Raw genomic sequence first — 72,089 nt, 5'->3', positions numbered from 1 at the left:
CACAGAGCGTTGCAACGTGTATTGTAAACCTGGTCAGCCTACAAGTTGATTTACCTATTCGTTAAATTAACTACTCAACAGTAAAATCCTGACCTGTTTCCTAACGGCCACGTAAATCTTCCAGCGACGGTATGAGGCATTAACTAAAACGCACTCTACTATAAACTGATAACTATACAAAAAAAATAGCGATGGCAGGATGATAAACACTGACGTGTACTGTTTATTATTCCTACTTGACAATTGACGTATTTTTTATTATTGATCTACTAAATATTTTATATTATATCCAAAAGCTCGAAATGGCTTCTAGGGGTTTGTTATTTCTTGTGGAAGAGATTTTTTTCTCTGTGTCGGTACGTCCTCAGTTGGCAGCATGTCTGTCGTTAGCGGCGCTGTTAAAATTAGCTCAATTTTTAATTCCAAAATAGTTATTTCCAGGTCTATATGCTGCATAACCAGTTACTGTAGACTTTGATGTACTTCAACAAGCTAGATAGTATTCAAGAAATTGACAAACAACGCTCGGTTGGTTACGATAGGCGCGTTGCTGTCTATATGAATCCAATGTAGGTCGTGTTACGTGGACGACGCGAGAGTGCCTATAGCATGGCGGTGTTAAATACTACACATGAAGCTGTTCCAGAGAGCGCCCCTCGGGATTTTACGATCGACGAAGACTCGGAGCCTGGTACCGTCACTCTTCACTGGGGTCCGCCAAAAGTCAGCAACGGTATTATCACGAGTACGTATCACCCATCCACTCACTCACTCACGTGATTCAGTTTACGACTACTTTTTGTCTACAGGCAGGGAACGGAGCATGGTGAATCGTTTTTATTGAAAAGTGTGCGCCAATGTTCCACTGAGTTAGCTGGTGTCAACCTTTTTTTCCAAATCTTACAGACTTAATAGTTGAAATAATGAAATTTTAAAGTGTATGTTTTGAAGTGATATTAATACTAATATATGAAATGAGGTTAGGACGGTGCGAATCTGTTCTTGGATTGATTTGATTTTAAAATAAGAATGCTAACGAGGTTCTGGCTGGCGAAGTATGCATGATGGCTGCAACGGTGCAGAGAAATCTGCAATATAACAATTGCTACTATTTTATCAGGATAACAGAGATTGAATATCTACGCTGATGTACAATTAGAGCTAGTTATAATGAGTGTGTTAGCAACTATTTCTTACAGAACCGAAGGCCAGATTAGGTTCGATACCATCCATCATCATAGACCATCATATCGTTATAAAATTTATACAAATGTAATATAATGCGTAGAATGAACCCAGTTATATCTCGTTTGCACCTGGACAGATTACGGAGGCGAAAACAAGTTGTAAAAAACATGAACAGCGCCTCTTGACGACACTAATAAGGAGATGAGATAAATGTGGAAGTGTGTGTGTATATATCTGCTTCGTTAGAAGTTCATGCCCGGGAGGGTTTGTAGTTAATTTAAAAAAGTTCACGAAGAGTGACAAAAGCTTGGCGAAATGGTGGTTCTATAAAGGTGAGTTCGTTACTCTTCAACTCGAAATACTGAAAATCTCTTTATAAACTTTGCTTATACTCCATGCCTACCTAATCGATAGGGTTTGGTTAGAGCCTGTGGAGCTCAATTGTAACAAACCAAAGTATATCTTCATCAGTGAGGGAGATTACTTGCAAACGCGTTGGGCAGATGAATCAGGTATACGGCCGTGTCTATTCGATTGTGAATTCTATATCGAGACCCACATACGAGACAATGGTATATTGCGCATCCCTTGTCGCAGAAAGCTTGTATGGAGAAGCAACACACTGATATTTGTTTCTATACAAGCTACATAATATTTGTTTAACCTTAATAAAAGGGTCAAGTTTAACTTCCCGTCACATAACTTTTCAACAGTGATGCTAGTACTGAGATGATAACGAAACTCCAGCATAACAAGCATATTATAACAAAATTCAGGCTTCGCTCTAAATCTGCTCAATATGTTACTCGATTAACAGTTTTTCCCACAAGTGCAGTTAGTTGCATATAAAGTATTTTTTTTTTAAGTTAGTGAACGATTCTACATAGAGACAGCTCTTACTAAAGTACCCCAATAGCATTCTTTTGTTAAGTGCCAATTACGGGAAAGTACTTAGATTTTGCTATCAACACGCTGATAGCCAAAAGTTGCCTAGCTAAAATTTCAGTTTTATATATATATATATATATAGAGAGAGAGAGAGAGAGAGAGAAAAGTTCGACGTAGTTAGCTCGTGGATTTTTACCTCGCTTTTCTTTACTGTTGCTGTTGTAATAATGCGTCTATTGTAAACGATCTCAAACCCAAGAGAGCAATTGAACTTCCTGCAAAACTTCGCCAGATAAAAACATATTAGAGCCCTGAGCCACCACATAACGGGAAAACCACGCGAAGTGTATCTGGGTCCGCTAGACATGTATGAGTAAGTAAGTTCATGTTAGCCTAATAGGACAAACGTGCATAACTCTGCTAGAAGTGGCCTGAATCAGTTTTTATCCTTACATAATCGCAGAGGTTTTCCGGCCGAGTTTTAACTTTGTGTTCACTTTAGCGGGATCGTAGAGCCGGATAGCGAAAGTTCATCTATAGTGGTTCACAGCAAGCATAATTAAACACCTGTGTCTACATGACGCTCTGGCCTCTAGCCTCTAGCCTCGTTATCTGACAGTGTCATTGTCAAGTAGTGGGCGAATCAAAACAAAGTAAAAACTATACAAATGAATAAATGAAGAGGTAAGACGGCAGTGGGTGTTTCGTCCACTCGAAGTGCAATCTCGTTATCTATGAATGTTGTTGTTGGGGTGTTTAGGTTGTGGTGCGAAAGATAGGTCGACGTTAGCCTGGACCAAGTTTCTACCGATGATGTACAGTGTATATTAGACTATAAAGAACTTTACAATAATTTTTCGAAGAACATCAGAATATTTCAAAGCATCGAATGTGGCAAGATATGCACGAATAGAGTTCTGTTTTTCATTGGCAAGTTAGTTATCGTAGTTCGTTGGAATCGAAGTTTAACAAGGTTTGCTGTAGGCTATTTCCTCTATCGCTATATTGATGAAGTGCTATTTTTAAGCATGTAGAAGATAATAGGATATTTCTAGGTACGGCTTGGTAGTCAAGTATTTCTTTGCGTTTTACAGGTTATTCAATCGCCTATACTACCGAGCCGTCATTGAAAGACCGCGATTGGTTAATGGAAGTTGTCTCTGGAGATAAACTGACAACATCGATTAGCGGACTTCACACAGATAACAGATATTACTTTAAGATTTACGCGAACACGTCGAAGGGAGCGGGACCGATGTCGGACGCTGTGGCTCACCATACAGGCAAACGTGCGTCAAACGCCATATTTCAATTACTTAGAGTTTACATTAAATAATTTCTACTTAGGGGAAAATGTTAATGTAACAGCTAAGTGGATGCAAACTAACGAAAAATAATGAAAGCATGTTTTTTACGCCAACAACGTTGCGCACAAGTATAGTAGGCAAAAAAGAGAGCTATCGGCCTGTACTTGTTGATCATTTTCTATATGGAAAGTGATAGGCATTGATAGAAAGTGGCCATGTTATGGGAATGTCTCTGTCGAGTTTTTGGATAGGCTGGAGAAAAAGGGGTTTGAAGGAAGGGAAGCGGATAGTATCAGCGACCGTAGAATATATGCATATACTGATCGACTTAATAGATTTTCGTATAAGGACTCGATATCGCCGTTAAGCATTGCTTAAACATTATTGTGACTGGGTTTACATTTAGGCTGATAATGTAGATATTTCCATCGGAGTAGTCTTGTTCTATGACATTTGCATAGAGCATTAAAGGCTTCAGGGAATAATTTCTATAACATGCCTATCTCATGCTTCATGTAGAAACCGTTTATGTGTTTAGTGCGCATGGCCTTGAGATGGTACATCTTTAGTAATAATTCCAACATTACTCTATACGTGTTAAAGTTCAGTAAGATTGGCTGCTTTCGCATTAAAATGCATGCAGTTTAATAGAAAAATCATTTGAGTTAATTAAAGTTGCAGAAAACTTTTGATTAACTTAGCAAATCTTTTGCATGTCTTAAAGGTATGTATTTTTAAAGCGCGAAAAAAGATCCTAACCTTCGTGTTATTTCAGTACCAAAAAGGGTTTAGAGTGTTCGAAAATGTCTGGTTTTTCTGTTATAGGCAACGTCGCGGTTATCAAAGTTTTCATTCTACTATAGAGTCGCGTACACGCTTAGCAAATATCGTTGCCTCGTTAACATAATTCTAAAATACTATTCATACTTCTAACGCTGTTCAATCCATTTCTAATAAATACCATGTTTCTCCTGCCACCAAATGGCTCAAACGCTGTATTTTTTTGTTGTTGCTGTGTCATCTCATATTTTTTACTTTTTTTAGAAAGCATAGTTTTTATAACTATATGTACTTGACAATGTTCCCGTTGTCGCTGTTGTTGTTGTTGTTGTTGTTGTTGTTGTTGCTGTCGTTTTTATCCATCGACGTAATCATAAATTGGATATGTTCATTGCATCAACCCAATTTACAACCCGTTCCTTAATGTGGTCAATTCCACCTATCCAGGCTTCCAGACGACCATCCTTGGACCCAATACGACTTTTGGTGAGAACCCATTTTCGTTTTTCGGATTTCTTTCTATCTTAACGTTCGCAGCTCTTGCGTTGACAGAATTTTTTTTTTTATGAAAAGTTCATATTCGAATTCTATTCTCTGTTGAACAGCGATGCTAATAGAATTGGGCTTTTCATAACTAGGCTTCTTTTTCCTTATCCAAACTATTATTTCTCACTAAAATGCCCTAGATGAATAGAAGTTTTTCCCTGATACAATAGTTTCTTGAAGCTTCGTTTTGATACGTAGGGCTGTTTTTGGAAGTAAAATGGTTTAAATATAATTTCTACAAACCTTGGAATAACTTTGCTAAAAGGCGGAGGCTAGCAAATATGGGAACAGCTGTATATGCGTGCATAAATGACGAACAGGACTTTTGTGTATGTGACGGCTTCGTTCGTGAACGTTACACAATCCTAATTGACCAGATGCAAACTATTAATCATTAAAGTGCGGTAGCTCGAAGGGCTACGCATTTATTTAAAAGATACAAGAAATCGCTACCTCGAGTCTCGCTAACAACATATAGCTGTGCTGTTTACGCTATCTATGTGAATAGTCTTTACAAAATATAGTGCATGTAGTAAGAGACAATAATTTCTCTTAGGTAGATTATCATAAAAAAAGTTTCGCCAATTGGCGCGAATAATTTTTAAATCTCCTGCCGCAGAAGTTAGCTTTTGGTCAGAATTATATTATAGCTTATAATGCAATGAATTCCGCATGGACGTACAGCTAAAAACGTACAAGTTGTTTCTACTACTAAAGTAGATGAGAGTTAGTGGATAACAAACTACTCCAATCACAGGTGGACTTTTCGCGTCGAACGTCACGCTCTTGGTTGGGGCAGGCGTCGGACTTATCTTGTTTCTACTCCTGCTAACAGCGTGTGCACTTCCTTGTCGTCGGAAGGATCCTACGACTACGCAGAGCGCACGAAAAGACAAGACGTCCAAGGTACAATGTACATTTAAGCTTCTGTTTCCTCAGTAACGCAGGCGACGGAAATTCAACGTCGCTCATTAAGCACACCTATGAAACTCAATGCCGAAAAGTGTGGCCAACACGAATTGTACAAGTACCGAGTCGAATATGAAGAATGGTCGACCGTCACGCACTCAAAAGACATCCTAGGTGTTCTGATAGTGACCTGACTCAATCTCTTAACCGTCGACTTTTTCGCTTTCTGTGCCAGATGGTCGCTGGAACGACATCTCTGGGAGATGAAAAGCCGCCAGATCTTTGGATACATCACCATGATCAGATGGAATTGAAAACTTGCAAAGGAGAGAATCTACCACCGGACGGAGTGACGTCAAATAGGAATTCGCAAGATGTTTCTTCAATCGAAGATCATTATCTGGGCACTTTAGACAAGAAGAAATCTCTCTATATGGGTATGTGCTTTCTTTACCGTCTTATCGAAACGCTTCATGGAAGGTTATGTTTTTCGCGACAGAAGTGGGCCTGATATAAGAAAATATGTAAAAGTTAATACCCGATCTTTGCCTTGAAAATGAACCGTACCTTTATTTTCGTTTACTGTTAAAATCGCTACAAATTGCGTTCTGCTCAAATCCGCCTGTGCTGATTTTGCTTGCAGTTCATATGCTATATTAATAATACCTGCAGTATTAAATGATTATCTCATATTTTTTGCCTCCGCAACGTCTCACCCAACGACTATTTTAGTCTCGATAATTAACTTCTTGGTTTGTTGTTACCTTGTATGCGCATGCTATATTGTTTCGACTGTTTTGCCTTGCGCCTCCTATCAACACTTCCGCTATTGTTGCTGTTGTGTGGGGCAACATCTGCGGGCAACAACGAACGTCGCTAACTTCAGACTCCGGAGCGAGTGATTCCGGTGGAAGTAGTAGCTGCCGCACGGATCGGCCTCTACTGCCTAAGTACCCCACAAGTAATCATTCCAGACCGACTTCGGTCGATCCCGCCCTCAAACCGCTACTCTACTCTTGTGAGTTTCTCGCTTACTGGATTTATTCAGCAATTAATTGCGTACTTGCGTGTTGACTTATACAGAATAAAGATTATAGTATTAACAGCATGTTGTTTACGGTTTGTCGTGCGTCTTTGAAACAAGACCCTGGCAATCTGGCGCGTTTGTTTTAGCTGGAGGTTAACTTATGTTGAAGGAATGGCACAGCTACGGTGGCTAGTTACCATTTCTTGAAGCGGTTTAAATTTATTTTCTTTGATTCAGCACAGCGTGCAGACCTCAGCCTTGGGTTTTTCGCTTACGCCAATGGCGTCAATCAGAGACGCTAATCCGTGTTCTGATTCAACCTGTTTTTCGTTTTCAGCAATTCAACTGGGACTCGTTATGCATACAGATCAATGCATGTGTGTCCATATAACCTTTCGTTGCCATATGTTCGAATTGAAGTAATTCAGACTATGACTATTACTTTTCCTGTAGACAGCGGCAAGCTACGCAAATCACACAACTATTTAACAAGTGCTACAGGAGGGTCACTGTACGAAAGTGATTTCTGTTGATAGGGCCGATCTTGTCAACATTGGAACGTTGTTTAATATTGCCGACGAACTAAATATGTCCATAGTCCTTATTTGCAACCAGGGTAATCTTGTCTCTAAATTGTCCTACAACAGACACGAGCTTCGAAATATAAGTTAGCAGTAGTACCCGTGGCCTTTTCCAATTGAATGGACAAATCTACGCAGCGTAGAAGCAAGTATTATAGATCCGTATGTGACAAGGTAATCTTTGGGTATTGTGGCATAAGTTTACTTGAATTGACTTGATCGTTGTGATTACAGCTCCATCAATTGAACCGGGTAGTTCCGCTACTTTGGGTCGGCCATATCATCAGCGGGCCAGCAATCAGTATTCAACCGGACCACGAGCTCATATCATGATGGACTCTCTACCTCATCATATTGACGGATTGACTACTTTATCAGTAAGAAAGCACCTGAATAAGAAAATACCATTTTGTTTACTCACTGCTACTTCGTCAGACCTCAATTGTTTGCCTCTGTAACGTTGGTCCAATTGAAATAGAGACAACAAGCTAGGTAGCTATCAGTTTATTTACCTTTAGCATTGTATAAAATCGCGTAGAAAAATTTAGATTGCAATTCTCGGGGTATGTTCAGCGTATCAGCGTCCCGACGTAACGATAAACTTATTCGGACTTGCTTTTTTAGCTCTCATGTTGGAAAGGTAGAAGCAAGTAGATTAGGAACGCGTCCTGTATGAATAGAAATGAATTGGGTTCAGGTATTCAAGGTGACGACGCACAACGTCTCTTGTCAAAGGGCTCGACTGGAACACATGATGCTAATGTTACTTTTAAAACAGGAAGGCAGCATGCGTTTTTGTATACGTAAGTCGCTGCGCTACACGAAATACAGTATTTCGAACCAGCTCGATGCCCTCGATGAATAATCGACAACCTAGACTCATTAAATTGCTTATGAATGTCGTCGATATAACAATACATACATTTAGCATGAAGATCTCGAGCATTTATCAATCCACCCGAAAAAAAAAAAGAAGACATAATAAGCACTCATTAAATGAATTAAGCAATTACAATATTTTACGTATCTGCCACCCTAACTCGGTGTAATTCTACCGTAAGCTTCCCTTACGTATTGAGTTTGGTTAACGTCTACATTCAGTAACGACCAAACTAACCCCATTACTCTACAGCTACGAATCACCGAATTAGCTTAGCCTAGCGTTTTGATGTTTTTTTTTTCTAGCAATATAAAGATAACACTAACATTACTGCTATATGTTATTTGTTCCTGCCACGATAGCGACATCATCCTTTACCCAGTTCGACGTATGAAACCGTGATGCCTCCATTGCCAGGGGTGATGCCCAGCCATGGCGCTCATACTCTGGGGGGTCACGGCAGCCAAATGTCGGGAGGTGGCCAAGTGCCCTCGTATACGTCAGCACTGCTCGCAGCAAATGCGGCAGCGGCCGCTTCATTAGCGTCACAACAACACCAGCAGCCTCCGCCTCCACCACCGCCCCATATTGTGGGTAGGTAGCACATACACTAAATGATTGTTGTTTCTCGGCATACCTGTTAGCCACGTTACCCAGAGTCACCCTTGCTGACTTGTTCAAATAAATGACATCTCGGCCAAGCGTGTTTTAATCGCTGCGTGCCGGAGGTCTTCCGTAGAGCTTTTTGCGTTTAGTAAGATGAAAGTAAAACTTCGTAGACGTAAAGTCTTTTCAGCCTAGAGTTTTCGCCTTCGCCTGAGCCAAATTACACAAGCTCAAAAATATATACAGCATGCAGCAGCTAAATATGGTATAATTTATGCTGATAGTTTCGACGTACAATAATACACTCAGCCTATAAAGGATAGACTTTGAAGAAAGCTTGTCCAATTGATAAGTCCGACTATCGCCGTCGTAAAGTAAGAAGACAGTGTTAGAAAAAAGTTCTGACACACCTCATTTGAGATGGAATTTCTTCGGCATATACGGTCGAAGAACTGGAAGAGCTTAAAAAAAATCAACCGACGGGACCAAATATGAAGTTCCGCAATCACGCTTGATTGGTGCGCTTCTTTTACAAATGAGCAGAAGTAACATATGTGAGATACTTTGCGAGGATCTCAGGTACACTTAGTAAGTCATAAAAGACAGGCAGATGCTCTCTGAGCATTCTAAAGCGACGCGACTTGTTGTTCAGCTCTTTTTATCACGAAGAGGCCAGTTTTCTCTTGTTTGCTGGTGATGAGCACATGTTTACCGTGGACTTTGATGTCAGTTTAGAAAAAGCACCTACTGAGGTTTCAAAAACTGTTTTCGATACTGGCTAGAACTAAAATCACTAACAATGTTCATATGCAAAGTGTTTGGTCTATTAAGACTGAAACCACGCATTCCTTTTACAGTGACAATAGCGTTAAGGATATGTACATGTTTGTTCTTAAGATGGCAGTGAAAGTGTTAATCGACGAAATACATCGTTGAACACATCGCGCACTTCAGCCTGGCGCTGGAGTCTCTCTATTTAGTCCGGAAGCAGTTTTCTGAAGAACTGACTTTTTACGGGCAACAGCTTCACATCGCCGAAACGCCTAGGCCTTAACTCTCTGAAATTTTCATACGATGCATGATCGGGGAATACTTGAACTCTCGGTAGTTCGACAGCGAGTCGTTCATTGTTTATGCTTTATTTATACAGAGAAATTCCGGCGAAAACCTATGCGTGGCCACAGCTAACCATCTGAAAAGTTATTGCAATGAACGGCAGTTGCATAGAGGAAAAAGTAACATTTTCAATTGCCTAATGACGATTTAAGACAATTGAAGTCATTTTTAAGTTAGCATTTGATATTTTAAGGCAGTTAAAGCGCCTTCTACTCTATAATAACTGTTTGTCTATGCGTCTCCCTTTTACAGCGGGCTACGATACGATAGGTCGTCAGCAACGATCGGCACAGGGCGCAGCAGGCTTCAATCAAATGCGAAGTTTTAGCGTTCCTTCGGGCACACAGGGCGGGCCATCTACACCACCACCGCCCAAGCATGTCGGTAAGGATACGTAATCCAAAAATTATAAGAGTCGTATACCTATCCATAAGGCACGTAGATGGGTTACTTTGTCCGACATCTGCTCTACCACTATTCCTACTCCCAAACAAGGCGTTCAGCCTGTCCTGTTTCATCCGGCGACAAATAAATCGAAAAATAAGCGACAAAACACGCAAAACGGAAGAATAAAGCGTTCACTATCGTGTGTTAATAATACAGCATTCTACAATTATTATTGCTACTACCACTTCAAACGAACACACAGCAGATGGCACACCTTTTGACTGTGTAGATGATTGTCGTTAATGAAGTGGGAGCATCTGCGAAGAAGGGAAGAAGTGTAGCAGCAGTACCGTGAGGCGTTAATGGAGACCCCATAGCTACAACCTGCCCTGTCTCCCAACGAAAATTGCTTCGATAAGTTAAAGCTCCATCACTATAAGCTTACTGAACCACATAAACGTTGTTGTTAAATAGTGAGCAGATTTTCTTGATACAAAGCGCGTTCTGAGATAAGGAGCCGCGACCACATTTCGAAACACATCAGTCGTCCAGCGTCACAGGTCATAGTAGTAAGGAAAAATCGGGAGGGTCACCTCATGTTCTTAAGTCTCTCCCCTCAAGCGCTGTTGCCTTTAACTTTCCGATTTCTTACAGTTAAACTGGTGGCCCTTAAGGGGTAACCGGATTTATTAGAAACTTGTTTAGCGTACAGACATACAGGCAATATGTGTCGGCGATTTTTTCGTACCCACGTTTCGATATGCATTGATATAGCAAAAGTACGTTAGGCTTCAGGTGGAATAACGCATAAGTGGCAATGAAGACTTGGAAAAATAGACGCTTTAGCGATCGATTTTACGAGATGTATATTAAAAAATCGTGCCCGAGAATTTGACTTAATGTGATCCGTCTTCTCTCTATTCATTGGTTTATGCGGTCAAAAGAAATACTTTACCGCACTTCGTCACCGAGGGTGGGTCAATGTCGGTGCCTCGTATGTTAATACGGTAACCTAACGGTAATCGAAAAATTCGTTACTTTTATCATCAAGCCAAACGATATTCAATTAAACATCATTTTTGTTTATAGCAACACGTTTGAGTGGGTGATTCGCTCGCCTGTTGTTACAAGATGATAGATTAAAAATGTCTGTGCAGACTACAGATAGAAAAATTAAATGTAGCGTATCCGCTTCAAGGCTTAGCGTATGCACAGTGGTATCGCACAAACTATATCGTGACATTACGAATTTTTTTTGTATATACTTGTTTATTTCCTGTACGATTTCCATTGCCATCATACGCGTCCCGTGCCCGCCTCATCTCTGCTTCCGTAACAGTGGTGCGACCTCAACCATCGTCAGCGGGGGGTATGATGCATAATTCGGGGAGTCCGCAGAAGGGTGCGAGCGCGGGTGCGCCTGGGGCCGGTGCTCCCCATGCTATGAAGCGAGTCCTCGTACCCAACGGAGCCCCGCCGGGCCTTCGTGACGACCTCAATGTGAGTACAACTGCATGTGAAGAGTTTATGACAGCCGAAGATGATATAAAGCGGAATCAATGAACTCATAAACCATGACCAATCTGATCTAAACTATGTATTAATGGGCTTGAACAACTCAAATAATTCTGAAGAGGAATCGAGTGCATATAGATTGCTTTTGCTCGGAAATTCAGTTAAGCTTTATGAAAATGTACATATATAAATTCATATACATACATTCAAGTTAATTTACTGCTGACTCTCATTTACCTATGAAAATATGAAATGTTCGTTTTCTCACATAACTTGTAGCATGACTAGCAGAGATAGTGCCGATATGTCAGACTTAATCTACTATACTCTCAGAAAAAATCATGTGAATTTTTTGTTCTTTAAGTTCAATAAAAATATGCTAAAAAAATGCTATAAAAATATGAAAGCTATATTACCATTCAACTACGTTTTCGTTACTTTTCTCGTGCAAAAACGTTACTTTTTTGCCCAGCTGTATGCAACACGTATAGCATCGATGTGACATGTTCAATTGTTTCAACTTGTACGTTAACAAGCCTTCACGTATGCCCACTCCGTCTGAAATCAACTGTGTTTCGATGGTGTTACTTGACATAATACATACATTTGCAGACGCCCTTCAATGAGGAGCTGGACGCGCAGATGGCAAATCTCGATTGTCTCATGAAGGATCTCAACGGAGTTATTGTTAGCTCATCGGAATTTGAATGCTAGTCAAGTTGCAGGTTAAAGAATCTTAGGCAGCGACTACCGATCACAACAAATTGTTTGGCTAATCTACGCCAAACGATACTTAGGGTAGTCCAATCTTTGCCTGACGGTCCCGCTTATCAGCGAGTCCGACAACCAATGCGTGAGGGAAACGTGGTACGGTCAGAAAGCCGCAAGAGACAAAAATGGACTAAAAATCCAACCTGATATCATAATCAGTCCTCCATTTTTAGACAGGCACTGTGTGTAGGACAAAACTGGCACGAGATAGAGGTCTGGAAAATTAAGCGACTATTAGCACAAAAATACAGTAGATAGCCTTGATTGACGAAGTTATGTACGTGGCGCGCCAGCAGCCTAAAAACGATACGAAGAAGGACAAGTGATGAAAGCTTCAAATAATTCTTTTCTGTGCTGGCGTTAATGATGCAGCAAGCATTGATCGATTGAATGCGAATGGCCTAGAACGACGGCAAGCCGACTGTCCCGTGGTAGTTAGTGGTTGCGGGGCCCGTTCAAAAGGCCGTCACGAACCTGATGACGACGGTAAAGTCGGACTGGAATGGAGCGAGAGAATAAATAAGCCAGCTTAAAAAAAATCAAACAAGGCGAGAGAACAGCCTGCGAAGAGTCTTAGAAGAAGAAGGAGCTGCAGCGATAACGAACCCTATAGATAATGGTATAACAGTATTAATCGCAAGATATGAGTAAAGATAATTAATGAACTTACCTTGAGCAGATATAGAATGCAGAAAACCAGTCAGTTCTCAGGAGAGCTGTACGATATTGCGGTTTTGAGGACCGTCTCTGAACGGTATGCCTATATGTGTGAGTGTGTTTATTCAACCAAAAGGACAACTGCCGCCTACGCTCCCCGGAAAATATGATTAGTTTTCGTCAGCTTTACTCTGGAATGGCAGGATAATTGACTAGCTGCAAGATATGTATGGATAAGATGATCCTTTTCCTCTCCAATTGCTCACACGTGAACCAATGGACGAAGCGTATGTATATGTGTGTTTGCCTAACAGCCAAATACAGATGATATGGTAGAAAAACAATGAAATGAGCACGTGACGAACCCATCGGTGGGAATGGCTTTCGTACACGAGCTGGCTCGACAAAACATCAAACATGGTTTACGCTATACACATTAGATTTGTGATCGTGTGGACGTAACTGTAATATAGGAGAAGCCGTTCAGCGTGTACAGAAATAAGGCAATGTAAATGTACTGGTGAAACAATAAGGCTAGGTGCGCCTTTAATCATCTTAATGATGATAATAATAATAATAATAGTGTGCCGTATTAATATTATTGAAAATGCATCGATATCATTTCATTGGGAAACAACACTGTGTCACGCTGTAGCAAATTTTCTTTTCTTTTATCGTTATCAAATAAGAAGTTCACTCATATATTATCCAGTGAAGAAAAAAAACCTAATACAGGTGTAAGGTGTTTCTGGACATCAGTGAAACGTGATTTATTCTACTGCGGTAAAGAGGCAAACAATTTAGGCATCAACTCAATTGGACAGTTTGATTCAGGGTCCGACGCTGCAAACTGACGTCCGGACAATTTTTCTTAGCTAGATAAAGTAGTTCTTTGGGTTGAGAGTTTGTAAACTTGACAACGAAGTGATATAATTGTAGCGGAGAACGGTGTTAATCAAAAACATATTATTCACGTCATTATCTTACTACGTTCCTCAATGTGCTATCTATTAGATAATCGTAAGTTGTTCATGGTATATGGAAAGGTCATGTGCTGATCTAACAAGTCCGTCGTTCCGGAGAAACTTACAAAAAACAGATATTTATCTCCAAATTTCCATTGTATAATATTGACAGAACAATAAAAATAGGTTTGCCTGACTGGTAGGCGACAAACCTACCGCTGTTGTGCGTTTGTTGTTTCCCGTAAATTTGGTGTCAAAGGAAACGTAACAAGGCGACATTCATTTTGCTACGGTAACTCAATTACTAGCAACTCCTGTTACTTTCTAATTGTGTTTGTTGTTCGACTTCGCGGTTATACGCCTCCAGACCCTATGTGATTATAAATCTGCTTTTTGTTATTGCTGGGAAAAATTGAGAAATTACAAGTCGTACAAAACGTTTTCTAAATGGCCCGTTTTTTTAGAAATGTATTTTAACGCTTTAGCTAATAATACTGTTTTGCAGATCTGAACTAAGAGAGTTATCAGGTAGATCTTACTTGCTGCTACTTACTTAGCTTGTGCTGAGTACGCTCATGCACTTAGAAGAAAACAAAATTAGAGTATTCTTTTTCGATATTAAAAAAAAAAAGAGAATGGAAGGCCATTAAACGATGAAGTAGGCAAAAAAAACTCGTTGCTGACAGGCAATATCATCACAGACAGTAAACCTTCAAATAGACAGAGCAGGAAACAGACAAGAAGATAAAATGTGTCTATGACAAAGGTGAGTGAGTGAGTGAGTGAGTGAGTGAAGAATGTCGTGGGTCTTCGTAAACCTGTGGCCATAGTTGTATTTGACAATGAACGTGTGGCAAGAAACACTCGCCGAAGGAAGGAGACTTCGCTTCCAAGTTAGGGTATCACGACTACCGCACGGGATCGTAGGAAAAGCAATCGGATAATACAAGTAAATATAGAATGAATTTCAGATAAAATGGCGACAAAATATTCATGTCGCACTTTAGGCCATTCTGAGTAGGTTGAAATTTTAGAATATCTCTCGGTATGAGTGATGTCGCAATTTGGAACAGATTCAGACTCTCCTATGTACAGCTGGCGTACATTAAAAGCATTTGATCAGTGGATATGTCGTGTGATGTGAAATAGGAAATTGTCTTGCAAGGAGCTGAACGAGTGTGGTTTACATACGAGACGAAAGGAAGAGACGCGAAATGCAGGGTTTTAACGAAGAATATGGCGAAGTACCGACCTATTAACTAATTGTTAGTCGTCATTGTCGAAACCACTTAAAAATGTCGTCAAAAATACAAAAAATAATTACATCCATAGCAACATTACCGAGTTTGTTTCAACTTGAAATTTTCCATTTTATAAAATCTACATTCAATCGACAGAGAGAAACAGCGGCCTCTTTTAGGGCTTGGCAACCGAGTGACAACAGATAAACATTCATACGAATCTCAAATAGTTCAGATAGTACCTGTTCAAGGTGCATCCTGCTAATGCCGTGTCCCGAAAATAGATAACCGACGATAGATGGGGCAATGTATTGGACTCCTGTAGAAATGTGTATAAAATTTTGGTAGAATTAATTGGCGAAATCAGTGAAATTGCGTTTATGGGACAAATGAATGACTGATTGTGTACTAAGACGCTCCACCGGTAGTCGACCTCATGTATATTTCTATTGTACACTTTTAGCATTGAATAGAAAGAGAGGGAAGGCTATGTGATTGCTAATACAAACATATAAAAACATAGAAGCAAACAAATAAGCATACGAACATAGCGTAACTGTCTTGTAATTTAAACACATAGAAATAATGACTATATATAACAATAGTAACAATTGCTAATGCGTATATAACAATGCTAATGATAATGGTAGAGAAGAGATGATGATGATGATGATGATGATGATTAAATACATTAATATTGATGATAATGATAATTATTTACTTAGGGCCTATTGCACTCAATTTAGGCTTTGTTATTATGCTGTAAATACAATTCTTTCTTAATCATTACGTACCTAATACACCCTCCGTGTTGTCATTTAAGTAGAATATATACTGCTATCTTGAATTACTCCAATTATATGCCATTGGGGTAAAGTTACTACTGGGTATGTGATTGAAGCGATATTTAATAATATATAGTTTAGAAACATACCGCGTTACCGAGTACTAATGTGACATTTATTAACTGTCGTTTTACCAATTACAAACACTCCAAATTATTTCCAAAGGATATATTTTCGTCTAAGATATCCCCAATGTCAATTTTTCCTAATTTTTCGGCGGACTCCGTACGCGAAGCTCGTAGAGGGTATAAAGCATCAGTTGGATTTCACCAGTTAAAATGACTGCCATATTGCACTATTAGTCCTTTAGAAACACTATATATTCGTGCTTTGTTTCAATCATCATTACTCCGGCACTGTATCAGTTTTAAGATAGTCCTTAGGTTTTTCTAGTTTCAAGTTCGATAACCAAATAAACCAAATAAAGGTAAAACAATGTTAGATCTCACTCAACTAGAGTAAACTAGGGTAAACTGCGTTTCTTTTGAATTGTCATACGAAACGGCTACTGCATCTGAAATCTGCTTCTTCAGTAGCCTTTATTGATAAGTAGTAAACTGCTAGTTGATATTTATTTGTATATCATTCACATGTTTCCCGTTAGGTAGTATAATTCCTTAGAATGTTTTAGACGGAAGTTGTATTTGAATTCTATGAGGTCATTTACTCCTAGCGTGGACAGGCTCTTGAAAAAGATATTCAGTAATGGTGCACAATGTGTCCAGTATTATTACAGGCTCATGGCAGTCCTATAGAAGATACGATGAAAACCAACCTAGGCGATACTTTTTAACGGTACAAAATAGATATTGGCTTTCCGTTTTCACTGCCAGCCCATGAGTGCGTAGTATCTGCCTGTACCTGTTTGTAGAATGTACACTTGGGAAATTTGGAATATCGGTTATAGTTGTAGCCGCTGGTAGTGTCATTCAAACTAAGGATCGTTGATTTCACCATGCCGATCCTAATTTGGTATAGCCCTACGACTTTTGTGCAACCGAGAAAACTTAGGTGGAAGAAGGAGAGAATTCAACACTGAAAACTCAAAAGTAGGGTTGTAAATACATCATACAAACAAAGACGTTGTTTAAGGAGGTTTTTCTTCTAGAATTTCAACTACTTTATTTATTACTAACTAGTATTTATTAGACATCGCTAAAAAATATACTTTATCAAAAATAATTTCTAAAATATATGGGTTAGCTTAGTTTATGAGCCTTTTTTGATGTCATTTTACGTATTTGCTAACTACAGTACGCGCAGGACAAAACATTATGCCATCCTTAAGAACCTAATTCTCTTAGTAACAGGCTTAGCAGACTTCTAGTTTACGCTAAACAGAATTTAGCCGTTTAGAGAGCAAACGATACGCAATAGAAGGAAGTTATAAGATGCACTATAATTTATCGAGTCGCACATGAACTTTATACAAATTTTGCTGAGATTCGGTTATTATTGCGAAGATAGTTAATATAGTGAGTTTTCAGTGAAGCAAAAATGCTCGTATCTAAAAAAGCCAGAAAATAGAAAGAGGAGATTTGATAGAAAAGAAATAATATCAAAATCCTTATAGTACCACAGCTGGAAAGCATCGTCTAGACAGTGAAGGAACAAAAGGAGCACGTATGTACCTTATTGTGCCCTATGTAAGCCTTTCAAATAAGACGGCCAATAAATTAGCGTTTATTCTTATCTCAGTCAGAACTTCATTAGTAATGCAACTGCAGTTTGGTCTGTTCGTTATGCGACTACCGTCACAACTCCACACCACAAATCAAAATCAATATTCCCACCTATGTAATCTAATTTCAATCCGTATGAGTTATAAGGCCCCGGTCCAACTCGTTACTCACTGTTTACACGCACACACTCAGCAGGATATCACTTATGGTCGTCTGACTATTTCAGCACCAATTTGGTTCTCATTTTACCATTTCTACCGAGATCGCAGACAATCTCGATGCAATGACCTGAAAGTCGGCTGGCCGGTCCTCTCCAGAAGGCCCAACCACTACCTCTGCTATTGTTACGACTGCTTCGATACATAGGGGATGCTGGAAAGCCCTTTTCTCCGTTCTACTCCCACCTATGTTTTTCTCGTTTTTTCGTGCTGTTCTGAGATATCGAGCGCCATGCTTCGGGCCTTTATGGTACTCACGTTGAAAACGTTGCGGCTTGATAGGCGACGATGCGTAAAAAAACCCTTGGGATTGTCGTTGACTGTAAGTGCAATTCCTTCTGTTTTTTGACATCGCAGAACGGGGGAGCATGTTCCGTACACATTGTTGAAAACCTACACGCGCCCGCCAAAGTTCGAGTGGACCACTTCGAAAAAAATGGCCGCCGAAGTCGACTAGCTGAAGGTACATGTACATGTGTGTCCTGGTGACGACTCTCACCACCAATGAGGTGGAGAGGGTTTTTGTAGCGTTTCTTAAAAACGAACGATGAGCCGCGCAGATCCGTTATTACAATATATGGAGATACGGAAGCTTGGGATAGATGTGAGTGTTCCACGTTACATGTACAGAAAATGTAAAATAGCATCGCCTGTTGTGATGTATCGAGAGGCCTTCTGGTTGCAGGCCCAGAAAGCAACATTATATACACTGCATCAGCCTATGAAGGATGGTTTCAAATACGTGTTAGAAGTGACAAAAGTACGACGAGTAGTTTTCACTATCCTAAATAATCTTAGTTCGACAGTTGTCATGTGCGCCTAATTTTTCTTTGGCAGTGTCGTTTATACTGTAGCATTCTTCGTTCAACTAAGATTTGTGTGGCATAATATAATAACGAGAATAGTATATCCCTACGTAACCCGTTTTGTTTTAGGCGACTTAAATATAGAAGTCCATACGAAGTGGTTACTGCGTGTGTTGCAGATAGAAACAGAGGGTACTCGGTTGAGGTTTCCGAAAAGTTGTGCCACTTCATTGTGTTGACCTGCGCGAGGAAGTACTTCCTTGGAAAAAGGTCATAGAGGCAGATTAAACTGTAGCGTTTTTCTGGGCACGAAAACGATCCGGAGGACTTGAATAATAAGTGAGCACTTTTTTAGCAAGTAGTTGGTTTAAACACTATTAGGATCATAGTAATGTTTATCGAAACGTGTTTCAAGCAAAAAACAAAACAAAATATCAGCTGCAGTAAAAATATAAAAAGACCATATTCTATAATGAAGGCCTGCAGTGACGAAGAAATCTTAGTTACCTAGTCCATAAATATAAGCCAGAGAAGGTGAAATTCAAACTATGAACTTGCTAACCCACAGCTATGAGAAACAAGCATGTACACCTGGATTCGAGCGCGTCCCTTTATTCTGAAATCTAGTTATAGAAGGTGCGAAAACCCCACATTAAACAATTCATTACTTGATGTATCCAGTAAGTTACAAATTAGAAATGGAATCAAGGTAAACGTTATTCAACACTATGGGGAACCGGCTTGTATTTTTGAACAAATGGTTGCACATTAGTAAAGTTATTATCAGTATGGTTATGATGTTCTCTATATACAACGGCAAATTCACCCTATGGACTAGCCATAGAGTAAGGGAAGAATGAATGGCAAGTTGCTGACCAATAGGTTATTTTATGTAAGTTTGCTTTCCCACATCATCTCTTCCTTGCGAGCAGCTGCGCCTGTCACCACCCTAAGTGTAATAGGAGTCTCAACTGATGGAATTCGGTTCCCGTCTGTAATACCCGATGCAGAAAACTACTTTTCTCGAACAGGCGATGCGGCGGGACCGAGCTGCTCCAGGGAACTATTTCCGTAGTTGCTCGCAACGAATGAAAGAGTCGTTGCACAGCGTAAAGAAGAAGAAAGAAAAAAGACATCAAAATTCAACGCACGCTTTCACCCCACCTCACGATCCCCAAGGCGTCTTGCCGCCTTTTTGCCCGCCGTCAGCGTCAATAAACATCCGCATTGCCCCTGCTACCACCGCTGTTTGTTGTTAGTGTCGTCGACAAGAATGAGCAGCAACCCTGGAGCACACCAAAAGCAAACCGCATTCACACAGATACACCAACACAGGCCCACCATATAGCGACAGAAGCGAAGAGTTCCATTTCACGCATATTGTGCATTTTGTGACAGAACAGCTCAGAGAGGAGAAGCAGGCCTTTTTAGCCGCGACACGACCATTGCTTTTGGTTCCGTTCGAGCCAAGTAAATTTGTCCTAATATTTAGACAACCTGGCATCAAACCCGTTTTGAAATAGGACTGTGCCGGCGGTGCATTGCATTCGTTACACAATAGCATTTATGTATAGGACGCTTGTCATATCCTAATAAACGAATACCTCTTCTTCGTAATGTTTCCATTGCTCATAGATTCGATTTTGTCTGCGAACTCAGCTTGCGTCTGACCAGTGTTTGGGGTGCACCAACTGGAGCAGTGCCTTTGTCATCATGAGCAGGATCGCTACCTCTGTGTGACTTTATGATGATTTTGAAAGTATTATTAACTAGCCAACTCTTCTGGTTGCACTAATCCAATGATACGGACTCTGAAACCTAGATTTACTCGATATTGCTGAACGTTTTCTATAGAGTCTAAAGCATATGGAATTACCGTTGGCGAAAGAAAATTTCAACGAAAAACTCAGATGCATGGATAACGTGGTTATTGATCCGAAAGCTCCGGCAAGATTGGTTCGTAATATGAAAGGCTGCTTTGACAGATTTCTGTTTCTCTAAAACTTATGGTGTCAAAGTCTCTCTTTTATCAAACGAAGTGAAGGCAAATGGGTCAGGTTTCTTGTTCAGGGGTATCAAATCTGTTCTTGCCCATGAATACATATTCTGGATACATAAGCCTGATCAGGGTCAACACCGGTATGCATTTGCTATAATCGTAATAGATACAATACTAAACAGGAAACTAGTAATCAAAGCAAATCCTGTACCACAAGGCAATTTAATAATTATGCTTCAGGACATTACAATAGAATTGCAAGCCATTCGGACAAGCTTTTACCACTGTTGACACCACCGGCAAGTTAGAGTTTTGCTTGGGATGGTTGACAATTGAAGTTGGAAGCCATTAAAAAAGAGCAATGACCTTCGTGTTTTGTAGGAAAAACGGGAGGGTAGCAGCGCAGTTGTAAGGGCCCAAGGCTATAACGGAAGTCGTCGCAATTAATAACAGGTCAGTCGGTCGGCGCCGGGCAGCCTTTTTTCGAAAAAGACCCCACACAAAATAACTTGTTCACTTCCCTGACGTCGCTCACCACGTATCGGGCGTACGTGTACGTACGTAAATGTTGTTAGTCTCTGCGGAACCACATATGGCCATGTTTAGACAAAAACACATATAGACGACTAATACCTCACAGCCGTTAGTGTTAATTGAGTAAACAGTGCGACAAAGCGACATCAGTTTTTCGAACTACTAACTACAGCAACAGACTATGAAGAGCTATCCTAGTAGATGACAATGCTTTATGTTGAAGAAGTCGTCAGAGGCGTATGCCGATTTATAGGCGAATGCTGAAAATATCTATTTTTGACTGATTCAAATTGTTTAGTTTTTTTGAGAGTCACCAGATCGGTTCCTCTATCCTTGTAGTTCAAAAAAAAGTGTCATAGAATTTGCCGTCGATTTTTTCATCAAATCAACTTGACATATGAAGTAACTTGAGTAACGGTCAGGTGATGCGTCCCCAATAATTCTGCTTGTAAACCAATTTAAAGTACTTCTAAAAGCGTTGTTTACATCACCTCGGCGAAAATTTTATCAGCTATAATCGCATCTCAAACATGATGTTTATATTACTGGCCCTGTGTGCCCAAAGTCTGTTCAGAGGGCCTTCAGTCTATTCAGAATGAACAAGAATTGGCAATGCTTCTGCTTTGTCAAATTAAGCAACGGTTGAGACTATGTCTTGTCTTCCTTTATAAAATCCATCTTTCAACGGTACACGGTGAGAAAGTTTTGCTTCTCCTGTTTCGGAATCGAAAGCCGTATTTATATTCCTACGAGCATCATGAGCTTCACGAGAGTCTGCTTTCCGCGTAGAAATTTGCTTTTTAGGTACTGCCATATAATGTCAACAATTCACTTATTGAGAAATAATTTATTATACATATTTACTTTAAAAATATTAATATATAGAAAATTGCAGTTATTTCAAAGCTTTAGTACTATCTCTTCCGATATAACATTTATTTCTTTTTAGAACTTACATATTCATCGAGGTAAATGTTAGAGCTTTTCAACCGTGTGGATAACAAAGCAATGATTTTTCCAAAAAATGTTTGGTCCGTCAAATCAATAAGTGGTTAAGATTGTCTCAGAACGCTACATTTTAGTGATGTTCGTTTAGATAATCGTTGCATGTTAACGAAATTTTTTGCTCAAACATCACAGTTTATATTTTAAAGCTATTACTTTGAGATCTTTTCTTCTAATATGAATATTATGGGCATTGAAACCGCTAGCGACAATCGTAAGCGTCTCAACCTCGCAAGTCATGCGAGCGTATTTTTGAACGAGTAAAGTCGGCAATGAGTCAAGTCATAGGGCGCGTCGGTGTATAACACTCGAAACCGATCCGCAGACAATTGAGATAGATTAGAAATGTTCTATATTATATAGCCTGTATATATTATTGTAATCGTTTGCTAATGGCTCCGTGAAATTATCTGTGAGAGATCTAAATTTGACACGGTTAAAAGAAGCTCTATTTCCTTGCCGTTGTGAAAATTTACAGTGCAGTACCAGTAGCTCCCCCTAGTGAAAGGAGAGACAACCTCATTTCATCCGTGGAAACACGTAAATAAATCTAACATATACTACGCGCTCTTTAATCAAATATCACTGTGCCACATCACGCACATATACAGGCATATATAAATAATGACAGAATCTGTAACGTTAGCGGACCATAGTTTACCAGCTAACTGTAGGATTAGGATAGGTTCTATTTCCCCAACTATCTTCATGTATGTAAAAACATTTAATCTTACATTATACGTCCTGTTCAGCTGTGTGCGTATATTCAACTGAACTATATGGAATTAAGAACAGCATCATGATACAGCGTTAGGTAGCTGACCTGCGAGTGATCGAGGTATATTATACAAAGCACGCAAACAGCTCAGTGGCGGCCGAAGGCGGGACTAGCAACGATTCGTTGTGATAAACGTCCAGCAAATACTACGTTTCTCGTTTAGTTCTGCTAGTACCAGTAAACGTGGGCATGGGGACGTGAACGCTCCTTGTGACCTGTTTGCCTACCACTCATCGTCGTCCCTGTCGACACTTTGTTCCTTTTTGCCGAATATCTCTTCGTCCGTCCATACCGACACATTTTATGCTGCGCAAATCAACTTCAGGTGATTTTCTATATAGTTTTTTCTAACAGCATTTTTCGAAGCTCGGAATTTGCGCATGCAGAGTTCCAATGCCGCCAATAGGGCGGAGCTGTGGCCTGTGTGGCGAGAGTAGCCCGTACACTTCCAGCTTTGTCGATGTCCCTTTATTCAGCCACGCGACTTTTGAGTTCGACCATGGTAAAATCATCGAGAAAGTACGACTCTCAACGACATTCTGGCTAGCGGGACGATACTACGTGTACGTGTGCTCTAGTAGGTCAAGGATACCTAGCTTACGTTAGTAGTGCTACATCACTGCGTCACCTATCTCGTTAGATGTACTACGGGACGTATTCTTTGGACACGTAACATCTAGTCACACACTGTAGAAACACCAGACCAAGTGACTTTCGCTTTAGTATTTGTCCGTTTTACTACCGGCCCTAGTGAAAGTATGCCCGTCAGATCCGTAAGTTTTAACCACTATGTTGTAGAAAAGGAATCTGCACGAGAGCCAATATCTTACGACGATACGCCAGCACATATACGTATATGTGTATTTTTAAGACTCGTCGTTATGCATAGACGCTGCATGCCTAGCACGCGAAATGTTTATCTATGAAAGTGTTTTTCTTGATACCACAACTGTCGTCGACTGAAAAACTATTTGAGGCATCAATTTAACATCGTTACTGCAGGACTAAGAACTTCAAGTGAAGTTTATTCAAAACGTTATGTACAGTATTATTAAGGCTGATTTATGGGATTATTGGAAACGTTGTGAAGGATGTGGTAATCAATTACCGCTCACTACGACTCTGAAAAGGAATTAGCTAGTCGCTTAAAGCCTGCTATATACAATTTGCACTTATTTATAAGCTTACTATTAGCAACTTAGCTGAACCAGATTTGTAATTTATGTTAAAAGGTAACACATTTTGACAACTGTAGTGAAATAACGGAGATCTTCACTCGATGAAACCAATGACAGTCAGATTGAAGGGCGGGCAGGCAGGCAAGCCTCTAAACAAATGGCATTCTGCTGCAGGCCAAATGATACCGTCTGAGTTCAGGGTCTATTGAATATTTAACATCCAACAAGATTCTATGCATAAGTTATCTTTAGCAATCAATGCGGCTGACAAGTGTTTAATTGGAACATTATTACGCAGTTAGGCAAATTTCTTCTACCTGATAAAAAAAAATTTATGTTGAAAAAAAAGGGGCGTACATCGAGCATTTGTGGATAATTAAGAGACCATCATTAAGAGGCTAAGAGGCAGTATCAGCGAGTAACAATAATACAGCTTTTTGTGTACAGGCTCTTTTTGTCAGTGACCTAAAAGCCTAGCTGGAGTCATTTATCTGTTTGATGCTTCTACCGTCAATGTTGATAGAACACCTGGATAAACTATCAAGACAAAACTGTATGTCGCTCACGTGCACAATACACCTGGCATTAAGCAGACCTTTACGGCATCACGCGTCGCTACATTGAGTTTGGCCAGTCTTTTCCTAGGAAGCACGTAAATCCGTGGAATAGGCTAAGACGTATTGCGGAACGAATTGCTTATTTCCCTAGAAAGATAAAAAAAAAAAAAAAGAATAGTGAGACTTCTAGAAGGAAACGTGTAAAGCTCTGTGTGTATACACCAAAGCTTACCTAGAGAGGACGAAGTGTTCCTTTTGCAACCATGTTGATCCAACCATTTTTCTTTTGTAAGCCGATTTGTTACAGCGGAAAAATCCTCAGAACACGCTACGTGTATTTATACTAATTTTTCTCACCTCCACATTGCAAAGGTCGTAAAAAACCAAAAAAAAGTTCGCGAATGGGTCTCAAATCACAGATCAAACGCATGGTATATTTGTTGCATCGAATATGTACAGAGATTTATTTTATATTCAACAACATGCATGTGTAGATGTACACCTGAAACATTTAGCATATGCATAAATACAGGCTGAGTGTACCATATCTTCCTTAAACGTCTGACCATAGATCGCATATCGTGGGTACAAGTCGTAGGACTCAACCCTGCAACTGACGTCTGCCGACGCCTCATACCCAGCCAGTACTGGCTTAAGGACCTTCGCCTATTTAACTCGGCCCAAAAAGTAATAAACGTTTTGGCTACAGAAGTCCACTAAAACACATAGCTTTTCGAAATTATAGCAAGACGTGAATAGACTTTTTCGCATTTGGCGCTGTTGTTTTTTAGATGCAAAATTAAAAATACAACAGAATGCTTTTCCTTTTTGCTACTTGGCACAATGTCACCATTTGCCACACTGACGATAAATTGAAATATCGCTCCACTCCCTTTTCGGCCACACCCCCTAGATAGTTTCAACTGCTGACAAAATCTAGTTTTACCAGGATATTCTGCTCGTTGTCGGGCATCCATTTAAAAAGAATTGTTTTCTGAAAGTCTATTGCTTGATTTTTTATAAGGTGGTGTCAGGACTGCCATACACGCAAGCAAAGTCTTCTTATGAAATAAGTCCAAATCGATAGTGCTTTCCGAACCAGATTTCAAGCACATGTTGAATGCTTCAGCTATAATTTAGTAAACTAAATTTACGGACCACCGGTGTTTATGAATCAATGTTTATGTAAGCAGTAAAACATTTCCCTCAAACTGAACTTCGGTTATTTCGCTATTAAAGGTCTAGTGCAGTATCTGAAAACATGTTTCAATATGTGATACATGTACGATGATAAACTGAATGGAGACACTGATGTAGGGTTGCGTATATTTCAAGGATGTTCCTCAGTAACCTCAGAGAGCGAAATAGAAGTCCAGTTAAACTATGCAAAATACGAAACTTGTACACGCGGATTCCGCTCTTAGGAAGCTGGCATACTACTATTAAACGGTTTAGATCACTTCTATTGTACTCCTAGATTGCTACGGCGAAAGCGTTAATCTCAGTAGTTATTCCCCCCGACGACAAAGAGTTATTATTTAATGCAGGTCCTGTCATAAAGACGATTAATGTTTTGTTTCAACATCTACATTTTCTGAGGGTGGATAGGGACTGGATGATTCTACGAATCGCAATGTCGGCTACGAAGATTTAACGTGCGTATACAGTATATGATGTTACCCCTGATATAACCCTCCATCAGCCCGAGGCCTTGCATGTCCAGGCGTTATTAGCGGCCACTGTCAGTGGTTGAGGGTTCTTCAAGCCCATTCAGCTCTTATTCCCAGCGTTTATAGCCTAACCCTAGACTACCTTTAAAATCGTGAGATAATACGTTCGGTCCAAAAATTGGCTAAACTCACAAGTTCAGAGACGTGCTATGAACGCGTCAGAGCAGCTCGCAGGATGACGCTAGTTAGGGGACGCTAGATCGCAGCAGAAAACGGATACTGAACTTCTTCAAGAGACTAGGTGCAATGCATTACGTGACGACCCGATAACTCTACGAACCGTACGAGGCTCCTAGTTATGTTACTCTCTGAAGCCGTTTAGTTGAAAGTGGTGCTTTTCCTGTGCACCAATAATCATACGGGATACTAACACAAAAAGAGGAAGGAATATGAACTCAATGACTGACACATCAAAGTGTTTCCAGAAATCACCAGCCCTATCGGCGTATATAAGAATAATAAAGATATAGATCATTTATTACACGTGTGCGACACATATTTTGTTAACTGCATAGATGCATTAAATAGTTTTGAAGAACTAGGACAACATTTGTTTTATTAAATGCAAAGCCTAATCTTTTCAGGCATGGGCCCCTCAGCAGTGAGCCACCTCAAAGGTGTATTTTAAGCCGACACAACTTTATGCTTATATTTTAATCAAAAATAGGTCAGACTTGCCCTGTATAATCTCGTAACTATAAGTGCACTGACCACACCACTTACAATTAACTAGACTCTCTTAGACTACCCTACATAATGGCGCATGAGGAGTTTTCATGTAATAGCCTAAATCTATTCCATTATGGTGATTGTAAGCCACGTATGTATATTTTCCAAATCCACTTAATGCCTTAACAATCAGACAGCGTATTTCAACAAAGGTGTACAGCTTAAGTTTTTCCTAAAAGACGCAAATACAAGCAAATATAGGGTTTTCTGCCTATCCATTTTCGTTACATGTATATGAAATTAATTTTTCAAGTATTACTGGATATTCAACAACATACTTGGGAATGCTCGCGATATAGCCATTTCAGTTGCTGGCTAAGAACAATAAAGATAGGAAAGTGTATGGGTGTTTGTGCAAAACAGCCGAAATCGATTTCAATTGATGTTATTACTTCAAAAGTTAGAAAAGGAATATTTACGACGCTCGGCTTAAAAGGCAGTCCAAGTCCCCTAGTGATTCTAGTGCAATGGTAAGCCTAGATCTTTTCGTATTTAAAAAAGGTAAATTTTTTTAACAGTTCTCTAAAGTGGAATAGACCTTCTTCGCGGTAACCCCTCATGTGAAATCAAATCGACACCGGTGTTTACTACAGCTATTGACTGGTACCTACCCTCCCTCGTTCCCTAAGCAACATCAGACATGGAAAAAAGGGAGAGAAAAAAATTATAGTTGAAGCTTTTTGTACTTGTTATAACTTTTTGCAGCTCGAGTCCTGCTCTTTTCCAACCATAACACTGTGTTTTGTCTAGCAGGTAAGCCTCCATTTGTGTTGCCAACGAAACAGTTTTAATGGTGCAAAATCTAGAATGAAATTTTAAATAGTGATCATACTCGTATGGCGTAAGAAGAAACGAAGCCATTATTTCCGTAAAAATACAACATTTAAATACTAATTTCTATCATAGATTCCCTACAATCTTCTTCAAGTAGGACCTAAACACCTTCTAGATAAACTCATACAACTCATCATGAACACAACGTAAATTTGTGCTATATTTTATGTAGAAATATCTGTGTTGTCGTATTACGTCAACCAATAGCCGCATCTACCTAAGGTAAATTCAATGCATTATTGATACTTTCAGACACTACATATTTTTGAATAGTTGGGTCTTCCTATAAAGACTAAATGCTAGCTATATCTAGAAAAATAGCATTTCTGTCATGAGTAGTACCGCAGGTGAAAATTTTTCCGAGCTCTTTGACAATACACAATAGTCCCAACCTAGCAAAAAAAAGAAAAAGTCTAATAGGTGACTACGAAGTTGTCTGTCGGCCCTTCCTGCTGGGCGAGCACGCGTTGTTTACTGCTTTGTTCCAGTCAAAGAGTTATTGGCCTGCCAGAAGCAGAGCCCCAGTAATTATTAATAGACAAAACAACAATAACAACAAAGAGAGAGAGAGCGACTCTGGCGTTGCCTTAATAAGCGGCCCTGCAGCACACTATTGCAGGACATTGGATAACACAAAATATTTGTGAGCTGCTACAAGCCAGTGGCGAGTCGCCTTTCAATAAATACAGCAACAGAGCTTCCATGGACACTGTCTTGAAACACTACAAGGAGTAGAGGAAGGAGCTCAAACGCAGGGATTTTCGTACGAAGGCACAAGGAATGTGCGTGCAATACATGACCATGGTACTGCAAGAATATATACATATGTTCCTTACATATGAAGTAAAAAGAAAATAAGTTTCAAAATAGCTTTTTTTTTCACCAAAAATTGTTTACTTGCCGGCTTATCGAAAAGTTATTATCTTATAATTTGGGAGCAAGATACTTAATTGGAATATCAAAGTGAAAGAGGGCAGAACGTCCTTATACGACGCCCGCGTAAGATGGTTTACAGGGTTAGGGAGACGGTGTAGAAGAGGTTTGTTTCAAGCAGTGAGCGCAAGTAGTTCAATGTAAATAGCCAGTTTGACTCGATATTCGTTTTTTGTAGTAATTACATGGAAGTATCTGATTATTGTAGTTATTTGTTTTTATGATTACTTTATCTGATCCCCGGATTATGTAACGTAGTGCAGAATCTTACTTCCTGCAAATGTCTGATTGCAGTCATTTGCTCTGAGCCTAGAATAGGCTTGCACCGAAAACGCCTGGAGATAATAAGTTTCAAGAAATCCTATGCTTTTTCTTAGCGAGTAATCATTTTGAGATGTTTCTTGAGCGTGTAGAAAAGCGAATGGAAAGCGTGATGGAGTCTAAACATGTCAATTCGAATAACACAGCTTTCAACGGGCGTGGTGACAACATGTACTCCGGTCGCAAGCATATATGCTTGCTAGCCAGTTCTGCTTTTACTTAACTTAAAATAAGTTTAACTTAAAAAGTAAGAAGAGCTAGTAATAGCAATGAGTTCTTGACGCAGATCCTGTTGAGAGTACCTGTTTGTTCTATATTTGTCGCGTAAATCATAAGCTCTGCTAATAGGATAGAGCGAGTTGCTACAGTCGCCTACTAGAAAATCTTTACAGGTGCCTTTGAAGGCCTGGAGTAAGGCTTAGAATGTCGTAAAGCCACTTAGAGCAGGATACGTTCTAAAAAGGCCGGATTTTCTATCAAATCTACTATCATGATAAAGGACGCTATCAATCAATTTGGCGATTCAGGTGACACTTTAAGTTGATGAAAAACTTAATCACGAAGTTTTTGTCATGATCTAACTTTCGTTCGACGTCAGCACTTTTTTTTGAGGATGTCTAAGTATTTCTTTTCATGTTCTATATCGATAACAAGCGAAGCACGCAGATTAGTCTTTGTCACAGAGAAGAATCGGCAAATTCCACATTGTAGGAAGGGGACAATACTTGGGAGTCTTTATTTATTTATTGATTTTTTTTCACAACAAACAGTATACTACAGTGAATAAAAAAATCCCTTACTCAAACAATGGCGGTCAATTATCATAATTAACAATTTCGATTCAAATTAATAGACTGTGCAACAGAGGAAACCTTTTGACCGACTGAGTAGATACTGAACTTTATTACGATCCATTAGTTGCGGTCAGCTCAAATGAAAGTAATGCCATCAAGCAGCTCATTCGTAACAAAGCAATGAAATAACGACGCTTTCAGCTGAATGACCAAAATTTTATCTAGCCCAATTGTTTGCCCAAGTGCCAGTGGGCAAAACGTTTCTATGTACCGTGTTATTTTTATTTTAGAATGTAGAATTAACATTGCCATATTAAAACTAGCTTTTAAATCAAGAAAAAATGCAAGTTATTTTTAGAGTCGTTTTAAGTAACGTGAAGCATTACAGAGGCTATGCTTTTATATTATAATCTTAGTGTATTTGCTTCTGTTATGGAGCTGGCCCATAAAACGATCTCCTCTTTGTAGAGTATTGTAGACAAACAAAAATTAGAGGCTTGGCGCGCATAAGATGATTCTCGAACTATAAGACATCGCAGCTGAACGAAACAGAAAATAGTGACACATGGGGGCCCGAATTAAGTCAAGGGCTTCGTTCGTCCCGATAGCGTGCACTAAAGACAAAAACAAGGAAATAGGAATAGTTTTCTCTGTCCTGAAGGGCTTACTCCACAATGGGGCATGGCCGTTTTGACTGCTCTAACAAAAGTGCACAGTCTTCACTTCCTGTAATACTATTCAGCTCATATCTTTTGAAGCTTGCATTGTTTAAAACAGTCGTATTTCGCTTTCTGTTTGTCGTTAGGTCACCTGTTCCATATAACTATGTGTTTCCAGACGGCCTGCTGTGGAGGAACTTCATAATTGAAAATGCCACGTGTACAACACTAAACAAATATGTAAAGCTGTCCTAAAACAAGCTGTAAGTCGAACAGTTGGGTTGAATTCTCGGAGTAGTTCAAAGAGGGAAAAAAGCCGCCGTACGTCGACAAGAAACTGGAGTGCAACAAAGGGAGAACGCAAAACATTCAGTGAACTCGGGCGGACTCCTATACGACAGACGGGAGCACTGAGAACTTCCTTCGCCTCGTTATATACGTGCGGGTCGGCTGACTCGGCAGGTCTGAGTCACGCCTTATAATTACGGCTCGCTAACTTTATGGACATGTCAAAGTATAAAGTACTGTGAACACTTGGGAAAAAGGGGCTGAGCAATGGCCGCGTGTCCTTTCGAGAGCTGAACGGGACCTCACTGATCGCTGGAGGATCTTCTCCCGGAGTGATGAAATTTGGAATGTACTGCGCACTGCAGTCTGCCCGCAAAGTTGTCCATTACTTTACGTATATATGTATATAAAAAGAGAGAGAAAGAGAGAGAAGAGGTAGCAGTGCGGAAAGGAGCTAGGTTAAAGGATGTCAATCTGCACAGATTTTTTTTGCCGAGCGTGTATTTTTAAAGGGTTGGCTATATCGGGGTTCCATCGGACACAGGGAGTGAATCAAGCGAACGCGGCGCGCACGGGTGCAAAGTCTATTATGTTAAAGATTGAAGGATGTGCACATGACAGCATGTGTCATGTAGCCTGAGAGCGAGAACTTGGACGAGGCAAAAGAAAGTACTAGAGTATCGAAGAAATACCATTTATGAGCTCCGGTACTTATCATATCCAAAACACTGACAAAGTATACAGCAGTTTCCTCAAGAAATCTGTGTCTTCATGCATCTAATTAGGTAACGAAAACGCATACAAGAATCTGAATTAAAGGCTTGAGTTTTACGTAAGCTATGCTTGGGAAGAGTTACCGTTTTGTTACTCGATAAGATTATCCGTAAGTTCTATTTTCAGCTGGAATTGGAAGTTTTCCCTTTTCAAGATACAAATAGAGTTTACTTGATACGACGACGAAGTCTCTATACATTGGTTTATTAAACTCTTTTTACGTGACTTAAATATTATGAATGCGTAAGGCAGATTCTGATATTTGGTTACGCATTAATCAACGTCAACAAGCGCCTTATTATCTTTAGACCTCCAGAACCATTTTCTTTCCCTTTACGTTAACGACAGAGTAATGGGGGCTCACGTATGCTAGCAGAATGACGTGGGCATAATAGCAGCGCGATCTTAAAATCCCCAAATGGACGCAATAGGGGGTGGCTGACCCCGAGCGACCAGAAAACGTTGCCCTGCTCAACGCAATGCCCAACAAGGTCTAGTTAATTTTTGTGATTGAGTATGATACTCTTCAGCATAGGTTTTAAATGGGCGCACGCGCTTATCAATTTTATGATTGATGCCGGTAAGGAACAGAAGCATTCCAGAGTTAATGCGTGAAGTGTGCCTATGTACCCTATCATATCTATTTCTCAGTTCTTTCTGCCCGCCAGTTTATGAGCAAAACACATAAGTAAATTATTGCAAACTATAGTTTACACATTTACCATATAAATTGGGCAAGAAAGCCCATCGTATATATAGGCAAATGCCAATTGCTGCAAACTGGCGACATACAATCGGTTTACTATTGGCTTTCATCTCTTTGCCAGGGTAGTTTTCGATAAATATATAGCTGAGTACACGCCATCCTTCGTCAGTTTCATCACCTGCATCTCCGGCAGGACAACGCGAATTCCTTTTTTATGAATGACCTATGGAACCTCACCATCGCTGCCTTACTTCTCTTCCCGTTCCGTAAAGATTACCGTGAGGTATATCAGAGGATAAAAAGATAATTAGATTCAAAACAACTTTTTCAGTGCCGATAGAAGTAACAGGTATAGACTTTTCATGACGGAGCACAAACCAATGATGACGTGTTGCGCGATGCTTGGCAGCGTCAAATCTAGATGAAAAAACTGGATCAGAAATTCGTTCCGGCATTAAGTCTTGCTCCTATGATAGAAAATAGATCGAGAGCTTTATAACGAAATACAAAATCATCGAACGCAAACATCGTTCAGCAAATTAAGTCCTGCTTTTTCATCTCTCTCTGCTCAGGTGTGATCTCGGCAGCAATCAGAACGTATCTAAACGGACTTTTTTTTAGGCCGGACTACAGAACTGAAAGTTGCTCTAAAATAGAACTGATATAATTGTGCCACATCTGTTGTGCCTGGATTGTGTAGACGTCTGATAACTACAGAACCGAGCGCGAGCAGCTCTTGGCTTTTATGCGGAAGATGCGCTCGCTGAGGCTGAGGATCGGCCAAAGTCTGAAAGACTTTTGATTTAACTCTTGTAAAAGAGGGGAAGTTCTTCGACTACATAAATAAATACATACGACTAATTGACTACATAAAAAAATATGCAAGGTGTAATGGCATTAAAATCAGCGAGTTTATTTCATTAACAAAATAAAGGCTGGCAAAGTACACCATGCTTGTGAAACAAAGGCCGTCAATGAGATCCAGGAAACTAAAGCTGCTAATCTCTATTGAATTATAGAAAAGAGAACAGTTTACTTTAAATAACGAAATTCTTATTAAAAGCTTTGCTACCTAAAAGTGATTGATAGATTGATTGATGTAGTTTAATGATGGCACCAAGTAACCCGCGAGAAACGACTACCGTTTAGTTTACGCCTAGCGGAGATGCTGCTACACGCCATTGAAAAAGCTAAGGACCATAAGTTTGTCGAAGGTAACTTAGATATTTTTGTTAGGAACTAAAAACTGCCTGTGGAATTCAGTTCGCACCACATGATCAATTATATAGATGCAAATACAAAAGGAAGACCATGATGAGGCGAAGGTATTGGCTACAAAAGGGTACATTGGACCTAGAAGGGCAACAAATGCTTTGTTAGTGAAGCTTGTATGGGTTACTGCATTTGCATCATATCATTTTCAACAATGTGCAAACCATTTGACTAGAGAAGGAAATAATGGCTAGAATAGTCTGCATGCAACCGTCGCGGTACTACTTAGCTGTCTCCTAACCGTAAGGCTAACATAAACCTGAATGAATTTAGCCTGCGCGGCATGGCATAGGAAAACTCCGCATTTTTTTATGAATTTTTAAAATGTATAAATGTTCTTCAGGGTAGTAGATTAGCTGTAGATCCTGGTACGTTTATGCCTTGCTTTATTTCCATTTATTTCTATTACATATATACTTGTAGTGTATATAGCAAATAGAATATATAGCAAATAGAAATTCAATATAGTAAATATTCTTTTGTTTTTTAAGAGTAAGTAGTTAAATACGCATTGTAGTTTAGCAAGTAGAGTAAGTAGCACATCTTTAGGGTCTGGTAAATTACTAGACCCACTGGTTTTCTTAAACACATTTGCCTCTATGAAGTTAGTAGTAACTTATGGCAGTGTCTTAGCTAAACAATGAAAACAAAAACAACCAATTACTCGAAGAAGCTATTGGCATACTTAATAACAGTCAGACTAATTCAAATCTGTTATAACTGTTCTATTCTAGTCTCATCCTTCGCCAATCGATAACCATAGGAAGATACTGTTTCCTAGATTTCGCTTGGTTGGGTACGTCTGTTGACCCTATACCAATCTCGCACTCACGCTTTTCTTATTTACACAGAGAGCTGTACTTGTGTAAGGTGTTTGATTTTATACAAAGACCCCCCACAAAGGTTGCGTGTCGTATTTGAAGGTCAGCTTGGAAGCTCCGGACCTTGCGAACACTGGCAGCTACGGTCGAGCAGGCTCTGTACTACTCCATTAAAAGTTCCTCCATATAGAAAGACCAAGCGGTGAAAGGGCCCGCTACCAGCTATGTATCTTTGCATTGGTTAGAGTTCGACATGGTACCGTGCACCAGATCTGGGTGAGGGCCCATCACAGAGTACAGGGTCGGCAGCGTCTCGATCTCGGAAATTCTTTGCGCAATTGGAAAAGCGAGACGCGAGACGCGGTTATTTCGGTTCGGTTTTCGAAAGTTGATAGTGTCCGCTGCCAATAAATTCCTAGCAAGTTGCGTTTTACGTCCAATGTTAGCCGTCTATCGTCTCCGCCTTTGAGCAGTGTGGGCTAATATTTTATGATTCATGACTCCCGCTCGAATATATGTATACGTCGGAATAGCACAAAACTTCCGTGTTCATACTAGCCTAAGAGAAAGGGTGAACATTTCTAGCAGAAAATTCCTGTTATCTTTACTAGAGTACCTTAACCGAAACGAATTTTATACGCGTACTTATATATATATATATATATACATTTTGACTCTTTTATTATTATTTTATTTATTATTTTTTTATTATTTTGACTGTTTTATTATACAGTGCAGAAAATACGTGAGCTTATTTAAGCTCATAATTGATTCCATAGATAAAAGTCATATTATGATTTGTGTTATGAAACCGTCAGACTTTAAATAAGCTTGTATGGGCGATGTTTTGTTGTAGTATGTAACGACGAACTTCTCGAAATAACACTGTGACCTATCCCTCTCGGAAAGAATAATTAAAAAACGAAACAAAAACTAAAATCTGAATAATAACGCATAGTTTCGCGTTTCTTTTAACTCAACGCACTATTTATTGGTATGGTTTTGTCTTCAAGATGTTAAAATCGAATTAACAACTTTTTACTGTGACCCTTAAAGTCTATCTCATATCCGTACTAAGTAGCAGACCCTTTCCTGGCCTCAATGAGATGAAGGTCTTTATATTATAAAGTTACCCCGTTACTTCTGTATGCAAATTTTGCGCAGTCGCAGTGCTTAATATAGCGCAAAGCAGCTTCTATAAGAGCGGTTTATCACACAAGCTCGTAGCACTCAGGGTTCTTTCCTCGATACAGGATGATTAAGGCCAGCTAGGTAATCAAAAGTTACATTTATAAACGGTGCAACACATTTCCATTGTGAAAGAGTTATTGCTATTAAGCTGGATCCTTTAGTACCAAGTGTACATTTGGAGCCAATCTGTGTCTAATGAATAAAGTTACGAACCAAATCACTGATTTAACTTGAAAATAGAAACTAAAGATAAAAAGTAAGGTGTTGTCTTCAAAATTTTGCTTCGAAGAAGGTCTTTTTAGTTCGAACTTAGCTAATGCATGCTGAAGTACGAATTCTATGACAAAGTCATTTCTTGCATGAAGCTCGATTGGCCCCCTTCCGTCATGTTTGAATGACACGCCGCAAAGCTGTTGATCCTCTGAATCTCAGTCCCGTCTTTGCTGCATAAAGGACCGTCTCTACGGGCCACTCTTGGGGATCTCGCAGGCACTATTGCAATGTATGCGCCTGAGAAGAGGGACTCATTCACACCGTTTCCGCTGGAGAAGCTTACGGTTGTTTGTTTACAGCTTTTATTTCGCAACTCCTGGTACACTTTGCGATAGAACGCGCATCTGTACCCTATTCTCGTTACGTGCGGCATGCACGACTCCAATCATGTAAAATTCTTTACATTATGCAGTCGGTCGACGATAGCGAACCCTCAATCGAACGAATTGCCATTAGTCGTGTTCTGATCCAACGAGCAGTATTTGTAAAGTACATCTTGTTTTAGCAGTCGCTCACAAAAGTACGTCTACGCTTGCCTGTCGGATCCACGTATCGACGGATCCGACATCCAACAGCTCCAATATCGACACCTTTTTTTCAATAGGTATGTAGAAAAAGACCGTATCAATGTGTATTCCCACTGCCGATATACGATTATAAACTAGTCGCGTTAGCTTCTGTCATATGCGCGATTGGCACCTATTGGACAACTGTTTGTGTGTATTCCCAAGAACCTATCAAAATATAGACAAGTATAATCAACAAGCTATCAAAATCTACAGACCTTCAATATTTATTGCAGTTTCTACGCTTCTGCTACTATATATAGTGAATACTACTATATATGAATATAGCTATTCATTTTTCAATGCGCTTTAGGTCGAATATCTTTTATTCGTCCACGATTTAACATAATCGATGATGCCTCAAGTGAAGCAACGACAATTATATTACAAGTATAATGTTTTTATTTTTCTATGCTTCTGTCACTACTGTTGTTGTTACTTCCAAACGATCCATAACGAGACGGAAGGACAAGAGACAATATGTTGGTCCATGTTAGTCCAGCTACATGAAGCCTACCCTCGTTCGTTCCCGGGTTCGTGCATGAAAAGCACAGGAACGGGTACACACAAATATCGTCCAAGGAAGAGAGAGCTGGGTGGCAAATGAGGCGTTCCCGGTCCTCCTGCAGGCTATCCATATGATCTGTCCGGGGGATCGTTTTATGGCAGTCCTCCAGATCGTATACCATAGCAAGGGCTGCCGCTGCCGCTAAGGCCTGTATGAATACGGCAAACTGGGACACGAAACGGTCTCAAGACACAGACTCGCTATCAGGGCCAAGTTGAATGCAGGTAGCGTTCGAACGCCGAGATGTGATACATTGAATGGGAATGTGCACATGGGGAGTTGGGGTAGCTTTCGCGGAACGTCCAGCCGACCGGGCAGGCAAACGAGTACTTGGCAATACAAAATAAAAAGTAAGCAGAAGCCCTTAACGTAGTTACACACAGCAGCACACTTTGGCCGTAGTGAAGGTGGTGGACAATGTGATCGGGGCAATAAAGTCCCCGGCTGCTTGTCGGCCTCCGCCGCCGTCATCGCCAAAGAAAGAGCCACCGCTCTCACAGGTTGTCAGCTTTGTCCTGCGTTGCCTCCTGATCTATTTGATGCATCCCAATGCAATGCTGATAATGTGCGGCGCCGTCATCTAGCTTTGCGCCTTACTTTGGCACCGCACAATTCATAATACGCACCTGTCCTCATATGACCATTGCCACCCTTTCTACTTCGAGGATAAACAACCACGTCATGCTCTTGTATATCAGCTGCTTAACTGAATGCAATATATACAATGTATTATTAAGCGGAAGCCTATGAAGATAACTAAATAGTATTTGTCTCCAATAGTTGGTTGTTAAACGCGATACCTATTACTTCAGGCCTGGCTATGGAATATGATGAACACGTGTAGATTGGATTTCTTATCAGTTTGTATCGTCTTACAGACAGAAGCTCAAAATTCAAGCAATATCCTCTTTTGGGAAATAGTTTAAGAAATTAGATAGTAGATTCCTTCTTCAGGACAAGATTGGACCTGTTTAGCCTACGAAAGATAACCTTGGATTAACTTTCTCAGAGGTAGAGACTACAAGGTCTATTATTGGGTAAACTCGACCAACGTCCAGCCTGCCCTGGACTCGTCAAGTAAGTTGTTAATCCAGATATGGTTCTATAAGAAAATTAATGCACTGCATTTGACGGTCATTTATTGTTCCTCATGCGTATGGGCCTCGATTCCTGATTTAGGAAACCCCGTTGGATTTTCGACGTCGCCGCTACCAAGCCTAGCAATACGAAGCGGAGCTATAGTAGCTGGGTTTCCTTTTTTCCAATAACCAAAACTTATTGACCTTGTAGTATCGCCCGAATTTGAGAAAGCCCTTATTTTCACGAAGTCATATGATAATGAATCGTGCAGCTTTTCGCAATGAACCAATGCACTGAACGTACTGTGTAGCTGTGGCATGTACAGGTAAACTTCGACTTTTTCAGTGGGTTCGATCCATTCCGTGGGAGCGAGAACGCAAGCGTGAATGAGGTGGGCATCGCGCTTTCTCCGTATGCGTAACCATAACTTTTATTCGAGCGGACGTTCCTCACTTGGGTTGATGGCTCCGCTTCGTTCACCTCTATCCCGTGGGCGGTCGTTCTCGTTAAACGCTGTCAAAGTACAACGAACAAGAAAATATACGAAGTGAACGTTTCCCAGCAGAGAGACGAAGCCCTTGATTGCAAATCTGCTCGTCCACAAAGAAGTGGATAGAAACGTACAAAGCTGCTTTCCGTAATCAACAGTCTTTTCCTCCAGTCTTTTTTGGCTTGACAGCTATTTGCTGTCGAATATACACATGCACATGTGTTTTGCACATTTACATGAAAATTTGCTCGTGGCCACGCGTGTCCATTTGTTATGTGACTGTGAAATTGAAAGCCAAAGAAAACGCGCCACAATAGCATGCTCTCTTCCACCGGGTGACAGGTGAACACGTATTAGAGATTAAGTGTAGACCATGTGGGTATAGCAAAAGTAAAACCCAGCTTTTATTATTACTCACCGATACTAAAATTGCTGTTTGGATTTGAAGTAGCGTTTTGCTTATACTTTGTGTTTCAGTAAGAGGAGATTTATTGATGCGGCTTTTCCTCGTTATAAAACTGTTCTGATATAGCTGGAAACTGCAAATGTGAAGTTTTATAGAAAATGGTACCGCGACATCTTTCATGTAGTACATCACAAAGCTATCTAATATTATACTCTAGTAATGCGAAAAAACCTTTCTAGCAACACATCAAAAAAACGGCTGGATGTCTCTCGAGTGATGAAAGCCGATTTAGCGTCCTGACAAGATCAGGAGAACATCTGAACATCAATCATGTTACCCGATTCTGTTTTTTTTTGAAGGATTTAAAGAAATTAAACTGGCACTAATTTTCGAAAAAAAAATCAGAAATGATACAATAGAGTAGATAGGGATATCCAGCTATATAATAACTGCGCGTACCTCAAGTTTCTATCACATATGCCACGTATGTTTTTAAGGTTTACAAGCAGACAGCAACTATTAAATCGCCTTGTCGACGTTCCTTTTTGTGGCAATGGTAACGTTTATTACAGCCGACGTTCTACGTATATGCTCGCTAAGGCAAAGAGCCGATTTCCTAGCAGATTTAGCAATTAATGCAATCCAATTCATATTTATACAGGTTCTTTTTGCATAGGAAATGCTGGAAAGCCCCAAGACCATTGTCTCGTCGTACTGCACGTTCTGTGGGCTGGTTGGCAGCGACTGACGTTAGGGCTATCCCACTATGTCAGAATATGAAGAGTGCGGTAAGATCACTAATACGTAGCGTTGCGCCAACGAGGCAAAGTAGCCAGCTCTCGCATCTTTGCCCTCTCATCGTGATTGACGCTGAGCGCCCTCGATGTTTGTGACGCGTCCCGTACATGGTAGAACCTGTCTATGTTCACCCATTACACCCTACACTTCGTTTCTCTGTTAGCTGTGCTTCCTCTCTCAATGAAGCCTCCTCTTGCCATCCTTGCAAACAGACAGCCCCGGCATCAAAGATCTCCAGTGACGTCGGAGCTTCGTGACACCCGGACACCATTCCACGTATATCATATACACAGACGGCAGCAGCCATAGCTCTAGCTTCAGCAACTGTAAGGGTTTGACGTATGACACGGAACATGCTCGGCCTCTAGCCTAAGCACAGTCAGCTACACTATCCTACAAGCTGAGTTCGGATTTGTCTGGCTCGGCCATGTTAATCATTAGCGGAGGAGCGAGAGCAATGGGACATGTGTCCACTCTCGCGTAGTAATCGTAGCCCCGTCCTTTCTTCAGTCTGGATCACCGTCCCTTCCTCTCAGTGGATTCTCCCGAACGTTCTCTCCCTACTCTCTTGCTTCAATGAGCGAGCAAAAAGAAGCCGATCGATGGCAGGGGACTTTCTCCTTTCGCAGCCGCCGTCCCGGGTAGCGCATCCTATCTCGAGAATGTCACAAGAAAAGGAGGGTGAATCTCCTAGAGATCCTTGCTGCCGTAAGCTGGTCGGCGAGCTGAGCTGAGCTGTCCGCTGCTTGGTCTTCTCTGTGACGGCGGGCTCAACACTGCGCAGACGCTGCGCCGCGCGGATGAACCGTCGATCGTCCCAAAGCTCATCATAGGGATTGCATTCATTGGCAGCCCCAGCGAACCGGTGACACCGGAACCTATTGGAAAGATGGGACTGGAGGTGGACGCTGAAAGCTGCAAAGAAAGCTTCTTCCGGACTTGCTTGTCGGATTACCAAGAAATGGAGTACACACACAACTAATGGAATCCCGAAAGGAGATAACACCAAAGATCATCAGCATGATGTTCGACGCACGCTGATCGAAAATACCGCAGTCGAAGTGTTTGATTTTGCTGAAGACTTATGACAACTAAGTTTAGCCAGACATGGAAATTTAAATAACTTTTAACTATTCTTCGCCCAGATCGCTATCGTAATTACGGTGCACTCTTAATTTACGCCATGCATGTGTGTCCACGGAGTGAAAGATATTTTAAACATAAAAGAAAACATTGCATGATATCAAGAAACACTATAGGGGTTTACGTTCTAGGGACATTTCACAGATATTGCTCATCTATCGTACATATATGCTATGTAGATTGTAGTTTATACGATGAAAATCAAATAATATAACATTGCTGGGCCGATGACGCAGTGAAGATAAACCATTAAAAAGGTATCGATATACGATGACTTAGAGCATGAAAGCAGCCTATTTTCAAAAAGTTCACTAGTAAAATGCGTATACCGAACGGCGTAAATCGTCGTGCGTTACTAACACCCCCGTAATATTTACTGAGCGAAATGTCGATCTGACCTAGAGCAAGACTACGTTCATAGGGTCTCTTGCTTCTCCTCATCGTATTGTATTGTATTGAGAAACATGCGCATGAGCACTCACGTAAAAGATCATCGTGAAAAAGAACATTTGCTGACATCTAGCTGTAGCTAATAGGATAGATAGGATAGTAATACAGCTAAGCTACTTTTATACAGCGGGCTCTAATTAGACCTATTACCGGCTCCGTAAACACAGAATATATGGCTAAACCCTATCCGTAATCCTCCTGATTCAATCAAGAAAAATTCAACGTCTCAAAAATTTCAGTACTTGTTAGCTTGAACCCTTTGCGTAATTATACCAGGTATGTTAAGGTAATAACCAGGCCGATATTGGTTTCAATAGCAAATGATATAATTACAAACGGCCCGCGTCAAAACTGATTTGAGTTTTTTTTGCACAACTATGGTAGGTGTAGTAACATAATATAATTTAATACGCAAACATGCGGGAACTTACGAAAATATTTAGGTAGCAGGCCGCGCCTTTGGCCTAGCCTCACATGGATTCTGCGGTAGAATCGCAAATTACTCAGCCGACAACCATCGATAGAGAAAAAAACAACGGGGCGTCAAGATGGCAGGTAATGTAAAATCATAAAGAAACGCAGGCACCGGCAGATCAGTTAGCTTATTGACGAGCGTTCATAATGCATATGACATTATAACGGGATCAAAAGGGGAGAAAAATAAGAGTACCTAGAACATACGACAAGGGCTGCCAAGTCCTGTACATGAACTGCGACTTCTATTAGAACGCACAATGACGCAAAACAGCGCCATAGCGCGTCATTGTGCGTTGTTGATGAAAATGTCCCCGCTAGTAATGGTTGCGTGCTGCTTTTATTCGGAAACCAATTTAATAAACGTATGATGAAAAGGTCTCTTGATTGACCTTTCTGGCTTTCCCTTTCGGAGTCAACGATCATTTATATCGCGAAAACATCCTGCAAACGAACGGTTCCAATGTTTCGGTTACTTAACGGCCAACTTAACGGTTCGCTGCCGGCGAACTAAAGCAAGTCAACGCGCACAGGAACAAGCCGATAGACGTCTGTCCTCATGCTACCATACGCATGGTACACTCGTATATGGCCAAATATCGAGAAAGTTTGACAGTATGGAACGGAACTAAATAAATGAAATATAAATTTATTGCCTAATACTATTGGCTACGTCTGGGCCAATACGAACTCAACATCGAGGAAGAGCATCTAGTTCAACCAGTTCACGGCAAAGGTGACAATGTGAAAAATAGGCCCAGCTTGTCACATTGACTTAGATTTTAGAGTGAAACGAAGATTCGTTAAATTTCAATATGTGAAACTGGACTTGTAGTAGCTATTCAGTATACAACTGTAATAAACTAGTTATGTTGCTAACACGTTCGTTTGCTAAGGCTTCAGATATAACGGCAGGACCTATAATACTTTGACTCAATGCAGCAGAACAAAACATCTGATTGATGAAACATCTGATTCAGCATGCTTCCATATTACGATTGAAATGAATGAACATATAACGTGAAATCACAATGTACTTCTAAATAAGGTTCTCCATTTTACAGTGTTTTTCCTCTAACGTAAATGTTAGTATAATTAACCGAGCTGTCACGTTGGTAAAGGCTATTTCGCACTGGTATCGCACGGCGTTTTCATAGCAGAGACACTCAGCGCGCCTAAAGAACTGGGTAGTTGCGTTATACAGAACTCGATTCCACTCCCTCCGTTAACTTAGTCCGAAACACTTTCAATGTACGGCCACTATTACGGGCCCCGAAGATACTTGAATTGGCAATTTATTGCCTGGCATTTGACAATACGTTGGTAAATTCGTTAATAAATTTTTCCATTGGTACACCCTGTTCAAAGGATTCCTTTAAATAAAGCAGGGGACGAGAGCTCGATAATCGATTTTTAATACTTCCTAGCATCTCCTACAAAGGGTCTGTCCGTCTCTCCGACTTACCCCCTTTTACCTCAACGTTAGTTCTCGTATAACTTTATTGTAGGCTATTATATTTGTTGGTGGCGAGATCCTTCCTAAGACCTGCTATTAAAATGAATATGTTCCAATGTTACATAGCTTTCCAAACAAGTATTTAGAAAAGCAACACAATGCAGAATTCTATATCGAGGTAAAATTATTACGCAATTTTGTGCTCTTCACATCAACGCCCACCTGTGAGCGCAGATCTACAGATACTGGAAATTCAACCTCTTTCCGATTTGGCCTTGTATGTACAGTTGCTTTCAAATACTCTTTGGCCTGTGCACGTAATCACAATGTATATTAGGCGCTTAAAAGTGAATCACCATCACATTAGTTATACCCCTCTTATCGAAAAAAACATGAAGTGTTTTTTGAAGAATAGTGCAAAAACAGATGTGATTAACAGGGATTTACGAGCTGATCATCAGGTAATAGCTGATCTGAGCAACGTCAAAACCCCTAAGGCGGAAACGGAGGGAATGGAACGAAACGAGATCCGGAAATATCTTTTTCTCAAAAAAGATTGAGCTCAGGAAAAATATTTCGTCATTATGAAGACAGTATCGTTAACACAGACTCTAGAGCTAGACTGACACTGCTCTAATAAAAAGCGAGGTATGCATAATAGCAGAAGAGTTCCGACCATTGTAAGATTAACTATAACGTGCTTGTAGAAGGAGAAACAATAGGTGGCGTTTCAATGCAACCATAGCGGCTTGCAGATACAACGAACAAAATACGTGGAACTTTCTAGTTAAAGAAATGAGCACCTCCTCAGCTCTAGCACTAATTCTTATGACTATACAATTAATCTTAAGAAAATCCTTGTTGTATGCGAGTATGCGCTTATCATGCTGCCTTAAATGCTGACAGGCAATGTTTATGCTCGTACTCACCAATTGGAGATAGTGATTCGGCAGCCTTTCAAATCTTGTAAATTGTAATAGGTTGGGCTATATACGTAAGAAAGACCGAACATTGTTTAGTGATACCTAACATTATCTTATTTTGGTCGTTCAGAGTAGTCGGTGCATCTTTTACCGTCTTTATCGCCGTCACTGCTGCAGCATGCGCAATGCCCTACACGGGCGAACGGTTGTTCGCGTCACTCACGATGCTCTGTTGCACTGTCCTTCAATTCATCTGGACAAATGATGATGTCACCAGATTATCTATCGCTCTATCAATCAAGCACGAAATTGTCCCCTTTCAGCCGACACCCGTTCTTGATCATGTTCTACTGTTGCTCCGATCCATTGGTCTACCGCTTCTGGACACACCTGGAGAGTTTGGAGCTCCACTTACCTTCCTGTCTGTCAAGTCGTTCATGGACATCTGCCGAACCCTGAATAAGCGTCCATGACAAGTGACCGCAGCACGATACGAAGCAATATATACCAACTTTCCTAGCTTATACTTTGGGATTTGGGCCTGGGCATGTGCAACGGTCCGATGACATTTAACCTTTTTCGTTTTATGTGAATATATATGAATAGTCTCTGAAAACGGCAAAGTTTTAAGTACAATATCAGCATATCAGTGTACGATCTTACCCTATTCATACATAACAACTGTAATAGAGCAAGCCTAGTATCATTAACAAGCTAATTTACCAATTATGTGCATTTATATTGTAACGTGTTTTTTTTTTTAGTTTATCATTCACAATTTACAATTTCCTAATGTGCCAAAGATACATATAGTTAGTGTAGCATAAAACTCCATGGCTGAAATTGGAGGTAACGCCGCTGAACGTCAACGAGGTATAGTTAACCATTTAAAAAAACTGCTCAGGGCATTTAATATTCTATAAAGAAACACTATATTGTTTTCCCGTTTTATATCAGCGTGTAGTTTCCGCTAGAAACCACTAGCCTGTGTTATTCTTGACAATCTTATAACAAAGCATAATTTCGTTTATCATATTTAAAAGTCTATACGTCAAATTTGAACCATATAACGGTAATGCGAAAAATATCTTAGAGAATGAAAATGTACTTAAAAACTTTACCAACGACACAAGGGTAAATCAAGTATATGTTATAGCGTACTGCAAGCCATATTTGGTTGCCATCAAGCCTTCCTTGCCCCTATTTCAGCGCATTTCCTGTTAAGGTCTTCATTATCTACTGCACGAGTTAGCATCACAACTAAAAAAAGGACGCAGCAAATAGCTATTTCCTGTTTAACTATTACTGGCGACACCCCTTTTGCATGTTTGCTGGAAGCGCCTCGTTTCCTTGCGAGGGCCCATAACATTGCCTCTTCTGTGTGGCTGCTTCCCGCAAAAAAAGTTTCGACCATACTTCATGCGTCCGGCAGTTCGAACATAAAAGCAAAGCCCAAATCTGTTATTTGTTTAGAAATTCATGTTTATTCGAATCGCAGCTGCAGCAATGTAGAATTTATGGACATTTATAAAATCAGCGTTACAGTAGTTTTACTAGTTGAGCAAAGAAAGAAAATTTGTTGTAAGCAAACATCGGGGAACAACAAAAACGCGTAACATTTAAATCAAGTGCGTATCAAACTGCTATATTTTCTTAATACGAACTTGCAACTTCAATTATCGTAGTTAAACAACGTATACATACGTAATAAAGAACGCGGAGCTTTTCGCACATACACTGTGTATTTCAAATATTCTGAGCTATCAACTGGTTTCCTATTAATTGCGAGATAGCTGTCTTATATATCGATCAGCGTACTTGTGCCCATTACGTCGAGGCTAAAGTTTTTTTTTGTCAAAAAGTAAGCCGTACCCGGAAAAGCGTGTCAAACTGTCGTTATCTTTAGCGCTATATTTAATATGCTCTATGTACTAGAGACTGCAGTGATTCCTTCTAGATTACGAATTCGTTTATGTAATTTATGTCAAGACGTACTGTGATTGCTACTAAAGGCTTGCTGAGGAAATATAACTTAAAAACTGTCCTATATAGTACTCAATTACTAAGCTCGATGTTCTTACGAAAACACGATTCCATTCACGTGGTTTTGTCTGCACGCTAGCACAAAACTACATTTATGGCAGTCTCGATAAGTTCCCATGTATGGATTGTGCTATTTGTGATCAATAACGTATCCTTATTAAACTCAATACAAAGTAGAATCGTTGTCAGTAGCTACAGCCATAAGCTCCTTTCATTTAACCCCCCCCCCCCCAGTAATTTGAGAATAACTGAAACGAGCACAATCTCAGAGCATCTGTTCAACCGGGTGCCCGTCAAAATGCGTACAACTCTACACAGGTATGCCCCTGCCATAGGTGAGGTTGTTAGACACAATTTATCAGAATCCTATCACCCCACCAATTGCCTGCAAAAAAGTTCTACCGGGAAGAGAAAGGTTGCGCTGAAGCCGAACGTCGGGCTTTTGCAAAGGGGGAGCTATTGCCATCCTCACTCCCTACACGACGCACCCTGAACCCTTCGTTAGTCGAGCCTCTATAAGAAACATGGGAGGGAAATATTAAAGTTTTTGTGTAGGCTGTTAAGGTAACGGAAGGAGAATTTTCCCTGGCGATAGTAATCCCCTCCTAATTAGAGGGGAGCACTGTTGTGTCACTATACTTCTTGAGACAACCGCACAACTCTCACATTCAGCTGTGAATACAGCCCGAGCCAAAGGAAACGTATGGTTATCGTGCTTTTTCCTGTCAGCTAGTGATTACGTTTTATTTCGTCAGATTACAACCGGTTCGATAACAACTAATGGTAAATAAAGCGTTCAGATAAACATCGATTCGACACATCTAGGTAGACACGTAGGTTCATGCCTATAAATATCGTTACAACCTAATTAAGGTTCGTGACGAATATTGAGTTGATTACAATTAATGGACGATGAAACACCAATGAATTATGAAGCAACTTCAGCGACAAGGTATTATGCAGCAAGAGAAAAAGAAGCTAGCTATATTATGTTGAGGAGGTGCAGTTTCTCACAATTATGGAACGGTAACATGTGTTGAAACTTTTTGAGCGTTTGAAGCTGTGTGTCAGCCAAAGCTGAAACACGCTTGATAATTTCGAATATTGTTTTAATTTAACAACATAGGCATCCTTCAAGTCGAATTGGTATGAGTTAGTACAACAGCGATGAAACATTCCGCCTATAAATTAATGGCTCGTTCGAGTATCCGAACGATCATCATTATCGACAAGTCGTATTGTACTATAGAATATATCCTACCTATATATAGACGTATCCTAACCTAATACTTTCACGTAACGTTCTCACCATAATAAACGTAACGGAAAATCGCATCGTACGATCCTGTATTCATTATTGATGTTTCATTTCAAGCGAGCGTGATCAGCGGAGCCCAGAAGTTTTTTACTTTATACTTAATAATATAAATGTTTCATTTGAAATAATTAACCCGGCTAGCTAGTTTTGCCTAGCACACTTTCGCCTGCTAATAAAAAAATTTGTGATAGACATACTAAAATATATATACTGTACCAAACTGTATAAAACTGTGCGATCGTTTGCATAAATGCCATATACATAACATATACTCTGTGCGTGCTGTGTTTTTCAAGACGGAACATTTGTCTCTGTTACACCGTTAAATATTGATAACTGCGAAAATTGCATCCGATACGAGTTCCCTTTTAATCTAAACGTAAAATCCTATCTCCACTCAGAAACCCCTACAAATGCTGTTTGTAGGGTCACGACAAACTACTAAATTCAAATTGTTACTAAGTGCAAAACCACCCTTGTACAACAAAAGGCGTTTAAAGCCCACTAAGCTTATTGGTCTAGTTCGATTTGAATTAGGCCTGATTGGGCTTAAAGAGCGATCGCCTATAAATAGAACTAGTTTATATAAATTAGGTAGGCCGGCCTCCTTGCGTGGCTACACGGTAGAAGTCGTCAAATCACTATACGTATTAATATCGTGCAGTGACCTACGAATGCTATAAGCTCGTGCATCTGTGACGAATATCTCGATTTGAAACGTTCTGCATTAGCGTCCTGTCTTCTCGCAGAAAAATAGGTTCCCTCAGCAGGACCACTCTTGGTGCAGGTAAAGCACTGGATAGATTGCCAGCCATCCTGTTATCACATCAAAATTATTGATCCGTCTTCAGAGCTTTTACTGCCAATAATGTATCGAGCTGCCCGCTTCCACATACTGTCTTCTATTTCGATCAAAGCATTTCATTAAGATATTTATTTGTGCTTTTGTTTAACTTGGAAGCGAGGCATAATTAATATATATTCGGGCCATTTTATATAACAACGCTTAACCTCGTTATCAGCACGGGTGAAGTGACGATAGCTCTCCCAGTTAGTCTGTCGAACACATCGAACAATGATGGGCTCCCTCTCAGACGCAAATGGGTTTCCTCACAAGCCCTTTAAGCTCATTCTAAACTACAAACTAAAAAAAAGGACAGTTTCTAGGTAGGCACATTAATCAGAGAAAGCATTTAGAACTACCATTTGCAAATCAAATCGTCGAACGGGTTAGCCCTTTAACCAGGCAGTTTTTCAGTAAGATCATTACTACAACGACGAAAAGCCTATTTTTTTTTCTTTTCGGTCTTGAAGAAGTGTGTGTGTGTGTGCGTGCGTGCGTGCGTGCGTGCGTGTAAATGAATAGCGTCTATTATGGGTGGTCTATAAGTCAATCTTTTAGGATTTATAGCCTTTTATTTATAGCTTACTGTTACGTTCACCATCTCACTCAAAACGACAGGGGTACAGTCATAACATGTATAGAGTAGACTAATTAATTACGGTACTTTCGCTTCAACCTAGGTGGCTAATTACCTTCAGTCAATACGAATGTTAGATTCTATTCAGCTGTTTATTGATCGTTTACTATGAAACGCATATGGACAATTTCTAGGTTAGGCTGAACTGAAAAACGATGCTTTCATGACAACGTAACGTAAGAAATGACATGACACTGATTAACAATTAATGGTTGGGACCAATTTGGATTCGACTCATTTGAAAAAAATACACACCCTAAGGTCACCGACCATCATTGTGATTACGATTTTTCTAACTCTGAAAACATCTGAACCTCTATTGAAGTTAATGCTCTTTCTTCTCTGGCTTTTCTGCGTCCGACTTCACGGTACCAACGGAGCACAGCGGGTCGAACCGCAGGCCTCGTTGCCACACATCATTTCTTCCCAGCCCGCCACCTTTAGCTTCGAACCTGGTGTTTTCGGCTGATAGCAAAGCCGGTATAGCAGAACTACGGGGGTTCAAACGATGGTGCCATGAACGTTAAAGGTGCCCACTGGTACTGATGTCCGACCGAGGCTCAGGCTTTATTCACCACTCTTCGTTCGAAATGGCTCGTTGCCTCCTTGGGAATAAGTTGGCGCGTTATCGCTGTCTCTATTCATGTACACACAATCTGGACTTTCCACTACAGCCCCGATTCTTTATTCTCAGATAGCACTGTCCCAATGGAACTTACGTCCCAGGCTCCATATTAATAATCCTACAAAAGCCTCCCAAGTTAGTACCGAATGGTCTAGCTAGTATTAAGTTGAATTTAGATCTCTTCTCTGTGCTCAGTGAACTCTATAAAACTACTGAGGTCGATATGATTACGTGATACAGGCATGAAATCAGACATGCATCTTGGCCCTTTCTCTCTCGCTTTTTCTATATATATATATATATATATATATATATATAGAACGCCATCCAAAGCCAAGCATTTTAAATAACTTTTAAAGTACTAACAGTTAACAGATATTTAGGTCTTATTATGGCTTTGGTTAGTTCATGATATAAGCTACTTCTATGTACTCAGAAAATAATGAGCTTAGGGGCAAATGCATTGTTTCTCAACTTTCTGTCTCTCGAAAGAGATTGTGTTGCTCAAATGCATCAAAGGCTACGGCAAACCTTGACAAAGAATACATTTAGGAGGGTAACAGCTTGTTGCTCATGTAATAATTTTAAAGAAGGAAATAGGGGGTTAAATGGCACAGAAAAGGTGACTGCACCTCCATACGTCAAATAGAGAGAAAAAAGGAAACTTTGTTTTTCACAAACCTGGTATAAGACAGGTAGAAACACACTCTATTAGCATTATATATTATGAGGATGAACACTCCCCAAACAAATAGCTTGTCGTATATTTATTGGGCTGGATAAAGATCTAAAAAGCGTAGCTCGATACATTTCCCAACCGTAGATCATCAGGGAGCCGTTGTGACAGTTGCGGCTGCTGCAGTAGCTCGGACCGAAAAAACCGATCGACATGCTAAACTCTCTTTGGAACGGAGCATTTGATTTGTGGCCGCAGGCAGGCCAGTTGCGTAAATAGGTCAAATAGACGCCTGGCGCTTACCGTCGAGAGTCCCGAAGTAGCTGTAAAAGCTTGTAGCAGCGGTAGGAACTCCGAGCTGAAGCAATGAAGACTGTAGATGAGTCTGCATTTGTGCGATCGATCATAATGGCAAGTTATTGAATGAGGCGATGATGACGAGAATACATAGGTACGTAACTGGGGCAATTGGCGCACTGCCGCAGATCTCTTATCGACATATTGTATCAACTAGGCAATCACCGAACGACAAGTAGAGCCAGCAATGATACCCGTTAGATAGCGAGGGTCTTAACGTATGTTCTTGCAGCTTTTATCTCCCGTTACCATTACAGAAATTGAACTAACAAATGGCTTTATAGTACACTTCAGTGTTGAAATTCGAGTGCGCATAACCACGGTAGAGCGGTAAGCGCAATAGGTTCAATAGGTTTTAAGAAAAAAAAAAAAAAAAAAAGAAAGAAATGAAGAAAAGTGACGACAAAAAAGATGTATCTTTTCACATCGGTTTTCGCACACACGTTAAAAGTACTTAGGCGGAAATGACTAAATAGGTAACAATAATCCCGTGAGTAAAAATTGCTTCTAAAATATACAATTCTCAAAAACGTTCATTTTCTGGAACCCTAAAAAGAGGCCACAACAAAATGGAGGTAAGATTTTTGACATAATTTTCCTCACGCAGCTTCAGGTTCTCTCTGACTTGCGCCATTTTTCATACCTCCACTTTTACTTTTAGCGTAAAAAAATCCGTACTCCGGCATCTTTCATTTTCGTGAGAATCTTGAGAAAATGAATGGAATCTGATTCTATGTATCTGGTAAAAATTCACAAACTCTGCCCAAGTTGTAACTTAGCCCATACTCGAATTCGATTAGAATGATCTTCAGTCCTCAGCGCTCTTGCCATTGCCATAAGCATGTGCACGAGCCTTAAATTAAAGGATAGCGTAATACTACAAATACATGTAAATCGCTAAAATGGCGTTTATCTGTAAAATGCTTAAGATCTTATAAAACGAGACCACCCTTATTTAGCAACTAGACAACATAGAACTTGAAATGTTGCTTAAATTGTACTTAAATATTCCTTATTTACTAGATGCATTAGATGATGATTAAAGTTACGTAATGAATGACTAATCGTACGGAAAACACATCTAGACTGAATAAAGCAAATTTTATTTTATTATTATATATTATTATTATTATTATTATTATTATTATTATTACACTTGTGTAGTTTCAGCTTGCTTTAAATGTTCTTGTTTACCTCTCCACTGTTTGTTTATTTCGATATCTCATCCGAAGTTGTTCTCTCTTCCTCCTGTGTTGCCATGGTCAAAAGCTGCAGAAGTTGCCTGGTATACGTGTGCAATGATGGCGAAAACTTCATAACTGAAGGGACTGTTCGAAAAACGTAGACAACTTCAATCAACCATACAAGGTCAGTGAAGACCCAGGACGGTAGGAAACATGTTAATTAGCCGAAAAAATGAAACACCTGCACTCACCAGACTATTGTCAAGTATTTTTGAGTGTACAGAATTTAACCAGAAATTAGGCGCCTGAGTGTGCCATGGACTTCGTGAAGCCTACGAGGAAGTAAAGCTTCTTACTGGCCCTCAACATTTTGTTTTGTATCGGGTAATGCATAGCCACAGTTCTAGACACGACGGGTGACGATGAGCGGTCTATTTATAGCGATATGAAGTAGGGCAAGTAATAAGTAGCTCCGAAATACACGTTTAAATCTACAGCCGGACTACTTATCAAAGGCAAACTGAAAGAAAGTCATTTCATTAACCTGGGAGCTGTTATGGTCAGGATGAAGCGAAGCTGCTTGGAAGCCGTTGATGCTAATCTCACAATGACACTGAACGGGCTAGATGGGACGACTACTGAATACCACTTAGCTTAATAGAAATCTATCTACACATATGTTTGAAAATAGTAAGTGTTGTATTTTGCCACTGACTCGCTTTACTACCTACCGTCTTCGGTAATGATGGGTTGCGTTTCAAAGACAAAACAAAGTGCCGTCTGACCATAATCATAGCTCGTTAGAAAAACAAAAACTTACTTATATCCAACTGGTATTTTCACGACCAGTAATGAATTGCAGTAAGCCTATTTGGGTCCCGTTATTGAAGATAACTTGAGGAATATCGGCGATGGGCTACTTGTACCTTTGTGACACTGACACCGGTCATTTTCAACAGTGCGTTAACCTCCATCCTACCCCTAAATGATTTAGTTTCATCGGTTAATCGAGGCCTTCCGACAGAAAAATACACCCCGATAGATAAAGCAAAACAAACCACCCTAATTTGATAAGATCAACTAATGCAAATGATTCCCATAATTAAATTCTAAATTTGTTGGAGGTGGAAATGAAATGTCTATTTTTAGATCTCAAGAATCTATATAATATGATATACTGTATTCAAGACAAAGCCAGGATCTTATGACGGCAACGCTGAAGTTGTAAAGCCCTTGAAGAATTCAAGCGGAGGGTTTTTGCGCCCATCATAATTACTAGTCCACGTTCTGATGAGCTATTAGTTTTTGGGTCGCTGACAAATGAAGTTTATCAATATTTGATCTGACGGAAAAGAATGAGATTAAGGCCTGGAAGTCGGTCGTCAAGATACGTCATAGATTCATCCATTCGAACGGAGTGCTGGGTTTTTTTCTATGTAAAATAACTGAAATTACTTTTCTGCCGACAACATAGGTAGTATTATGACACTGACTATCGTGCCATCGGTGACGCTAAGGTGCAAATAAACGCCGCAATTCAAAGTGGTTCAATTGACTAATACAGTCCGAGTTAGATACCCTAGGCGGTAATCGTACACGTAACTTTTACTTGTGCGATCGAAAAAAAACAGTGTGAACTATTACATCTATATAATTCGTATTGTTGTTGTTGATAAATCCTTTGCCTTATATCATTACCATTTTTTCATGTAGCAATTAACTAGTAAAAATGAGAGAAAAAATTGTATAGGGCGGCCAATGAGCATCGAGCTAGATAGCTGGTGCTTAATTAACAAAGAAAAATTGCTAGTGCTTTGTCGTATCCGTCCAAGTATCTCCCTCCGAAAACACCTTTACTGTTACTTTGGCCGCATACGTTAGAATGCTTTTTCTGTTTAAGACAAACTAGTCAGTATTTACTGCAATTTGGTTGATCATCGTCGATTATCGATTCAAGAGTTGCGGGTCGTATGCGCATAGAAACACACCAGTTTCTTGGTACTGGCGATAATCAAAGGCTTTTGTGGTAGGATCGGTTTGAACATTTCAGGCCGAGTTATGGACGATTGACCTTCGCTCCTTTTACTAAGGGCGAAATTACTTCTATAGTCTTTTACATTCACGAATTTGAATCAAACACTCCCACAGAACCTCTTTTTGTTCTACTTCTAATCGCATTTGCATGTAGTCCGAACCGCTTAGGTGATCACGGCCTACAGATACCATCAGTTCGATCCCTTTAGTTTTCGCGCTAAACCTTTTATGTTTATATTGATGTCCATTCTTTATCCGTATCCACTTTATCGCCAGCTTCTTACTGTCGTCCACCACAACCCTGAAGTAGTATGTGGGTATGGGGACAATCGGCGTGACAGGGATGCTATTGCGTGACACCTTTACCGGGTCTGGCTACATCAACACACGCCACGCCTCGTCGATTACACGATACGGCTTAGGCAGAAAAATGAGAGACGAAAGTGGCGGGGCTATAGAAAGGACATCTCACAGAGAAAGGTCGGGGACTTGTAGTAGTTACTGGCAAACAGTAGCTCTGTGTATGCTAGAGCAATTATGGTAGGTAAGGACGACACCTTTTCTGCTCGGAGCTAGCGTTATTGTAACTGCTAACCAATGGAGCAATAATAGAGCGTAAGCGTAGGAGGCTCTACCTAGCAGCAGCTACTCAAGGGTGTGTTCACCCTCCCTACACTTTTTCTCGTTGTACTTGCTATGGGCGCTGTACACCTGGGGTTGAACCCACATGGGGCGTAAAAAGACAAAAACTAGCTCTGACTGATGGAGACCTCTTTTTGTCTGCCCATCTCAGCCTATCGATATCCCGTATTACGGGAACATATGTGGGGGCGAGTGATTCTGTATTGCTAATGGAGTACTTAAGAATGTCGAAATTGCTTGTTTTAGCATGTACTACCTTTCTCTTCAGGCTGAAACGGTACGTTTTATATCATGCACGTCTGGTTTTTTCTTATGCATGAAATTTTCTCAAGAGAACATCTCTCATTCAATCAGGCCTTCGCCTTGTTGCCATTTGAAAACATTTCATTAAAATATTCGTTAAAAGGCTGGAAACTCTGCTAGCTAACACACAAGCTACCAAAAAGCTGATAAAATCGTTTTTATACAAAGCATTTCATACTAACGAGAAAAAGGGAAGAAAAAGAACTAAGAAAAAAAGGCGAAGTCTCAAAATAGAACTCGCTGCTGCAGGAACGAAGTATAGCTCACAAAATCTAACAGCGGGGAGGTACTGAAAAGCTATAGGGGGAGAACTGTAGCAGAAAGGGACGACGTCTCACGGGAGTTGGCAAAGTGGTCTGCGATTTAACCGATCTGGTTGCTTTCCACAGGAGAGCTATGTGCTTCTGCTATTGCGTTTTGCTTAGATCTTAATGCACTTTAGGACATATCACAATCGAAAGACAGGCACTGGCTTATTGTACCTCTCCAACTCGTTTCGTAGAACTATGCTATACAAAATGTTTAACATTGTAAGTCAGGTTTACAGATTACGTAATCACTACCTAACTTCCAAACTTTACAGTTTACAGTGTTTTTCAAGTGATTACTTTGGCTGTCGCCATACTTCTTCAATGCCAGGTGTGCTCGATCTAAGTGTACGCGCTAAAATAATGCTGGCTTTTTTTTGGCGAGACCCTCAGGGAAGCCAAGGATATTATGCTTTTTTTCAGGAATTTCTGTTATTCTAGTTATTGTTTCACACAAACTCCAATAAACGTTACGACTTATTTGTTTTAAGTTATGCTTGCGATTATCGAGACTTAGCTACGCCTACATTTTGTTATTACACGTTCGTCTATTTTTTTTTCGACCTTTCAAGGTATCCGTTAGATTTTTAGCGATCCTTAGCGTCCTACGAGACCCTGGAGCTCCAAGCCATTGCACACCCAAAGTCGAGCGCAAAAAAACGTTGGTAGCTAAGTTAAGTTCGAAGTTATCTTTTTATTTAGAATATAAGAAAAAAAAAACAGCAGATTTTCGTTTCATATCAAGTGCTTCGAACGCTTTTCACGATCTTGGCTCCATAATAACATTCAACATAGTAGTATTTCAATCTCAACTTTTATGTACCAACGTTTTCGTCTGTATATACCGTTTAAAAACCATCCTTTGCTATTTTTTCCAATGCGTTTGCATTAAATTGCGATGCAACAAAATAGGCGCGGTGGCTCTGTGTCGAAGTTTTACAAAAACATGCTTAACGAAAAAAAAACGAGGCATGCACTATTAACCCGTCTTGGATTTGTTGAAGCTATATACAGTGAAGTAACTTTGTTAAACAGCATGAAGTATAGCGCACACGATGTTTATATAACGTCTACGGCACTTTGGAAGCGTCTTACATCGGATCGGCTTGCTAGAAAACATTAAACGTAATTCAAATAATGAACCACCTGTAGATTTATTTATTACAGGTTGTATTTCTACAACTATCGCCAGTACTGAGCGTAAAAGTTCAGACAATTATTTAGATTTGATAGCTATATACACGCTGTATAAAGAAGAGGCAAGCATTGTCTTTTGAGCGTTGTCAGTTTTGTTAGATCATTTTCGAGCATAATAAAAGGAATCGATCGCTTATCCTTTATCATCATCATCCCGATTTGTTCTCTTGCTCGGATCAAGGACCGAGGCACACTCAAATGAACAGCATCTTGTACTTTAAAGAGGGAATCGATTTATTGATTTTTTGATAATTTTTTGACATTTAAACATGTTTTTTCGATGTGATGACAGTATATGTGAAAAGTTTCGAACACGTAAAATTAACAGTTCGAGAGTTATTCGGTCATACAGTAACTAATTGACGTTTTTTTATGGCCAGCAAAGCGAGAGCTAGGTTGTTTCATATATCTATATATATATATATATATATATAGTGAAACTGCAACCTGACGCAACCCTCTCGCGCGAGAGTGGTCTCTATATGAACTTCCGCTAGTTCTGTGGAAAAACAGTTCGTCGGGAGAAGCCTTTATCTCTTTGTTTATTGCTAAGAGATAGCGTCTAACTCAACGCGTGCCTCTAGTGCAAGTATAGCAATAGACGAAACTTACCGTTTGATGTTCTACCAGCGAATCCATAGGACTGATTTGTAGACCTAAACACGTTTTCTGCACTATTTTCACCTAGTTTAATGAACGTTGAAAATGCCGCGGACCAATTGACTGTTTGTAGCCTTTTAAGCGTATAGTTTCTGTAATTGCAATGTACTTTAGACAACGCGTTCGTATAGAAATACACAACCTACTATGTACATGTATTACAGGGCCAATGGTGATCAATAATTCGTATAGATTCTGAATTATAATTTTCATAGGTTGAAAAAGTAATGAGGATGAACCAGCAGTCTGTCATAGTCTCAGTGTGCCAGGCTGTCAAGCAAATGTACCAGAGGGCATTGATCTGCATACTGTTGAACACGTTATAAGTACAGCCCTAGCTGGGTTCAATACACAATAGAATACTATTTTATATACATTAACCGATTGTTATCAGATTAATCGTAACAAAACCGGTGACAATAGACAACTTAAACACTAACTATATTTCTAATATAATTATATGAAGCAAGCAAAGTTTGGATTCTGGCGAACCAATAGATAAGACTATGAAGTCACAGTCCCCTGCCCCGGGGAAGTTCATTTTCATTTATAGCAGTACAAAAAGCCGTTTCTTGGCGAATTGTATCGCAGACAACGGTATTCGTGTAAATGGGCCTTTTTCAAGGCTCCGGGTGCCGGCAATAGTTGTTCGGATTGGTGCGCAAGGCACCCTGTGGTGGCGAGCCAGCTCCTTGAAAGGGCCTAGTTCTCTTTTGTGTTCGGTCTGTGACGTTTATGTTAGTTTAGTTCTCAGCGCAGAGGAGCGTTGCAAAAAAAAAGCGCGACCTTAGTAAATTCACTTATGCTGACACTTAATACGTTCACCGACAGAAATGTGCGACCCGCACGCACATTCTAGGAGAAACGATATATCTAAAAGTAATGAAGTTATTGTTCAAACATTCATAAATAATCTTCGTGAACCAAGCGGCGACACCCAGTTGAGTCGAACATGAAAGCAGCTTCTACCAATTCTATGCAAAATAGTAATAGCATGCGAAAGTAATACATAAAATACAGGATAGCCTCATTTGAGGCACAATTTATGAGCAATGTAACAGCTTTCTATGAAACGTAAACCGAATACGGACGGCCGCAGAGAAAGTTTTATTGGTTCTACAGTTATCCGGAACGAACGACGAAAAAAAGGCAAGATTCGTGTTATATGAATCATTCCTCCTATAGCCAGTAGCTAACCCAACTAAGAATCACGAGGAATCGCCCGCAGAAGCAGTAGTGTTAGTGGGAGTTATAGTAAAAACAGTGGGAAATGTTTTATCGCATAACAACGGCCGTCGTCCCGTTAGCTGTTTCTCGTGACCAGCGCATTGTTAGACCTGCTAACCCTGGTGTCAAGCATCTTTGTCTTGTTATGGGCCAGGGCTAACGTGCCAACGGAATCGCACCCCAGGGGCAGCCTCTGCTGCTTCAAGCGACCACATAGAGCAGTATGCTTGGAAAAGTGAGGGTAGGGGAAGGCTCTGCTGGTACGTAATTCCTCCTATTCTATAGAGCAATCCGGCTGTCCCTTATCCTGGGGCCATTTGATGTCGCCTTGTCAAGAAGATGAGGGTTAGTCGAAGTAGAGGTGGGGTGGCGGTACGATGGTAAAGCGAGTCAGCGATTTTCCGGGGGTGTGGCTGTGACCCAGAAGCGAGTACCCGCATACTTTACATATGCATGCAAAGTAGGGATCTGAATACAGGATCCTATGAGGATCCTTATAGGTTTTACGCTGTGAGCAGCAAATGACCAATACTGTCTATGGTTCCTATGTACGTAAACTTCGTGTGTATGCCCTACTTGTCCCGTACTTAAGAATAAAAATATTTTATGCGTGTGTGTTGCCCGAGACGCACGTTTCAAACTTACGAGACAATATGTGTGTGATTAAGTGTGTAGACAGTAGAGTCTAGTTGTTTGTGGTCACGTTCGGTTACTCTTCTCATAGAAAACGGCTTTACTTATCTAGCAATTGCAACTCAAAGCGCTTATAGTATTTATCTATCAATCCTGCTATCAGATGTCGGAAATATTGTATCAATTAATACTGTACTTCGGATTGATCTGGCTACGCCCATCGATTGCTGATTAAATTTTCAAATGACCTGTAGTTAACTTCACCTATCTACGCAGTTCCGCATCCTTGATTGTAACTTATAAGTTTAATTGAACGATATACATGTGTATAACGTCTTTTATCTAAAAACGCCAGTCTTAAACAAATAAAACAATCCGTTGTCATTATTAGCAGGCAGTATATTATTTCGTCCGAAAACCACTGCTGCAAGAGGCTTTTGCTTCTTCGCATTTACTGTGACAATGTACTGTGTATTAGCTTACTCCTGTTCGATTTCTAAAGTTCTAGTTGTTAGAAACAGAATCCTAGAACGTGCTTTTGAATTGTTTCGCTGGTTGTTGATATCTTTCCTACTTATCACACAAGTTGATGTCTCTGAAAATCTATCTTGCATTTCCTTTCTATGGAGAGTCCTTGAGCATTGATATATTTTCAAGGAGCCAAAGTTCGAGCAACGTGCTTGAAAATACGCAGTGTACTGCTATTTTAACATAAATTGACGTAGGGGGTGCTCGTCATCATTAAAACCTAACAATGGCTTGCTTATTTACTACCTTCTAAGATATACCGTCAGGCCTATTACATTTCTGATATAAAGTTAATTACTGTTACGACCTCTCAAACAAGGGCCTGGTGCCGAATTCCAGCCGGCCAACCAGCACTCTTAAGGCCCGTGATCAGCTTGTTTGGTCTAGTGACGCAAACATTGGACGTCCAGTGAGCAGGCTTTAATTCATTCGCTTGCTCTGTCCCTTCTGTAAACTTGGTTTTTTTTCGTCTGAACTTAGAAGAAGAAGTAGCGGTGGCCGAGGTCCGAAGAGAAATCAAATCGAGTGAATGTTGTTACGCTTCGAAAACAATGGTTGCAATAGTGATGGTGTTGAATATTTAATTTACATGCAATTAATCTTCACTGCCCCTGTTAATGTCTCATTGTTCACCGAGCATCGTGTACGCGTGCACATCGTTGAGGGATGACGCATAACAATGCTGCCACTCCTGGCGTTCGCCACTAGCGCCCAATCCAATTTGCGTACAGGCTTTTCAGCGAGACAAACAACTGGAACTTTCCCAGCAGCCGACAAGGTCGACCAAGACATTGTTACAATGGTCTGCACGCGTTTTTTTGTTAGAGACAACAACAATTACGATGTGCTTACATTGCTAACTGTCCTCTTTGCTTCACTGATAACGTCTTCTACCGAAAAAGATGAATCGTTCGATGCAGCAACAACTGCACAAAATCATAGTTTCTATTTAAATAACAATTCCTAAGCACGGTTTTGTATGTTTCTAAATTCGAACTATACGCAATAACCTCCAATCGAGATTTCGCATCGCTTTGTATTGTCAATGAACAGCGTAGATAGATAGATAACAACTAGTTGAATTCTACCATAAACCGTAAGCCTAAACCTGAATTCGTTTCATAAATCTAAAATATCATAGAGCTGTTTATAATAATACCTTTTTAATATTATTCAGAGGCTTGTGGCACGTTCTTTATCTGTTCTGTTCGAGGGCACATTTAGCAGGCGAAAAGGAGGTTGAAAGCGAAGCCAGTAGTAATTAGTCGAGCAATAATTATGAACTTAATTGATAACTCTGGCACTTTTAAGTCGTCGACGAAGAAAAAGGAGAAAAAGAGTCGTAAAGGAAAAGCTATTGCATCGATGGTGACCGATAGCTAAATGTATGTGGAAGGGGCAATGGTTGATTGTCGCCCGCTAATTGTTTGCCATTTCAATTTGATGGTATCAATCCAGAAAAAATGTTACATGGACACAAATGCTTTGCATAAACGTTTCATTTCGAACTATTGTGATTGTTCATTTCTCTCGCACTGAAATGGTATTGCATTAATGGGCCTTGTGGGTTTCGTGACCGCGCTTAAAACTAAACCAAAGCTATCATCTAATGATAAGATAACCGTACATAATTTACAAATCATCCCTCGTTACTTTTAATTACCGAAGCCTTTTGAAAGTAAACGCGCCACTTCAGGGAACATAGTGAGGCAGCTAAAACCCTGGCATTGTTTAGAATGTAGTTAGAGAACAATTTTTGCACACGTTAGCGTCCTACTTACTCCTCTACACGTTTTCGTTTTGTGGCGATATTACAATAACGAACGCAGCCGGTCGGTCGGCCTTGGAGGACGGAGAGAGACTTATTGGAAGCGGCGGCTGAATCTTTTTCTTGCGGTCCCTGATCTCCGATAGTTCTCTTCCTCTCGTTCGTATTAAAGCTTCCCTAAGTCCATTTCATCGAACCGGCCAACACTGCCACTTCAATAAGCAATAGAGCTTGAGGAATAAGGACTTCGCCACGCCATCATTAGCATTCGTGAATCGACTGCGGTGCCAGGGAGCAATTCCTAAATGCATTTCGAATATGTAGTCATTTCCGACATTCTGACGTGTCGTGTTCGGCGACCCGCAACCGTTAGCCAACGGAGCTTCGCGCATAGCGCAAATGAACGTCAACGACGATGAAGCCTTTGATAGACCTCACTAGAGTTGAATGCTGCTGAACGGACAGACGTCTATAGCGCGGCTCGTCACCCACAGTACGTACTATAATACATTGCCAGGCTAAGGGCGAGCCCGCGCAGTCTGTAGTCGTAGGAGCCGACATTCTCAGTAATCCTGGGATAAGGCCAGCATACAAATAGGAAACTAATGGGCATAAGGGAAAGCACGATCTGTATTGGCCACAAATGCTCTTAGAACTCTATGTATTTTCGTTTATGAAAGCTACTGGAGGTCTAGACGGAAAGAAATGGACCCGCGAACAAGCGGTGCCGTAATATGCATGGAGTGATAAACTCAAATAAGGGCGCATCGCCAAATGTAGCCGTCCAAATCAAGGAGACCCGCTTTGCCAAGATCTGACTTCACCAGCATATTCTAAGTGGAGGCCTATGGCATTCGGTATTTAGCGATGCCTGAAGTGATTCGACTAAGCACAACGCGGACCGAATTAAATACGGCCTTATAAATACGGTTTAGGCCATTTATTCGAGATACATAACCACGCATCAAGGACTCGTGTCACCTATACTTTTTAAGATGTATTTTATTTATAAACATTCAACGCTCCATGAGCTCAACGCTTCGCGTGCACCCCGTCCGCAACAACTCCAATTAGCGGCTTTCACGTCGGACATTTAAGGGCACTAGAACCACTGTTACGAACTCTCTATTTATAAATAGAATGCATAAATTGCTGGTGGCACAATTCTGTAGATCCCCAGTTCACGAACGGAGAGTTAGTCAAAGATAAATAGCTATATTTCAACTCCAACTTTGTCAGCTAGCTATACAAGGGACAAGCGACGTTGTACTTGCGCGATTGCTTTTACCTCTATCATTCGTGCCAAGTTAGCAAGTTAAATATACAGAGAAAAACTAGCGTTCAAGCTCCTCTTGACAGCGGGAACTTGCCACGCAAAAGGAGCTGTGCCAAAATGATGTAAAGGTAAAAGTTGCGCACCGACTAGCGAATGTAGGAATGCTTCAAGAACGAATCGTACAAATGAATGAAGGAAAAGTATATAGTTGCTTGATAGAATCTTTTTTGTTCGCTGGTTCCGTCTTTATTTAGTTTTACTCGTCTAACTTAGAGGAGCTTCATTTGTGTTCTTCCAAATTGAAACAAAAGTATAAGTCTTTTTCTAACTTTAGCAAATAATAGAACAGCCGTTGGTCGAACGCCTTGTCGTCATCTGCGTGTAGCTAACTGTAATCAAGGTGTAGTCTATTTCATTAATTCAGTAGCAGCGCTCGGTAATTTCTGCGTGTTTCTGTAGAAAATTTCTCCATTGATCTTGGATATTTCTATAGCGAAGAACATGTTTAGTAAATAAGTGACTGGCTTTACTCCTATGAAAAGCTAACTTGATTGAGCTCCAATGACACAATGTGATCTGCGAATTCAACAATCGATGCTCAATGATGATGCTCTTGTGGTGGTTGGACCCCGCGCCCCGAGTCTTTACCATATTGGCATCAATGTTGAAGAGCCAGTGTTGTGGACTAAAATTAGCCTGTCGCATCTAGTGAACAGCATGGCATTATATGTGAATGACACAACACGGATTTGATCGTTTTATGCAGACGGTTTACTACTTGCGCTAAGACGCCCAAACGGGTCATCAACTAGACTCATTACTGATACAAGCTATGAAGCGTTTTCTTTTCTCTTATGTGTCTGACTATGACATCGTTGTCCATGGAGGGTTCGAGACAGCAGCAGACAAAGACGTACAAGCGTTTTCTATCGTCCTGGAAGTCTTGCCCCTAAGCCTCTAGCTCTCTTTCTGGATCCCGTTCCGACGCAAAAATGACCAGCCGCAGCAGGACCTACGGTAATATTAGGACGACATGTGTTATAACTCAGGCCGCTAGCTGCGAAGTCGCACCCAGCTTGCTCCAATGTTTTCCTCGTCGACATTCCACCTCTCCAATGGTGGGTGTAAATCAGAGACGGCGAAAGACGTGGACGTGACCGGAAATATGAGGTAACTAGTATGGAAGTGGGAACTGAGGGGCAATCGCCGACCAGATCGTCTCTTTCCCTAAAGCCATGTCTTGACCACACTTACGCCGGCTGTAGAAGAAGAAGACGCAGCAGGCAGGCGGCGATTCTAGCCTCCAGCCATCTTTTCGAGGTACAACCACGCTTGCATTAACAGAAAAGTCGGAAGATCGCTTTTATTTCGAAAACCGTCTCCAACATCTGCCATTCAACGCAATCTGCTTCGTCCATCGAAAGTTCCTATTTTAATGTAAGTCTGCAAGTAAGTTGGATATTTAACATTTTACAGATGCCCGCGGTGGCAACGACGCTGTTACGGGTTTGCAAATAGATATGCAGACGGACCCGCGCAACCGCAATTCCTTAACCTGCATCCAACAAAACTCTAGAGTGATTTGTCTGAATGTACCTATTCAGTTTCACAATTGGAATTATTGAGGTATCAGATTATTGATGTTCGGCAAGCTAATCTTTAATCAGATTTCATATCATTGAAAAAGATGTTTGCTCGTTTTGCTTATGTATGCTACCATTAGGCTGTCACAACGGGCCTCCGTGATCGCTTAGTGTGTGGGATATTTGCCTGGTGAGCCCGCGAACACGTTTCGAACAAACAGGTTCGATCGCGGGCATAGACTCGTTCTGATTCGTGCTAAGAGCGAGCTATCTAATGGAATTTCAAACGGTAATTTAGGACTAGAACCTAAAACCTGAGACATAAAGGTTCTTACAAGAAATCTGACAAGCTTCGACTTTAAATAATTATTGAATGATGCGACACTAGCATATGCAATTCGACCACTAGATAATCCAGTCACCTAAAATTTGGCAAGTGAAAACTGCTGAATTTATTCGAAGAAAAACGCCTGTAGAAGTAAGAACATCGTTTGGCCTCGAAAACCAGCACTCAATGATCAAGTCTTTGTTTTTTTAAGGTCACAGTGCTACGGAGATTCAGTGAAGATCGATGATAACATTGGGCAGGGAGGCTTTAAGCGACAGTACAGTATGCGAGTGGCGCAAAAATATCAACAATAAAAACTGGAATATTGAAAGCCAGCGAAGGACTTGAAAGACCTGAATGCATTGCCGCAATGGAGGTATCTTTTCAGGAAAACAGGCTTGGAGTCTAGGGGCTTCGTAAGCCGGAACTTGCATTTCACATGTAGTGCATTACAGCATTTTAGCCCCAAATACAGAAAATGCATCAGCCGTGAATTCACTCCAGCTTCGGTGTAAAGGCATATATTGTATTCTATGAATAATTTGTGACATTTTAATTAATAAAAAATGGTCGAGTCTCTATTGTCTATCGGAGAGGCAGCAGACAAGAAAACGGCATCGCCTTGAAGAGGAATGGATATCTATAGCGGTGTCGAATAGGTTTGGACGTAAGGTGACAGTAGTACGTGCAGTGAACGTTAGGGGCATCTCCTGCTATGAGATACTCGCCGAAAAGGAACAACGAACGCGACTTCAAATGATTAATGGACCATTCGCCCGGTAGCACGAAGCATTGATTGGTCGATGAGTCGACGACAACGTCGCCCTGCAGTGTCTGGTCTTGATCCAATCTAAGAGAACTATTCTAATTCTAAGTAAGTCCATGTTGTAATTTTATATAATATACATCATATAGTATTTCGATGGCTATCACTGTGTCGGTCTTGCTGGTGTTTAGCTAAAAACCAATATAACCTTATAATAATATTATAAGGTATATTATATAATATATACTTATATAACTCCTAACCATTAGCTAGTTACTTTTACTTGGTATTCGTAGAACGTCTGGAACAGTGCCTGATTCCGTTAACGCTTCGTCAAAACCAATTCACGAAATCACAATCTATTTTAAGAAATACAGTACATACGAATGTATGTATACACACATATACACGTGAAGTTGTAAAGAAATTTTTTGCGCTGAAAGAAATTCTTACCTGGCCCTATACGTTATTCGCTTCTAATAATACTGTTTGAAACCACTACTCCATCGTACTGAAATGGTATTATGTTGTGGGTGCAATTCCACTAGAAAGAACTTATCGAAAGGTACATGTTCCGAGCGAAGAAAAGTACGACACCTTTTTTACGATGCATTTCGTCAAGGCCACAAAACTACTGAAACAGCTAGGGACATTTGCCTCGGATATAAAAAGAACTTAAAGGACTGTTCACGAGTAGTTTCCCAAATTTGAGAACGGTATGTGGAACATAGGAGGTGCCTACCGGAGGCTTTGGCCGACCGTCCGCATTTAATGACGATTGTCTAAAGGCACTTTTGGACAAGCTATTCGGGAATTGGCTTAAGAAACGAGTTGTAGGCATACGACCGTTGTTAGCTACCCCAGATCCTTTGCGTCGACGAATCTAGTGGAAAGAAAAAATAAAGCCGTGAACAATAACGGAGGAAACATAAGACGTAAATGCTACAGGAAGAATCTTTGATTCATTTGACAAAAGTGTGAGAACTCTCTTTTCAGCCTACTATTACGAGCGTCAACAATAGCGATCATCAATGATAATGGTAACCTATACGTTGATACAATAGCTTTGGTTTTGATAAGTTTGAAAAATGGCGCTATTTGGCGAGAATGTTTGTTACTTTTACCATGGCCACTGATGCCTCTCCTGTTGATACATACTGATCTGAAAATCGCTCGGTTACATGTAAAAGGTAAATGTACTTGTTAGTGTTAGTATTAATCGATCATCCTATTAGATGTACCATCTAAAAGATCGTGTCCTGGTTTCTATCGTTGCTCCAGAAGCCGCAAACACACCGTGAGCTTAACGAGAGGTTTGGTAAAAAAAATCCAGCTAGCTCTGGCTTGTTAGTGTACATGAGGCTGTTACGAAAACGGCATATCGTAGAAAATACCTACGAGTAAATATTTTTTTTAAGGTATGTCCGTTTGGCCATTAAAGCGTTTTGTTATGCTAATCTCAACACGAATTGTTACCTGCTTGCCAAAACGTTTGGCTAGACTTTCTGTGCATCTCAACTAATTGATCAGCCATCGAAGAGATTTGTTGTTCGGGAAAGATTACGCTTAGACCGGCGCATAGGTTCTGGATGATGATGAGTGAATAGCAATGGAATGGTGTGCAGGTTTTGTAATGTCTGCGTGGGTATTCATGATGACGCGCACTATTTCATCCCATGATGTGCCAACGCGTCCAGCAATGCGGAAGCGGCTGGTACCATACAATAAACACTGACTTGTCAGCTTGGATAATCATAGTAGGGTCATATCAAATGAAGCCAGCATCACCTTGTAGTAAGTGCATGAGTCAAACAGGTACATAATAAGCAATATGATCAGCTCGAAGTTCATCCCATACCATTCCTTGCAAGTCTTTATATAAGTACTAATCAAACCTTTCGAAGATGAAGCGCTACCTTGTGCCAATAAAAAATAACTTAGTATTATTATTATTATTATATTGTACGTGGTTAAGCATTTCATCAAAAGTTACTAGAGGCAAATAATATGTTTGCATCGCACCCGTGTAGAGCAGGTCGTTGTAATGCTCTATATATTATAGATGAAGGTTCCACTACGATTGAAGTGCATGACACGGTATATACGTAAGGAATACTTTCCGATAAAACCTAACTACCTCACATATTAATAACTTCTTCACTACTATTTCTTCTTACCTGACTCTGTCAAATCCACCCACCGGTCATCGGCAGCTTCCTTCGATGTACTATTAAACAATCGCCAACATAACGTTTATACTGCACATTATGATTAAATGTAGGATTAGGTCGGATACGACATATACCCTTTCAATATACACTATTACTGTAGACCTAAAATTTTCAACCGGAGATTAATAGTACAATAGCTGGTTGTTAGCTAGATGGGGCATAGGGAATTCTGTTGAGCCGTAAAATCCCCAGGCTACTGGATGCTAGCTCATTATCATATTTTCATATTAACCAAAAACTCTAGATCGCGTTTACCAACTCGACAGCAATCTCGTAGATCTTCAGATTTATTCTTTTCAGTAGATAATGCCTGAGGGGCATTGCAGCGATGATATAAATAAATCAATAAAATTCGGAGCATAAACAATCCAAATTGTCATCAATGGATAAGTGGTGATCCTACTGCTACAACAAGAGCCAACGATGCAATTACGCTGCCTAAAGCAACCCGTGAAAAGTTTCATTTCGAACAGTACCTTACTAATCTCGCCGTGAAGATTTGTCCAACAATTTTTTAGAATTCGTCGTGTTTGAGAAATTTAAAAATATTATACTTTCGTTTTGCTAGGGGGCCAACTTAACTAGCTTTTTAATGACCACACGGTAATATGGCTAACTTAAATTCCGTTTTCATACCCTAAACATGGACAGTCCACCGCTTCACCAGGGCTTCTAAAATCGTGTATTGTCATTTCGTCGGCCTCCGATGATCAATTATTGATGTTCCACTTCTAACTAAAACGTTACGTTCCTTATGAGCGACCGCCCGCAGCTGTTGATTTGCTCCCATCATCGTCAGACACTAGCAGGTTGTTCCTGTTCAGCCATGTCATGTTCCCGTGAGTTTGGAGACGCAATTCCTTCATTCGAGGGCAACTCAAGTGAACGAACAAAATCGCACCAAGGACCTTTTTGGTAAGAAATAGCGCCTTACAAAACTCTTTTAATTTATTCACAGATTCGTAGTAAATGTTAGTGGTGTAATTATGCTATGGATTATACTTGTGGATCTCTTTGCTATGTGATTCTAGGTAGCTAGTATGGTATGATAGTCCAAGCTTTCTCCCTGTCTAGCTTTGCGATAAATACCCAATTGAGTACACAACATATATTGGGTTCTGTGGGACAGCAATGCCATTAGTATATTGTCATTGCAACTAAGACGGGATCCTAGGTGTTAACTTCATGATTGAAAAGCCTCTTGGAAAAATGTTTAATGGAATCGTCACTTGCTATTAATGGTTGATCTGTCACTTCTCCAGTAACATTTGAATTGTTAAAAACACCGTTTTCATGCAACCCTCCGTACCCTAAGGAGCGGCCCTCCAGGTCTCTCCAGATTATAGTCAATTTTTTGTTCGAACCTCACGTGCACACGTCAATCATGCATTTCTTGTAGATATTACATTTGATACAAATCATCTCGTAATATATAGTATAAAGTATAATTTAGATCTTACTATTTCCTGTTGTAGTGGCTCTTTTGAGAGCCGCTCGCATTAAGCTTTTGCAAATGTACCAGATAGGCTGCGATTTTCATATTTCCGACGCTAAAATCACGTGACGGAGCAAACAGAAGACGACGGGGCTAAAACTAAGGGGCTCTGTGCGACCTCGCTCACATGGCAAGTCATACAAACACGGCGTACAAAAAGAATCTCTAGTATGAAAACTTCGGTCCGCCGCGTGTAAGTATTCGAATAAATTTTTTAACCTTAATTCTCGCACCAGTGCTTGATGGCCGTCGAAAGCTGCAAACAACAGTTCAATAATGTTAATACTCTGTCTTAATTACTTCAGCGATTTGATCAGCAGGATTTTACACCGTTTGTCCTTCCCCCTACCAAAAACAGAACGAGGGAATCGCTACAAAAGGATGTCATTTAAGTTTACTTATTGAGTTTGGATGTGTGTCTGCAATTGGATGATACTTTTTTTGGGTCGGAGTCGGGTCGCATACCGTCGAACTAAGTTCCTACTAACTTACAAAAGAAAGGGTTGACATGTCGTTGCTCGGCGGCTTACAGTCGAAAGACTCCAATTAAGTGAATGCAACTTTCTGAAAACTTCCAGTACGTCCTTTCAGCGAAACTTAAGTCTCACACAGAGTGAGAGAAAGGCGCTTCACTCCACGATACAACAACAGGCAAGGAACGAAGAGGCTTTATAACGCCTCAAAGATTTCACTTTTACGAAGAAGAGTGTTGCGTTTGAATGACTCGTGTGGCTGACCATAGTAGTAATACATATCGTCTATGCAGATACTCGCGTGTTCAACATCAGTGATATACAAACAAAGAAATACTTGGAAAATGTATTTGTCAAGCTAACACTATTTAACAAACTTGCAATCGATCGAGGAGAACAATGCGGTACTATGCAGCGGAAACTGTCGATACTTTTTTTTTAATACAGTAACAAAATATGTTGACCTTATGCTAAGCAGCTAATATCATCTGCAAGGGTTCGTGAAAGGGATCCACAGATAGGCTGAATGATTGCAGTGATGGGGCAGATAACCTCAAGATAGAAGCAGGTTTTTCCTAATCCGATGAGATAGCCGTACGGCAACCGCTAAATCACTAGAGGATTAAATGGCCTACCGCCCTGGCAATAATACTAAGCTAAATGTATGCCATATTTTTGAGCAAAAGTGGCGATTTATACCGCTGGTTTCAGACGCGCTTCATGTTGTAAGTCTAACAACATGGAAACAAGGCCCGCTGAACTATGAGCAACCGGTATCGGGAATCCTTAGCGGTATTTCATTGGGCTGAAAGCTTTTTAAGTTTAACAATAAGTTAAATTTCAAGGATGCGGTCTACATTTACCACACGTAAGCTGTTCGTTACGACTACTCTGCATTTACATGGAAAACGCAGTTTATTCCGATCGTTCGCTTATGGTATGCGATTTAATTGTTACGATGGATCCATGCTTTAGCAAGCTTAAGTTTGTGTCAATAAACTTAATAACGATAATGGCTGCGGTAGAAATAATGATAAACTGAGTTTCCAGCAAATCAAGGGCGCAGGAAATAAAAAAAGAACTATTTTTCTTAATAAGTGCATATAGATGTTGGCAAGCAACTCATCTCTAAGTGCAGGATCTTCTTAGGTTCGTGCAGAGCAAATATGATGTGCATTGTTTTTCCTACTGCACTTTCTATCTAGCATAAGTGTTTTCATTGGCTGTCCTTCCATCCAGCAAGTGAGGCCGCTTTCTATCCACGTACGCCTGTTTAAGGTCGACTGAAGGCTCACCGAATATACGTACGCCTATTATGTTCCTGTCAATAGCCGGCTTATCCTAATGTTTTGGGAACAGAGTCAACATGTCATACTTTGTTTTAGCCTCAATCTTCGGCGTCTTCTTTAGGCAGATGTGTTTGTTGGCTTCTTTTGCCAGACGATGTTGAGAGAAGCCTACCGCACCGACTTGAACCATAAACATAGCTAAGACTCTATGACCGATTTTCACCGGAAAGGAGAGACCTATCATTTAATAATTATTGCTTTCGCCTTTTAATGAAGCATCGCACAGTCTACGTAGCATAAAATGAGTAAGCAGTAAAAAAAATCAATGTTTTTATCTTAAACAGCATCAAGGCCATTTTAAGCGCTATTATTTTGCGCTTAAAATGGCTTTCACGCTGTCATTGGCTGACTTTATCAAATGCTCCTTTTAATAAAACGTGTGCCTCCCGTTTACAAGCGAATTAAGTGGGCACGACAGAAAGTGATATAGATATTAGTAAGGGCGCACCGTTCGAAACCTTTTTTTAGGGCATTTCTATAGTATTGATAAACTGAACAATTATATATTTAGCAGACATGATCGACTGTGCTACCCATTCATGAATCTTTCTCATAAGCTACAATGTAGCGAACAGCGCATCTGCCTTAAAAATGACTAGTACTGGATCATGAGCGACCCCCTGATTATATAGTATGTCCATTATTCTTTGACGTTGATAAAATTCAGTTAGCGTATTTGAGATGCCAGCAATGATTATTAGCGAAAAAAGGTCAATGTGATCTATATAAAATAGATTACCACCCTACCTAGTGCTGATACGTAGAGGGGGCCCGGTAGTACAACGCCACAGCAAATCCAGTTGGTGACTTCAGCTGATGGCTCATTAGACTTTTTTTTTTTTTATTATCACATATCACACACTAGCCACCCGTTAAAGACAGCGTCACCGAGAAAATCTTTAATTATCTGTATTGGTACTTGTATTCCTAATTTGGCCAGTGATTAATAGTCACATATA

The 72,089-nt window shown here is 40.3% G+C and overlaps 1 protein-coding gene and 2 long non-coding RNA genes across 3 annotated transcripts in view; 2 read left to right on the top strand and 1 right to left on the bottom strand.

Annotated features, from left to right (window-relative positions):
• fra (neogenin protein frazzled) overlaps window positions 1-16,164 on the top strand; it is a 133,376-nt gene extending 117,212 nt beyond the window's left edge. The window contains exons 14-24 of the mRNA XM_086969513.1: window positions 574-745; window positions 3,171-3,365; window positions 4,611-4,649; window positions 5,467-5,615; window positions 5,854-6,055; window positions 6,505-6,636; window positions 7,461-7,603; window positions 8,469-8,700; window positions 10,081-10,212; window positions 11,555-11,715; window positions 12,343-16,164. Coding sequence (XP_086825639.1) covers window positions 574-745; window positions 3,171-3,365; window positions 4,611-4,649; window positions 5,467-5,615; window positions 5,854-6,055; window positions 6,505-6,636; window positions 7,461-7,603; window positions 8,469-8,700; window positions 10,081-10,212; window positions 11,555-11,715; window positions 12,343-12,444 — 1,659 coding nt within the window. The 3' untranslated portion in view covers window positions 12,445-16,164. The remainder of the gene's footprint in view (window positions 1-573; window positions 746-3,170; window positions 3,366-4,610; window positions 4,650-5,466; window positions 5,616-5,853; window positions 6,056-6,504; window positions 6,637-7,460; window positions 7,604-8,468; window positions 8,701-10,080; window positions 10,213-11,554; window positions 11,716-12,342) is intronic.
• Window positions 16,165-33,773: 17,609 nt separating this feature from the next.
• Window positions 33,774-45,463, top strand: LOC147753091 (uncharacterized). Its single transcript, XR_015312233.1, has 3 exons — window positions 33,774-33,948; window positions 44,184-44,370; window positions 44,776-45,463. It is a non-coding gene; the product is annotated as an uncharacterized LOC147753091 (long non-coding RNA).
• A 22,595-nt stretch (window positions 45,464-68,058) lies between these two features.
• Window positions 68,059-70,230, bottom strand: LOC111263277 (uncharacterized). Its single transcript, XR_002682127.2, has 3 exons — window positions 69,801-70,230; window positions 69,274-69,564; window positions 68,059-68,689 (listed from the first exon to the last, which is right to left on the bottom strand). It is a non-coding gene; the product is annotated as an uncharacterized LOC111263277 (long non-coding RNA).
• Between the last annotated feature and the right edge of the window lie 1,859 nt (window positions 70,231-72,089).

Source organism: Varroa jacobsoni, unplaced genomic scaffold, assembly GCF_002532875.2.
Source record: "Varroa jacobsoni isolate VJ856 unplaced genomic scaffold, vjacob_1.0 scaffold_752, whole genome shotgun sequence".
Taxonomy (NCBI): Eukaryota; Metazoa; Arthropoda; class Arachnida; order Mesostigmata; family Varroidae; genus Varroa; species Varroa jacobsoni.
This window is presented reverse-complemented; position numbering and strand designations above follow the sequence as displayed.